At 36.3% G+C, this 71,105-nt stretch overlaps 8 protein-coding genes and 2 long non-coding RNA genes across 11 annotated transcripts; 5 read left to right on the top strand and 5 right to left on the bottom strand.

Moving 5' to 3' along the window:
* Positions 1–14,497: 14,497 nt before the first annotated feature.
* Positions 14,498–16,636, bottom strand: LOC130986062 (uncharacterized). The gene has a single exon (XM_057909332.1). The coding sequence runs from the start codon at positions 16,176–16,178 to the stop codon at positions 14,910–14,912; it is 1,269 nt and encodes a 422-aa protein (XP_057765315.1). The 5' UTR covers positions 16,179–16,636; the 3' UTR covers positions 14,498–14,909.
* Positions 16,637–21,672: 5,036 nt separating this feature from the next.
* On the top strand, positions 21,673–22,670 carry LOC130986061 (uncharacterized). The gene is made up of 2 exons (XR_009089149.1): positions 21,673–21,901; positions 22,368–22,670. It is a non-coding gene; the product is annotated as an uncharacterized LOC130986061 (long non-coding RNA).
* Positions 22,671–23,315: 645 nt separating this feature from the next.
* LOC130986060 (pentatricopeptide repeat-containing protein At1g79080, chloroplastic) lies at positions 23,316–25,375 on the bottom strand. Its single transcript, XM_057909331.1, has one exon. It carries the CDS (start codon positions 25,123–25,125, stop codon positions 23,422–23,424), a length of 1,704 nt encoding a protein of 567 aa, XP_057765314.1. The 5' UTR covers positions 25,126–25,375; the 3' UTR covers positions 23,316–23,421.
* A 4,955-nt stretch (positions 25,376–30,330) lies between these two features.
* Positions 30,331–31,298, top strand: LOC130986059 (uncharacterized). The gene is made up of 2 exons (XR_009089148.1): positions 30,331–30,535; positions 30,996–31,298. It is a non-coding gene; the product is annotated as an uncharacterized LOC130986059 (long non-coding RNA).
* An 893-nt stretch (positions 31,299–32,191) lies between these two features.
* Positions 32,192–39,578, bottom strand: LOC130986058 (uncharacterized). The gene is made up of 16 exons (XM_057909330.1): positions 39,342–39,578; positions 39,071–39,256; positions 38,552–38,728; positions 37,526–37,931; positions 37,253–37,371; positions 37,090–37,167; positions 36,654–36,794; positions 36,071–36,115; positions 35,298–35,464; positions 35,035–35,113; positions 34,874–34,959; positions 34,649–34,778; positions 34,255–34,387; positions 33,762–33,916; positions 33,002–33,194; positions 32,192–32,771 (listed from the first exon to the last, which is right to left on the bottom strand). The coding sequence occupies exons 1-16, from the start codon at positions 39,459–39,461 to the stop codon at positions 32,569–32,571; spliced, it is 2,418 nt and encodes an 805-aa protein (XP_057765313.1). The 5' UTR covers positions 39,462–39,578; the 3' UTR covers positions 32,192–32,568.
* A 6,642-nt stretch (positions 39,579–46,220) lies between these two features.
* LOC130986056 (BTB/POZ domain-containing protein At1g04390) lies at positions 46,221–53,510 on the top strand. Of its 2 annotated transcripts, XM_057909326.1 has the most exons (8): positions 46,221–46,539; positions 48,594–48,717; positions 48,820–49,324; positions 49,424–49,557; positions 49,646–50,091; positions 50,305–51,438; positions 51,947–52,102; positions 52,687–53,510. In XM_057909326.1, the coding sequence occupies exons 1-8, from the start codon at positions 46,448–46,450 to the stop codon at positions 53,126–53,128; spliced, it is 3,033 nt and encodes a 1,010-aa protein (XP_057765309.1). In that variant the 5' UTR covers positions 46,221–46,447; the 3' UTR covers positions 53,129–53,510. The 2 variants fall into 2 exon arrangements, with proteins under 2 accessions (XP_057765309.1, XP_057765311.1); XM_057909328.1 differs by lacking the exon at positions 46,221–46,539 and having other exon boundaries at positions 48,839–49,324.
* Positions 46,537–48,567, top strand: LOC130986057 (uncharacterized). Its single transcript, XM_057909329.1, has 2 exons — positions 46,537–47,841; positions 47,986–48,567. Exons 1-2 carry the CDS (start codon positions 47,379–47,381, stop codon positions 48,075–48,077), a joined length of 555 nt encoding a protein of 184 aa, XP_057765312.1. The 5' UTR covers positions 46,537–47,378; the 3' UTR covers positions 48,078–48,567.
* A 590-nt stretch (positions 53,511–54,100) lies between the features above and the next one.
* On the bottom strand, positions 54,101–54,769 carry LOC130986055 (60S ribosomal protein L27-3-like). The gene has a single exon (XM_057909325.1). It carries the CDS (start codon positions 54,641–54,643, stop codon positions 54,236–54,238), a length of 408 nt encoding a protein of 135 aa, XP_057765308.1. The 5' UTR covers positions 54,644–54,769; the 3' UTR covers positions 54,101–54,235.
* A 3,848-nt stretch (positions 54,770–58,617) lies between these two features.
* On the top strand, positions 58,618–61,514 carry LOC130986054 (protein Iojap, chloroplastic). Its single transcript, XM_057909324.1, has 5 exons — positions 58,618–59,011; positions 59,689–59,815; positions 60,475–60,613; positions 60,720–60,808; positions 61,218–61,514. The coding sequence occupies exons 1-5, from the start codon at positions 58,823–58,825 to the stop codon at positions 61,337–61,339; spliced, it is 666 nt and encodes a 221-aa protein (XP_057765307.1). The 5' UTR covers positions 58,618–58,822; the 3' UTR covers positions 61,340–61,514.
* A 117-nt stretch (positions 61,515–61,631) lies between these two features.
* Positions 61,632–66,571, bottom strand: LOC130986052 (serine/arginine-rich splicing factor SR45-like). Its single transcript, XM_057909323.1, is given in 13 exon segments — positions 61,632–61,892; positions 61,981–62,018; positions 62,106–62,166; positions 62,318–62,431; positions 63,654–63,719; positions 63,827–64,046; positions 64,146–64,308; positions 64,394–64,434; positions 64,437–64,473; positions 64,559–64,605; positions 64,809–64,897; positions 65,524–65,592; positions 66,185–66,571. Coding segments are annotated over 13 exon segments (1,248 nt in total). The 5' UTR covers positions 66,424–66,571; the 3' UTR covers positions 61,632–61,828.
* Positions 66,572–71,105: the final 4,534 nt, after the last annotated feature.

The following is a 71,105-nucleotide window of genomic DNA, read 5'->3' as shown; positions in this document are numbered from 1 at the left end:
TTGGGGCTGGCCACGGAGAAGTATTCCAAGCCGTATCGTTTGCAGTGGCTGAATGAGACAGGCGTCATCAAAGTGACGAAGCAAGTGAAGGTCCCGTTTCGCATTGGGAAGTATGAGGATGAGGTTGTGTATGATGTGATCCCTATGCAAGCGAGCCACATCCTGTTGGGGCGACCGTGGCAGTTTGATCGCCGTGCTATTCATGATGGCTTCACCAACAAATACTCATTTGAATACAAGCAGAAAAATGTGTCGCTTGTTCCTCTTACTCCTAAACAAGTTTATGAGGATCAAGTGCAATTGCAAAAGGAGGCGGACAAGGTGAAGTCAAAGGAGCAGCCCGTGGAGAAGAAGGAGAATAGGTTGATTCATAAGTCCTTTCTTGCTAGGGCTAGTGATTTGAAGTAGTGTGTACAGAAGGAGAGGCCGATCATGCTGTTGTGATATCAGGAGAACTTGGTTATTACTAACGATCTCTCTTCTCTATCCCCTTCTATTCGTTCTGTTTTGCAGGAGTTTGATGATGTTTTTCCCGAAGATACACCTGCCGGTTTACCACCAATTCGAGGGATTGAGCATCGGATTGACTTTGTGCCCGGCGCTACACTGCCGAACCGACCAGCTTACCGAACCAATCCGGAGGAGACAAAGGAGTTGGAGAGGCAAATTGGCGAGTTATTGGCCAAAGGGCATGTGAGGGAGAGTTTGAGTCCTTGTGCGGTACCCGTTCTACTTGTACCAAAGAAGGACTCGTCTTTGAGGATGTGCTGTGATTGCCGAGCCATCAATAACATCACGGTAAAGTATCGCCATCCTATCCCTCGTTTAGATGATATGCTAGATGAGTTGCATGGTTCTTGTGTCTTTTCTAAGATCGATTTGCGTAGTGGATACCATCAGATTAGGATTAAGGAAGGTGATGAATGGAAAACTGCTTTTAAGACAAAACTTGGTTTGTATGAGTGGTTAGTTATGCCTTTTGGTCTGACTAATGCGCCTAGTACGTTCATGCGTCTTATGAATCATGTTTTGCGTGCTTTCATTGGCAGATTTGTTGTTGTATACTTTGATGATATCCTCATTTATAGCCAAAATCATGATGAGCATGTTGAACATTTGAGGTCTGTTATGGATGTGCTTCGCAAGGAAAAGTTGTTTGCTAACCTTAAGAAGTGCATTTTCGGTACGGACAAGCTTGTGTTTCTTGGTTTTGTTGTTAGTGCACAGGGTGTACAGGTTGATGAGGAAAGATACGAGCTATCCAAGAGTGGTCAACGCCGACGAACGTTGCAGCAGTTCGAAGCTTTCATGGACTTGCTAGCTTCTACAGGCGATTCGTGCCTCATTTTAGCAGTGTTGCAGCACCTTTGACGGAAGTCATCAAGAAGAATGTGGAGTTTAAGTGGAGCAAGGTGCAAGAGGATGCTTTTCAGCAGTTGAAATATAAATTGACCCACGCCCCGGTATTATCTCTTCCTAATTTCTCCAAATCTTTTGAGATTGAATGTGATGCTTCTGGTGTTGGTATTGGTGCAGTGTTGATGCAAGAGAGACGACCCATAGTGTATTTCAGCGAGAAGCTCAACGGGGCGACGTTGAGTTATCCCACGTATGATAAGGAGCTGTACGCATTGGTGAGAGCTTTGCAAACGTGGCAGCACTACTTGTGGCCCAATGAGTTCGTCATTCACACGGATCACGAGTCGTTGAAACACTTGAAGGGGCAGCACAAGTTGAACAAGCGGCATGTGAGGTGGATGGAGTTCATTGAGACGTTTCCCTATGTCATCAAATACAAGCAAGGTAAAGAGAATGTGGTGGCTGACGCACTTTCTCGGAGGTATGGCTTGATCTCTACCTTAGATGCTAAGTTGCTTGGTTTTGAGTGTATCAAGAGTTTGTATGAGCATGATGATGATTTTGGTGAGATTTATCTAGCATGTGCGAGAGCTGCTCGTGGAGAGTATTTTAGGCATGATGACTATCTTTTTAGGAAGAATAAGTTATGTGTTCCTAAATGTTCTTTACGTGAGTTGTTATTGCTTGAGTCTCATGGTGGGGGCTTGATGGGACATTTTGGCATTGCTAAGACTTTAGCTGTTCTGCATGAGCATTTCTTTTGGCCTCATATGAAACGTGATGTTGAGAGAATTTGTGGTCGATGTGTTACATGTAAACAAGCTAAGTCTAGGGTGAGTTCCCATGGATTGTATACACCATTGCCTATTCCTACAGCACCTTGGATTGATATTTCTATGGATTTTGTGTTAGGTTTGCCTAGGACTAAACGTGGTCGAGATTCCATCTTTGTGGTTGTTGATCGATTTTCTAAGATGGCACATTTTATTCCATGTCATAAATCTGATGATGCATCTCATGTAGCTGATCTATTCTTTAGAGAGATTGTTAGATTGCATGGCATACCTAGGACTATTGTTTCTGATAGGGATTCGAAGTTCTTGAGCTACTTTTGGAAGACTTTGTGGTGTAAGTTGGGTACTAAACTTTTGTTTTCAACTACTTGTCATCCACAAACTGATGGTCAAACAGAGGTAATGAATAGTACTTTGTCTACTTTGCTTAGAGCTATTATCAAGAAGAACATTAAGTCTTGGGAAGATTGTTTGCCTCATGTTGAGTTTGCTTATAATCGTTCTGTTCATTCTGCTACTCAATTTTCGCCATTTGAGATTGTGTATGGATTTAATCCTTTGACTCCATTGGATTTATCTCCCTTACCTGAGCATGAGTATACCAACATTGGATTTGGGCCGAAGCTTGAAGATTTGATTTATTTTGAAGACTTCATGTATTTATTTCAGCTTTGTTTTTTTCGCAGCCCATGAGTTTAAAGGGCCTTGTTATTTTCGGATTTTAGTAGTAAGGGCCTTGTTTGGCTTATTAGGGCTTGTTTTTAAGTTGTTTCCTTATTAGACTAGGTTTAGTTTTGCCTATATATATGGCTGCTACATGTTGGACGAAATTTTACCCTACTTTTATCAATAAACTTGTGAGTTTTATTTCTCTCTTGAGAATTCCGAATTCCTCTTGATTTTTCCAAGACGAATTCAATTATCGACGTAACGACGAGTTAACCAACCCTCGTCGGGTGTCATTCAGCGTCCCCGAGTTGCTGCGTCAACTTCACGTTGGGGTTTAGGGAATTGTTCGCCTAAATCATTCCGTGGGTTAGATTCAGAGGTTTTGGGATTTCCATCTTCAGTTCGTTTCTTTCAAGTCTTCCGTTTGCGTGGTGTTCGATTGATCGGCAAGGATCATATCAGAATCCAAAGTAAAAAAAATATAAATGTACAATTGACATCATCTATGTACAAAAAAAAAATTACAATCTTCAAAATTGAAATTACAACATTGAATAAGTAAACTAACTAACTACACTAATTCTAAAATAAAATATTACACTATACTATAGTGAAGAATAACAAGCGGGAAACAAATGAATAAAGAGCTTGAGCTCAGTTCAAATATAAATATTAAAATTGAGTGGCCTACGTACCTTAATTGAATAATGAAAAATCAAAACTGACGTAATTTTCTTACTTTAATTTACCTAAGCAAAGCCCTCGGCATCGGTGACTTCATGGTTTGGGCTCTTGTCGACTTGATCTCATTGGTTCTCTTGCTCTCTTAAGTCTTAAGTCAGCTTGATCTCATTGGTTCACTTGCACTCTTAAATCGGTTTGATAGACTTACCACATTTACCACTAGATGAAAACATGATGATGATAAATATACCTAATGTAGTATATAGTACTCCCTCCGTCCCAAACAAAATGTCCTGTTTTTCTTTTTGGACCGTCCCAAACGAAATGTCATGTTTCATTTTTTGGCAATACACTCTCTCTCTATACTTAATATTTAAATAATTTTCACTAACCCACTTTATCTACTTTATACATATTTTTTAATCTCCGTGCCGAAAAGAAATACTCCCTCCGTCCGCCAAAAGTGGACCACTTTGGCTAGGCACGGGAATTAATAAAATTGGTGATAATTTTGATGTAGTGGAGAAAGGGTCCCACCACTTTATGAGATGTATGGTTGAGATTGAATTTGGGGTGATTTTTTTTGTAAATAAAGAGTGTTTGTAAGGATAAAAGATTAAAGTGAATAGTGGGACCATTTCTATAAAAGGAAAGTGGTATACTCTTTGCGGACGCCCGATATAATAAAGTGGTTCACTTTTGACGGATGGAGGGAGTAGGATATTCCGTTTGGGACGGAGGGAGTAATAGTTACGTTACGTAGTAGGACAAGTAAATGTAAATGTTAATTTAGAAAGAGAGTAACAAGAGCAATAGAATAAGGCAATTTAACAAGAGCAAGAGCACATAAAGAATAGGGGAGAAGTAGAAGTAGAAGATAAGGGAGTATAGAATTGTTAATACGATGGGATTTTGAAGATGGAATAAATGAGTATTTATAGATAAAATTGGGGCGGCGGAAGGGGGAGGGATTCTAAATTTGAAATTTGAAATTTGAAATTTGAAATTTTAATTAAAAGAAAATTTTAAAAAATCATAAAATCGGCGATTCGGGCGGTTAACCGAACTGCTGTTAACCGCTCAAAACCGATGATTTTCTCCTCGAAACACCCACCTAACCTACACCCTACACCAGCCACCTACCGCCCTTGACTGCCACGCCGGCCCAACAGTTAACCAGCGGTTTAGTCCAATGATTAACAGTTGATTTTTGGTTCACAAAGCGTCGGCCCATAACCTCAGCCCCCAATTCTACAGTTCTAGTTCCAGAATTAGCCCATGTTCAACGGTCGGGGCCCAAACCATTGACTTCGGGCCGATTCAACCCTAAACACCCCTAGTTCACCCTGTTTGACGCTCCTAGAACAAGAAAAATACCAATAGAGAGTAGAAGTGAAAATGACCGATATCCAACGAATGAACTGAGGAGCATAACCCATCACGCGAAAAACTTTATATATAAAATCTAATTTGATAGTATCAAAAGTCTTCTTGATATCAATTTTGCAAGTCATGTTTGCCCCGCGACAATACCTCTTCATACAATTCACACCTTCAGGCCTGAGCATGATGCAATCATGTATGGAGCGCTTGCTAATAAACTCAAATTGATTTGCAGAAATAGGGTCTGTGGCAACTTTACTAAGTTTAGTCACGATGACTTTGGAGATGATCATTAAAAAAAATGGACAAAATAATAGAAAGAAGATCAGCTACCGTTTAGATGTTCTCATTTTTTGGGATGAGGATAAGAGTAGCGAGACCCAAACTCCACTCACAATAATATCCACTATTATCAACTACTATTCACTTCTTTCTTAAAACTCGTGTCGTCCACAAAGTGATAATGATATTATGGACGGATAGAGTAATATTTTTTGCTTTAATATAACTAGAATACTCCTAAATCAATTTACGATAATAATTATAGTTAGAATTTAAAAATAAAAATATACACAAACAAACTGTATCATTTGATTTGGCCTAATCTATTTTTTCAAAAAACAAGGGTCACTAATTTACACAAACAAGTGGGCCATAACGTTTTATCTACAATAAATATTTGCTCCAAAGTAATCATGCTGATAGAAGTAGATCAAGTGAGGCAGGACTAAAAGAGTATTAATTACCTAAAAATCCAACTTTGATGAGTCTATTTTCCACTTTATACATATCTTCCAATATTTTTTTAAAACTCATGCCTTTCAATCCACAATACACTTATAGAGAATGTAGGAAGTAATATGTTATTATACTTTAATAATTACATAATGTTCTATTAATAAGTTTTTATATAAAATAAATAGAAATCCATAATTTTAAAAATTAAAATATTAAAATTAAGAAGAAGAAAAAGAAAAAAGAACGATTACAAATATTTAAAATAAAGTTTATAGTTTCAAGGAATACTTAAAATATTAATTATTTAATACTCCCTCTGTCCGCGATATCGTTTCCACTTCCATTTATAGTTATAGGGCCATATAACACTTTATTATCTTAACTTTATATTTTCATCAAAAAGTGTCTTTATTGTGGAGCCCAAACTCCACTCACTATAATATTCACTACTATTATTCATCACTTTTTTTAAAATCTGCGTTGTCCACAATGTGAAAACGATATCGCAGACGAATAGAGTATGATAGAAATTTTCTTTTGAAGAAGGAGTATGATAGAATTTTAAATTATCATAACTCATGTTCATTTTAAATCGATCTTATACATATTATATCAAATTATAAGGTCATTTTACAACCTTTCATTCAAGACATATATCATATTTTATTCAAAATAAAATTAAATAAAAATAGAAAATGTGCTCTATCTAAAAAATAAGAAAAGAATTGAAGTAATTTAAAATTTAAATATTAGTTAAGTGTTAATTGACGGTTAATTGTATTTTCATTACTTTATTTTAAATTTGTGTTATTGGGTAAAAACATTCATTTTTATAACTTGTAATTAAATTTATCCATTTTTATATATAAAAAAAAAACTTGATTTTATGCCAAATTAAAGTTTTATAGTATAAGATTATCCATGTGACCTTTTGTGATCGTTGATCACCACATGATCTTTATATAGAATCCAGACAATATTACAGTATAATTAACAAATAAATATTATAATGCAAACTATGTGGCAAAATGCTTATTCACATTAATAAGAAAATGAGGTTAGTACAAGTATAATAGCGGCGAAAACATGTTTTTTAGTATACATACATAACCTAAAAAAATGGTTAATTGCATATAATATCACGAACTTTACCTAAAATCCATTTTCCTCACAATCTTTAAAAATTTCATTTTTTATCAAATACCTTGACATTTGTTTAATTACCCCACGATTTTATTTTCCGATGACCGGAATAATAACATAGCAGTGACGTGTAGTGACGTGGATTTAATTTTACACATAATACTGACGTGGAATATATATGAATTTTAAATTACACATATAATACTAAATAAAATAAAAAAACTCTAATTTCTTTTAATATCTCATTTTTTTCAGGCAAAATGAAATCAATTGCTTTTGGCGCTAGAAAAAAATGTTTCCTTTCCTTCCCACCACCTATGTTGAAGGGTTCCTAGATTGCTCGCCGATTACTTCGTGTCGCCAATTGCTCGCCGATTCCAAACCAGTGGCGCTATAGCTCGTTGAAGGGTTCCTCTCCAGATTGCTCGCCGATTGCTTCATGTCGCCAATTGCTTGCCGATTCCAAACCAGTGGCGCTAGTGCTTGCTGAAGGGTTCCTCTTCAGATTGATCGCCGATTGCTTCGTGTCACTTATTGCTGCTGATTCTAAACCAGTGGCGCGATTACTCGCTGATTGCTGGGGCCGATTGCTTCATATTTCCAGTCTTCCAAACCACAATCGGCGCTGATTGTTAGCGCCGGTGCTTCGCCTACATCTTCTACTGATTGTTAGCCAGTGCTTCGCCGTTGTTGGCTGGTGCTTCGCCGTTACTAGCCGGTACTTTTAATCAAATTAGCATATTTGAGTTCTTTTAATCAAATTAGCCGATTCCTGCCATGGCTTCCAGGAGAGGCTTCTATTGTTTGTTGTTGTAGATTTCAGTTTGTTGCTGTAGATTTTTAGTTCGTCTCCTCTTTTTAGTGCTTTTCATTTTGCTGGATTTTGTTTGTAGTGGACGTTGAATAATTCATTAAGCTCTAGGAGAATGACAAAAAAATGTTATTAATTGCAACATAGGAGTTTGCAGATTGAAATTTAGTGCATCGATTTTTTGGTCAAGGAGAATCATCTTCTGCTATTTTTCTTTTTGAGCTACTACCGTCACTTTGAGTCTACAAATTTTTGGTCAATATTGAAAGTTGTGGCAGATTGAGTTTGCAACATAGGAGTTTGTAGAACTTTCTATTAAAGATCGTGGAGAAAATGAATTCGGGCAATGTTCATGATATTATATGAAAATATGCAACTAACTCAATCGAACGCAGTGTTTCATTTACCGAAATGGCCCGTGCCGGCGAGCCACATCAGTGCCACGTCGATTTCGATTTGAGGGGGAAAAAAATCATGGGGAACTTGAACAAATGTCAAAGTATTTGATAAAAAAATAGAATTTTTAAAGATCGTGGGGAAAATGAATTTCGGGCAAAGTTCGTGATATTATATGCAATTAACCCAAAGAAAAAAGATGCTCCCTCCGTCCACAAAAAAATGAGGCACAATTACTATTTTTGGCATTCACAAAAAATATGGCACTTTCCCTTTTAGCACATACACACACATATTTTCTTTATCTCTTTTATCCTTACACATACTCATTATTTACAAAAAAACACACACACACACACACACATTAATTTCGATCTCAACCATTCATTTCATACAATGGTTGACTCTTTCTTCACTAACCACCTTATTTATGATTAAAGCTCGTGGTCAAGAAATGTGTCATATCTTTTGTGGACGGAGAGAGTATAATTTTTTTATTAATTTTATTGAAAATATACAAATATGTAAAGTTGTGTAAGAATTTTGTCTCGTATGTATAAATTTTATTTAGACATCAAAGTTAATTTAAGTAATTTGAGCATAAAGATCTTAGATTTATAAAAGTGGGTATTTAATTTGAACATTGCCAATACGGACATTTTTAATTTCATCTCTTTAGGTTTTGCATAGATGATGACATTAAATTCCACTTAATCTTAATATTGTTTTTTTTTTTAATTTAATTTTTTTATTAAAATTAATTTGAAATTAGTTTTAAACAAAAAACTTCCTTTTTAATAGTATATTACAGATTTGGTTGTTTTTCTTCGTTTAGAAAGAAGCTCCCGTAATCTAATTACGAAATGTTAAGTTTTTGCTTCATAAATAAATTTGAAAATAAGACGTCCATATGTACAGTAAATTCCCACGTATATCCATATAAAATATTAAGATGAAATGTCCTTATCGGATATTCGCAAATAGACGGCCACGCGACGTTGTGTTAATATTGTGCACAATTTTTTATTTTTTTTTAGAATAATATTGTGCGTAATTAATACTACTTCGTACATTGCGAAAATATCGAAATATTGACGTAAACTTACAAGATAATACCCTAAAAAATTATAATTATTTTGAATAAAAGTGATAATTTAATTAAAATTAATAATTATAAATAAAATTGACAATTTTATTTTATAGAAAAGTGACAGTCGTTCTTATGAACGTCCCGTAATTGCGCCTAAAATAGTACAATAAAACTATGATTGTAAGTGATAATTGATAAATCATATTACTAATAGAATACATTTAATTTCCCCAAATATTAGGAGTGCAAGATTTGATTTTGAAAGAAAATGTATTGATTTCCGTCAAAAAAAAAGAAAAAAGAAAAAGAAAAATGTATGATGAGATGAGATGTAAGGCGAAATATACCCGAATTATACATATAGAATATAGGTGTGTTGGATGGGGAGGAGTTGATGACTTAATGAGGAGATGAAATTAAAGGATAGAAAATGACAAGTGAATATCATTTCAACTTATACATCGCTATCTATCTTTGGACCTTCACCATATGCTTTTCAACATTCACCTGCCCTGTTGTACTCACCCACCCCCCTACATAATTTTACATCTATCATTTCTTACAATTGGCTAACTAAACTGATTGTTCAACAATTCTCATTTAAATAAGAGTTAGTACCTAAAATTATTGATTTTCATATAATATCTACTAAAAAAAACATAACCAATTTTTATGCTCCATCCGTCCACGATATCATTTCAATTTTATAGACGGCACGAGTTTAAGAAAGTAGTGAATAATAATTGATAGTAGTGGGTATTATTGTGAGTTGAGATTGTATCACACTATTGTTGTGAGTGGAGTTTGTGGACGCTACTGCTATAAATGAAGAGGCACTCTCCCGTGCAATCGGTTGCACATGAGTATTCGTGATAAATGAAAGTGAAAATGATATTGTGGATATATCAAAATGACAAAAGTGAAAAATATCGTGAATGAAGGGAGTATAAGATTACAAAATTTACCCTTGGAGTTGATGTCTCCTTCATTTGCTCCAAAAAAACATAACGAATTCTCTCCATCTCTCTCATAACTGTCGCTAACTTCCTGCTGATTACCTCTATCAGTACGGAATGAGGTTCAGTGTACCATACTCTATGTCTGACTTTGCGTTCCACTTTCGATTTTGGTTATTTTCTTATATAATTTTTCTTCAATTTCAACTTTATATACTTTAGTTTAATTTTGTGATTATTAATTAGGGTTTATTCAATCAATCTAGGATATATAATTATTTTTTATCATTTAATTTCACTTTTACTAGCTAATAATAGGTTGATGAATTCAAAGTCATAGTATATATATTTTAAAAAATTTAATCTTTTGAAATAAAAATTAAATATAATTCATAGTATTATGCTCCATCCGTCCACAAAAAAATAGTCTATTTTGCACATTTTGGGATGTCCACAAAAATTAGTTCATTTTCATTTTTAGAAACTTTTTAGCACATGGTCGGCCTCATTCTTCACTCACAATACAATTAATTATCATTATTAACATTATTTTTAAGTGGACCCCTTTCTCCACTCACAATACAATAATTATTTTTATTAAAACCCGTGTTGTCCACTTTTAGGACTATTTTTGGTGATCAATGGAGGGAGTAATAAATTTTATTTTTAAAATTATGGGACACTGGATCTCATCCCTATCAGTGTACCACACCGAACACAGGGAATAAGATTCAGTGTACCACACTTTATGTCCCACTTTCAATTTTGTTTAATTTTAATTCAATTTCAACTTTTTATGCTTTAGTTTAATTTTGTGGCACGAGTTTTAAGAAAAAGTTTGTTGAGTGTATTGAGAGTAGTGAAAAGTTGGAAGTTGTGAAAAAGTGAAAAGTAAGTAATTATAAGTGGTGGGGTATAGTCCAAAAATAGGTTGAAAGTTTTTTTGTGGAGGAAGGATAGGAAGTTCTTTCGTGGACGAAGGGATTAGATATAAGCATGGGACACAGTGACACACATAAGATTGTGGGACACTATATCTCGCTCCAATCAATATTCTCCATCCCCGGAGCTCCTCAGATTCTTACTGGGGAACAAAATTTCTGCCCTCCCCAACTCGAGCTCAAGTCTATGCATGTTGGCGTTTCTCCTTATTTGCAGAGACACTCTTCTTCATTCAGTTGGATTAATGTCGTACGTGGCTGTAGAAATCATGAATGCTAATTAGATATCTTAGTTTTTGTCTTGACATGTGTTTGGTGTTTGGAACGAGTGATAAGTTTGATTGAGTTTGTATTGTTAATGTTCTTAAATTCATCATTATTTCGATGAATTCACAATTCAAATATAGGTTAAAAATCGTACAATTCACAATCAATCCATACTCTTGGTTTTAAATTCTACTTTTAAAGTTAGAATTCACAACTATAAATAATTTTAGTTTGAATTCGAGTTTTAAAGTTTTAATTTACAACTATGAATAATCTTGATTGTGAATTCGAGTTTTAAAAGCTTGAATACGCAACTAAAACAATGGGTTTGTGAATTCGAACATTAAAACTAGAATTCACAATCAAGTGTAGATTGATTGTGTATTGCTAAGATAAAATAGTGAATGTAATTATTTTTTTTATTTTTTTAATTAGTGAATGGTTTTTATTTTTAATATTTGAATTTGGACATTTTTAAAGTACACTTTTTAAATAACAATTTTAACAAGTTTTGCAATTTAAATTCTACTTTGAAGAGATAACAAATATCCAACTTCTAATTTTTTTATTTTTTTTATTTTTTTGCAATCAAAACTCTCTCAATTTTCTAGTTGCCCAAAATTTTAAATTTTCGTTATTCAAGCACTTGATTCGAAAAAAATAAATAAATTAGACTTCGGAGAGTGAAACATTATGACATATATACATCGATATTCAGTAGTTGATGATAACAGATCGCCGCCACGTCCAACATAATGACAAGAGCTACAAACTACTCATGCAAATTTCATCATCGTCGACATCTATTGGACTTATATGCCATCATATTTATTTCTTTGTGTCCGTTAAATTTTGGAAGGAAAAAAATAGCAAAAAATAAATAAATGAAAAGCCAGTTACTTATTCACTACTAGAATAAAGTTGGTAATTTAAAATGATAATTAATGATTATTGAACTTGGTGTAGTAATTGGAATTGAAGAGGACATATTTTTTGTTTTTTGTAGGTGGGGTAGAGGGGTGGTTCGTTGTGGGAGAAACGTGCCCCTTTAATCAAAAATTTATTTCATGAAAAGGAAACATATCATCCTTCTTTAGGCAAACAATCAACTATCCTAAATAACGTAAAAAGCAATTGTTTGGTCCGTTGGGGCAAAGATTGAACATTTGGCAAGTAATTAAATAAGATCTGATATTAAGATTGCATTCAAGATTTACATTTAAAGAGGAGAAGACTTGTGGAAATAAATCCCAAAGAAATTCTTACTATTAAATAGTCATTAAATTTGTGGAAATTACTTGAGACGTGATTTTAGCCCCAAATGCAACGTGACATTGCCAGACCACATATGTGTGAGTCCTCACATGCTTCATAATTAAGGATTCTTTACTTGGGAATCAGGGTACTTTTAAAGATTAATAATTTAGTATTAATATTTTGAAAGAATAATTTAGCATTAATATAGTAGTACACTTTCATATTAATTCCGCACTGCATATCTAAATGTCATTAATTGGCCTAATTTAATGCGTTTGTAGACAGTCCAACACTCGAGAATATTAACTTCAAACACAACTTGAGATTTTTCATCAAAATCTGAGGTTTTATTTGGTGGAAGACCTGCTGGAGTCTAGTAGAAGATGTATCCAAACAATTTCACTCACTGCTGTCACATTGCGGATTTTGAGTCCATCACGTAGAGAAAATAATATCATATATCCCCATAAATTTGTGCATCATCCTCAAATTGAGTATTTTAATAATTACTACTTTCTCTAACTACTAATTTTTCACCTATTTTATAATAACACAGATTTTAAGATACAATAAATCTATGCAGACACATTGTGGCCACTCACAAACTAGTATAATAAGGAAAATCTTGATTTATTTAATTTATTTTTTAAAATAAAAATAGGATTTAGTTGTGAGTGAAATATGAGTCTAACATTGATTATAGTTTTAAATTGATTAATTTGGTTGAGTAGAATAAGAGCTAGTTTTATTGTAATTCATCAATGGTAAGTTTTGTAAATAAAATGTAATATTGAAAATTGAAATTAAGGATAATAAATTTATCAAAAATAAAATTAGTCAAGAATTGATGGACGGATCAAAATGATAAAAATGGGTCAATAATTGGTGAAGAGGGAGTATTATGTAATAAAAACGAATTATAATGTAACCAAACCAAATTTATTTATTAACAAAGATTTCAAATTGAAAAAAATTTAGATCCTAATTATGAGATAATCAATTATCAAATATAAATATTGAAAATTACTATAACCTAAAAGATAAATGTATAATCAACCCCAACAAATGTAAATATGAAGTAAAATTAAAAAGAGGGGGGGGGGGGGACACTATTAAGTATTACAAGTGGGAGGCAACCTAACTTGAGATAGGTGATCTCAAATGCACATGCATCTAGAGCATTTTGGGAGTATTTAGATTAAAAAACTTGAATTGATGAACACTTACACAACATTCAATTGACACCTGAGGTGAATTCCAAAATGATGAATGCAAGTGACATAGAATAATGGATTCTTAATGTTTTTAAAAAATAAAAAATGGTAAATAATTAATAGCAGCAGAAAGATCTAAAAAGATAAAATCCAGTCCAGCTGAAAAAAAAAGGTAAAATAATACTGAATGATCGGAGTGAAGGGTCGCAGTAGCAATTAATGAGTAAGATCTAAGTCAACACATGGTGGATTAGAATGAGTTGTTAAATTCCAGATTTAATGAGGCGATGCATTCATTCATCATAATTCACAACTGCTAATGGACAAAATTAATTGCTACGATTCGATTTACGAGCCTGATGACAGAGGGTTCAGAAGAGAAGCAAAATAAGACGAGATTTACTAGCCCTATTTATTATTCCAGTGAGCGAGAAAACACATTTATTAAAGCAGAGGGGAAATACAATCAGACAGATGAAATGAAAGTGGGGCAAAGCAACAAATTACTACTATAATCAAATAATGGAATTATTATAAGAATATGTAAACACAATAATTGAAGAATTGAGAAAAAGAAAGAAAATAAAGAGCAGTGTACTAATGCAACAGTGAATGCGTACAGGTAAGAGGCACGCAGTGCATGTCATAGTATGGCATGTTACGTTACACTCAAAATTTTGTTGGCTCGAGGGCGGAGAAAACCCAAGCGCACACTCGGGCGCGTGGGGGCCAGACGCCACTGCCCTTCACATGCGCTATCTCGCTAAAGTCCAGAATCAAAGGGAGCAAACAACCTTTTGAAAAGTAGAAAAAACAGAGATTCCATTTAACTTTCCGGTAACCAAAAGCAGATATGATGAAAAAGAGAACCCATCTCAAAACAAATCTCGTTACAGACAAGCCCCCCAGAATATTTAGTAGCATTAGCTTTTGGAATAATGAGAGTTAGCACCAACAACTCCAATCATAATCAAACGCACCCAAATTACTTATGTACATACACTAGTAAATTTCAAATTTTGTCAAGAAAAAATGGAAAAACAGCCTATGGCTATGGATCAAACCAGCACAGTAGAAACGAACCTTCATTCAGAGAGAACGTAATGCTGAACCTCAAACTCCCAAGTTATTTGAAGAAAAAAAAAAAAAAAGTAAGCAAAAGGTTTAGTATTACTCAAAAAACAAAAACTCTAAGCCTTCCTCTCTCTCAAGTTCGATCCGTGCGGTTCTTGCTGTGACTATACTGACTTCTGTTTCCAACGCTACTGCCACCCGTTTCTTTCCTCTGTTGCGACGAGAACAATGGAAAACCAAATACGCCGGATTTGGACGAGCCGCGAAGCGAGCAAACCGGCACGTTCAGAACCGGAGTGACACGGACGTTGGCTGAATACGACCGCTCCATTCCACGATGCTTGTGTCTTGGCCCACCGTTGAAAGTGCTGGGACTGCTCGAGCTTCTCTCCAAACTATGGAACACGATTTTTCCGGAGGAGTTCATTCGAGGACTGTCAACGGAAACGCCGCGAACCGGCGCGGCTGTTTCAGGAGCTCTTCTCATCGGGCTCCGGCCAGCCCTACCCGGTGCCGTTCGGCTTTCCGACGACATCGCGGCCGATTTATATTTGGACAATCGAACTCTGGACAGATTGCTGGTGGTGGATTGATGAGCATTACGAATGATGCTGGTTGGCTTTTCTGAATCGAGCGAGAGTCGAGGAAGATCGTCGTGCTCGTGGCCAGATGAAGACGATGAGAGAGAGAGTCTGGACGATATCGATATCGACTCATTGTCCGAGTCCTTTAACAACGGTTGATTTAAGGATGAATCTATGGATGTATTCAATGAGGACTTGGAGCTGCGCTGGAGCAAGTGTTTGAGGCCTCTGGCAGAATTTTTGTTGTGGCTATTCGAGGATAGAGCCGACGCCGTTCTCGGATCCTCCTGCTTCACATTGCTGTTCTGGTACAGCTTCTTCAAGCCGAGAAGCTCCTTCCACCGGCTCGAGCACCTCGGCGCCTTGGGCGAAAACAAATACGGATCTCTGGAGGATATCTCATTCCTACGCCGATAATTAGGCGTATCCGGAGATCTGGCTTCAGAAAACACCGGAACTGACGTCATCGAGTGCCGGATGGAAGAGAGCTGCAGCGGCACGAGTTTTCCGTCAGCGAAAAGCTCATCGGCGGGAAGCATTGCGACCGGATCCTCGAGGCGGAACTCGAAATCAACGAAATCCTTGCTGGAGACCTCCGGATCTGGCTCTTCCAGCTTCTCCTCATCCGCATTGTGCGGCATCGGCAGCCGCTTCGGAGACGACCTATTGACGGCGACTTTGGATGCGTCTTCGTCGGGAAACTCGCGGCTGAACGATATCCTCGGGCTCAGCCAGCCATATGAAGGGAAAGCCGCCGGAGGACAGTCGAGGAAGCTCTCCGGCGACATTCCGATATTGTTCACGCACGCCGATGCCATCTCCGGCTAGCATGCAACGATTTGCCGATGCTCAGAACACAAATCAAAGGTTCCACCAAAAAAAAATTAAGTGTGTCTCAATTAAAATGTGAGAATGTATAGAGAGATATATAGGCAGTGTAGCATGAGGCAAAGAGCATCAGGGGAAAATGAGGAAAGGGAGCGGGAGAGAAGCTAGGGCTCTCAAACTCAATCTCAATCTCAATCTCAATCTCAAAGTGAATAGTGTGCGTGGAGGAAGTGTACTAGTGTGTGCCCCAGCGGGCCGAGTACAGGGTACACATAAATAGAAACAATCGTACGGGTGGGGTCCCCCTTCTGATCCAATGGGGAAAAGCCACGTGTCCAGTCGGTCAAAGCAAGGTTGACGTGACGGGCAGCGGAGATCGTTTTTGATGATGGTTCTTGGAAGCATCCTGCCGAGGGGTCTCACCGCTATTATCATAAACTTAAGGGACTTAACTCTCCATGTTTATCCCTTAACAATTAACATCTCTCTATTACCACTACTTTTTCAGCAACACGGCCATACACTCATGGGCCGCGCCCACTACAACAAATTATATTATTTTATTACTATTAACTAAATCACTGCTCCCGCTTTCCAAAGGCCCACTCATCCCACTCATTCTATTTTTACTACTCGCTCCGTCTCATTATTGTTAATTATATTTTTTTTTGCCTGTCTCATAATTGTTGGCCATTTTTTGAAAATGGAAACATTTAACTTAATTAGTCATTAATTAAGTTACTAATTAAACCCTAAATCATGTTTAAAATAAACACACACATGCACACAAACACACGCAGCAGCCGTTTTTCCCTTCTCTCTTCTTTTTCAGTGGAATGCCACTGCAACCGCAGCTTCTCGCCCCTCCGGCCGCCGCCGCCGCCTCTCGCGCCTCTCTCCGTCTGCGCCGCGACCCCATGGCCGCCTCTCTGGTCTGCAATCGAAGTTATCTCCAGCGGCAATTCCAGCCACGGCGGCGTCGCCTCCTTCGGTACAGAGATCCCTATTTCTTGCGCCGTTGTAGTTTGTAATCGTAATTAGGGTTTTGAACTGAGAGATTTGGTAATTTTTTAGGAGGATGCTAGTGATTTGGGAGATCTCTATTTCTTGTGTCGCCTCCAATGGTTATTTTCCTCTGCATCTTCTTGAATCGGTTGTCATACTTTGTGCAGATTTGGTTTGCAATTTGGGATATGCGATTTGCGATTTGGGGTTTATTTTTCAGTTTTTGGGTGTGCGATTTTGGGGTCTGTTTTTCAATTTTTGTGTGTAATATTTGGGTGTCTGGTTTGGAGGAGAAATAGATGGGCGATTCAGGCGGGTAAAGGCGGGATGGTTGCGCCTAGCGAGGGAGAGATTCAGAGAGAGAGAGAGAGAGGTGATGGTTGCACCTTGTGGGTGTCTGGTTTTGGGGTCGTCGATGTCGCCGGCGGCGTTGCTGTTGCCGAAGAAGAAGGTGAGAAGAAAAAGTAGCGCAGAGAGAAGAAGAAGCAGCTCCAGATTTCCACTTTTTTTTCTTTAATTAACTTATTAATTTTGGTGGGCCACACTCAATTATAACACAACACTCAATTTCTTAATCTTCGTGTCGAAAAGAATGTGGCCAACAATATTGGGACGGAGGGAGTAGTTTTTATATGCGATAATTGTTTATAAATTATTAAATTTTGAAAATAACATAATATATTAAACTTTTATCAAATTCTGATTTTACATAAAAAAAACTTAAAATATAATATGATAATAATTATCAAATAATTGATTTAATTTAATTTGCTACTTATCGAAATTTCGGTCAAATTTATTACTAATATGACGAACCGAATAATTAACGTAGTATAATTGGTGGGACAATAAAACAACGTCTAACATGGCATATCCCAACCATATGCAAAATTAAATTATTCATCTAACCATGCTAGTACTAAATTTGGTCTAGATCTCGATTAGTTGTAAAATCAAATTAAATCAATAATTCAGTAATTATTGCACTATTTTTTAAAATTTGTATTCAAAATTAGAATTTAATGAAAATTCAATAATTATCAGGTTAATTTTTAAAGTTTGTATGCAAAATCATTTTCATAGGTGTCTACGTCTCTTTGTTCAACAATACTTTTTCTCCTATCCATCGAAACTATATATTATGAATGCCGTCCTCATCATGCTAATTCTAGTCTTAGATGTTTCTTTTTCGAACATCAAATTTAGATAAATCCCTTCTATGTCAATTATTTGTTTTCTCCGGCGTTCAATATTTGCAAGTTGTTTCAGAAGCAATGCATGTATATAATCCTAGTAATAATAGGTTGGCCGCTTTTACCGTTTATTGTACTTTTTGAAAGAGGCATAATTGATTGGAGTTTACATTTAATAATTTGATGTTGTGTTTTGGAATAATTTTGTGATGCCAATTGGGCGTGTAATAATGGTGAAGTGAATTGCTAAATAAATCGGAATAGCTAACTCTAGCGTGAAAAGGTGAACTTATTGTGTGCGTGAGATTGCCTAGCGATAGATGATTAGGAATGTCAAAGAAGCCCGAAATCGACGGGTCAACCCGAATAGATCGATAAAAAAAGTGGGTTAGGACTGAAAATTTTTAGTCCAAAAAAAAATTTAACCCGAATGACCCGAACCGAAAATAGCCCGAGCCCAATAGGGTTGGCCCGATTAACCGAACACTTTCTTAATAATTGATTTCTAAACTTTAATACTTTACTTTTTAATTTGATAATAACATTTTGATGCTTGTATAATATGTTTTGATTTTTTGTATCGATTAATAATAAATATTTATGATATAAAAGTCAAAGAAAGAAAGTAATTTATGTTATATCTATATACAACTTTTATCGGAAACAAAGTTAAAATTAGATATTGTGTAAATTTACATTAAAATGACACTAATTTTTGTATCTAAAATAAAGCGAAATGTTTTGATTTAAAAAGCACGACATATTTTTATTACAATAATATGATTATCCATATAAAAAAATTATACATATAAAAAATCGTAAATTTGTGGGCCCAAACGGGCTAGCCCGAAACCGAGTGGGTTAGGGTCAAAACAATTTAGCCCGAAAAATAAAAAAACCGACTAACCCGAACCTAAAATAACCCGAAATCGAATGGGTTGATCCGAAACCGAGTGGGTTGACCCGATTGACATCCTTATAAATAATTAATGTCTAAAGCTTGAGGTTTTGAATTCGAGTTCACTATAATTTAATTTTTAAATTTCTTTATTTATTTATGTAATTTATTTATAAAAAAAAGTGAACTTATTTTTATAAAATTGGCAAGTCAAGAGGTTGCAGGGAATCTTGATCTCACTTGTAGGGTTGTAGCAATTGCATTTGCTAGAAATAATGTCTGCAATGGAAAAAAGGGGCACATCTAAGTTAGACATGAGATACAAGTATATATTGAAGGCCAAAATGACTTAAACATATAGATTAACTTCGACAAAAATGGGAGTACCACCTTTTGACGTGAAAGGAATACTATGAATATCCGTAATTGAATAACATGATACAAACTCTTTATAATTAATTGATACTACATAATTTAAAAAGAGAAAATAAAAAATGAATAGTTAATTGTCAAACCCTAAAATAATTATTAATAATAAATAATTATCAAAACATAAATTATACACATAAAAACGGAAAAACAAAACGGTCAACTAAAACATCAATGAAATTATGAGAAAATGAAGGCTTAGTTTAGAAATTTAGTTTAATTTTGTGTTAGTTGTAAGATATCGCGTTGTTTGCTCATATGATGTGTAATTCTGAAAAATTAATAAAATGTTGATTCAATTTTTTCATCAATTATAGTTGAATTTCTGAGAACAAATTGCAAGTCTATTTTATTTATTGCACTATTTTTGTGGGACGAAATGACATATTCGAACCATTCATCTAAGGTGTTTTCCTGCCAAATATTGGGCTGAATAGGCTATTTCGCACCATCTGTGTCTAGGTCTTTAACATTAGTGTTGGCACGAGTAGGTTATTTCACACTTCGTACCACTCGTTCAAACACATGATGCTACAGACCTTGCGACAAATTTCAAATTTTTTATGAGGCGACTAGCATGAATGTTGCGATAGCGACTGGGACGAATGGTTCAAATATGACAATTCGTACCATTCGTTCCAACACTTAGCGCGATAAAGATTAGGACGAATGGTGTGAAATGTAATATTCGTGTCATTCATGCCAACATTTCGCACAATAACACCTAGGACGAATGGTACGATTATGCAATTTCGTACCATTCTTTCCAACACATTGGCAAGAACGAATGCATGGTACGATTATGAGTGACATCGGAGACGACGAAAGATAAAGAGAGGAATTAAGGTTTCAGAGAGAGAGAGAGAGAGAGAGAGAGAGAGAGAGAGAGAAAACCCGTATTTTTTCATAAGAACAAGAAATAATGGTAGGGCTAGTTCCATTCGAAATAGTTAAAATTAGCTAAATTTTATTGAAATAATATTGGGTGGACAACTATTAATTTTCACTATCCTCAATGGATATTTCGCACAATTAACACTAATTAAAATTTAGTAATGACAGACACTAGAAACCTAAAAACTACATACATGTTATAGTCGTCCTTGGAGCACTAGTGGGGTCAATGAAAGGGCATGTAATGCTCAAGTCAGTATGATATTCATGCAAAACGAGTTGAAAGAAGTAAAATAGATAAATCGTGAGATGACAAGTAAAAATAAACCAAATGAACAAGTAGTATATGTCGATTTATCAGATCGTTCGGCTAGTTGGACGATTCTATTATGAAGGAATAGAGAATGTTTGAGCATAAGAGTGCGAGAACGTGGATCATGGAGGCATAGATAGTAAGCAGAAAAGTGGAGATTGCAAGGAATATAGAGAACGTGAAAGTGTGGATATGAATATAAATGTGATGATGACCTTATTTGACCTAAATAGACTTATGTATACCAATAGGTATATGGCACTTATGGTTGCCTCTGAATGCGCGCTTGGACCTAAGCAATTCCGATCTTTCGAAAAAGATTTCTTCACTTTCATCTCCGCTTTATTTACTAGGTAGTCGGCCTCTCTAGGGTGTAAGCTTGAAAAATTTACACGTCCCGTGTTGGGCTCAAATGTGGGCTTATTAATATGAAATTGATTTATACCGCATGATCGAGTTGTTCTGTGGGACCGAATAATTTAATTAGTTGGGCTTATACGAAATTCATCCTTTGTGATAATTAGTCTTAATTAATTGACTAAGATTTAATTAGGATTTTATTTAAAATTTATTAATGCTCTTCAATTTCGTTTACTAATCACCAATTAAAATGTTCTTAATTACCTAGTAAAATTTATCAACTCTAATTAAATTTAGTAATTAATTTATTGAAAATGAAAAAAAGGAGGTGCCTGCCTCATAGTGACCGGCTCATTCCTCAATAAACATTTAGCATTTGGGCCTACGAGTAAGTGAAATAGGTTACGGCCCAATACATAAGAAATGGTATCCGGGTCCTCAAATTCGGATCCTTGAAATTAGGGTTTTAAGTTTCACCATCGCCACCATCACCCCCTTATAAATTCGTAATTCCACGCTATTTTGCTCTATAGCTGCCGCGATACGGATAGATTTCTTCAACAGTCCAGCAAGTAAGAGAGAGGGAAACAACTAAATCTGTGAGCAGACATGAGGGCCAAGGTAAGCCTCCTGGCGTTGGAATTTGTTATTTAATTTATTTATTTTTTAGAATTTAAGCTACTTTAATTCTATTATCATGCGAAATCTCCTTTCGCGATTATCACACTGCTGCTATTAGTTTGTATGTTCATTCTATTTCTGATGCTAGTCGTAGTATGTAGGCGTCAAGTCATCCAGCTGTTAATCTGTTAAGGATCTCCGCTTACATTGTTTTTTACTTTTTTATGTTAGTGACCTCAAAGCGTTGAATACCACAGATTAGATTTTTGAACGGAAAGGGATATACATGTATAATTATATGCTTTAATGGGAGAGATTATAAGTTTTGATATACCCTAAAATTGTCTTACATGATCCATGGTAATTTTATTTCTTTCATTTCAACTGTGATAATATTTTAATTGATTGTCTGTTGATTACACTTTTTGTCACTGGAATTTGAGATTGATTATTGTGGTGTTTGCAGTGGAAGAAGAAGAGAATGAGGAGGTTGAAGAGGAAGCGCAGAAAGATGAGACAGAGATCTAAGTAGAGAATGAGGGAAATGCTTTGCAATGAGATTTTGTGGAAGCAATTTGTGTACAATGGCTTCCTTGACTCATTTCTCATCTTATAAAACTCTTACCCTCTTAATTAGTGTTATTTAAAAACATGAGACTTGTTTTGTCTATGCTTAATGTTTATTTGTTTTGGACTATCGCTTGCTTATCTCAACTTTATATGAATGATACAAGTCCTTCAATTTGGTATTAATATTTCAGATTATTCATTTTATGTGTTCTACAAGATTGTGATTTTTTATGGTGTTATTAGAGAATGGTGATATGATTTGTGCTATTTAATAGCCATCCGTTCTGTCTCGTGTTATGATGACACTTTTTTTTAGTTTGTCAAATGGCATTTTTAAAAAAATAGTGTCTTTTACTGACTCTTTAAACATTTAATAAGTAGTCTCTATCTATTTTATACTTTTAACACCTAATTCTTAATTTTTGTGCTCACTTGTATTGTGCCATTATAGATGGGATGGAGGGAGTATTAAACACATAATTTCGATTTGGTTGGAGTTGTGCCTTAAATTAAATTAAGACCGACTATGGATAAATGTTGGAATCTTGATGGGAGCCTAATCCAATGTTCTATGCCCAAAAGTAGGTATTTTGAAATGTGCTAATGTACTTAGAATTATAATATTAGATTATTATGTATGGTCTAGTTGATTGTGTTTTTCAGTATATTTATTGTTGTAATAATTTAAACTAGATTAAAATAGTGCGAAATTTGTTGAGCCATGGTAATTTGGTGCAAAAATTGTAACTAAATTTAGTGGCAGAAAGACAGAAACTGCACCAAGCCCCAAAGTTGTCTTGATAAAATGTCAGTATGTTGATAAATGATAATGAAGAGCACAGTATAATTTAACCAAATATTTCCATTTTCTAGAAATGTATATTACATGAAATCAGATCCCAGAAAAAACTTAAAACTCTTATCCCTATTCGAGTGAGTAATGTAGCAAATCAATGTGTTGAAAGGCCATCGAGATCGTATTGCATAGCGAGTCTTTTGAGAGTGTTACGGCTCATGACTTGCCTGATATGCAACTCCTTCAAGAGCGCAGCTGCCAAATCCCTGTGTTGTTCATAAATGATCCCTTCAACGATGATGGTGTATGTGGTCTCATTAGGCATCTGCCCCTTGTCGATCATCATCTCGAACACCTCCAGAGATAAGTCCGTTCTCTGGCATTTGCACAGCCCCAGCACCAGCGCGTTGTAATTGTCCACGCTCGGCTCATACCCATTCTCTTCCATCACCCTCAATACAGCAATGGCAGCACCCAGCATCCTCTCCAAACACAGCCCTCTTATCAGTGATGAATACGTGTACGAGTCGGGAGCAAACCCACACGACGTCATCTCATACAACAGCTGAAACGCTGGATACGTGTTTCCCTTCCTGCACAGACCCGAGACCACATTCCTGTAGAAGTCATGGATTGACGAGTCTTGCTTGTTCCTCAAACTCTGGAGGATGGAGAAGGCCTCCTTCACCATCCCCTCGTAGCAGAGCACAGCAACCGCGTTGTATGTGCCCTCGTTGGGGCTGCAGTTCCTGAAAACCATCTCATCCAGACACTTAACCACACCATCCACGTTCCTCTGCTTACACAGGCGTTCGAGAATAGGATTGTAGCTCGCAGCATTAGGTCTGAAGCTACCATCCCGGAACAGATCATCCAAAACCTCAAGCGCCTGATCAGTCCGGCCATGGAGAGCAAGCGAGCCAATCAGAATATTGTACGTGACTATGGATGGGGCGCGCTCATCACCAACCATCTCAGCAAGAAGCTCATTCGCATCCTCCCACCGCCCCTGGTTGCACAAGCTCCTCAATAAAATGTTGTAGCTCACAACATTAGGGTTAAACCCCTTAGAAGGCAAATCCCTAAACAGCTTCATCGCCTCCTCAACTCTATCTTCCTTGCACAGACCAGTCAACAACACGTTGTAGCTCACCAAATTAGGGTTCCCACCCTTGGAAATTATGTCATCCAACAGCCCTGTCGCCTCGTCCACGCCTCTCTCCTTGTACGCGGCCTCAAGCAAGATCGAATACGTGAAAGCATTCGGCACCAGCCCCTTGTGCATCAATCTCTCCACAAACTGCAGGCTCTTATTCAAATTCCCACACATACAAAGCCCTCTCACCAATGAATTATACGTCACCGTATTGGTGGGGTATCCGTACTCCTCCATTGTTTCAACTAGCTGCATTGCGTGCCCTACATTCCCCCTTCTACACAAATGATTCACCAGAAAAGTATACGCAGAGGCGTCTGGAATGCTGCCCGATTTCACCATCATCTCCATAACTTTGGTAGCTTTCCTCACTTTATTGGTTTTGCAGAGATCATACAACAGCTGAGTGGCGTTAGACACATCAGGCTTGTGCCCCTTCTCCACCATGTATTCCAAATATAGGAAAGCATCGTTTACCCTAAGTTCTCTAGTTCTCGCGTCGGTTCGGCCAGATCTCCAATTCGGCAGCGTGAAAACGCCGTCCTTCGGAGGTATGGCTGTCTGAGCTGAAGATATAGCTTTGGAAAAACCATTGTTAGAGGAGAGAGGCTGAAATTTAGGTACCTGCGCCTGCGCGCGGAAGCCTGCACGTTCTAGCGGCGAATTCGTGATTGGAGAGGATGAATGGAAGAGAATCGCCATGGATAGAGAATGGCAGTGAATATCAACTCTGATTAACTAGTACTAATATGGGAAACTTTGCAGTTTTCTGTGTCGTGGCATGATTGGAAGGCGGGCTTCAATGGTGAAAATTTGTACGAGGGAGAAACGCCTCAATCCTCATCGCTCATGCTAATGTTATCCATAACTTAATTCCTATTGTGGGCTGGGCCTCAAATTTACCCATTATCTCTTCCACTATCTTTTCCATTCTGGGCCAGCACCAAATCTACCATACATATTAAATGATGAGTGCGTGTTAAATAACGATCGATTTTATTTAGTGAAATTTGATCATGACAAGAAAATCTAAAGAATCTTTAGGTTAATTCAGTAACCTACCAAATGTTTTACTGAATAATACTGACCAAATTAACCCAATTCTAAGGAAGAATGTGTAAAATATAATGCTTAGGTTAGGGGTCACTGAAATTGAATAACACAAAGACACGACTAAATAAGAAACTAAGCAAGAAGAACGACCAAATATACATATATATATATAAAAGGGCATTTCAGATTATAAATAATCAGCAGTACATATTCGACTTTCTAAATCTCTATAAATTGGCCGCTACAACTACTTTAACACCTCAACTTGGCCAATCAGTAAATCCACAGTATATGTATCAGAGGCAGTGTTGTTAATACAAACAAAATCATACACCAAAATTTCAAGAAGGGACTCTGTTGGGGAGTTGTACTTGAAATAAACGCCTAAGCTATGACCACAGTTTAGTCAACTTTATGACTATCTTTTATTTTAACCCCTCCTAGAATAATCCATGAAAAACTAACCTGTGCAAACCACGTTCGTGTGAACGTTTACACGAGAAGCTCCCACTATTCTCAAGATTAAAATAATTAATTTTAATCCTTTCCAGAATAGCACGCAGAAATTAATACATGCAAGTCACGATAGTGTGAACGTTTACATGCAAAACTCCCACTTATTCACAAGATTAAAATATTTTTAATTTAGAAGTTTAACCGACAAAAGCTGCAAATTAATAACGAGTGCAAGCCACGTTCGTGTGGACGTTTACACCAATTATTAATTTACTTTGTCTTAAACCAACTGTGGAGGTCTATATCAATTTTATTTTAAAAAAATTGAATTATCCGCTTAGTCGTTTACTTCAAAAGGTTTACAGGTTAAATCACGTTGACACGGAAAACCTAAGCATGCATTTCTAGAACACATGTAATAAAATATGCTCGCTTGAAATTAAAACGTGCTTAGTGAAAAACGTGATAGAACCTAGCATGATATTCTATGCGCATTTACATTCATATAAGCAAATAAAACATGCTCAAAACACCTTAACGGTGATTAAATCCACGACATGCTTACGACAATAAAAACGTAAAAGGTGTCGTCTTGTCGTAGAAATTGGAACCTGTTCGTCCCTGTCTACTTTATTACAAAGGAAAAACTAATCTATTACAAAAGTCTTCGTCTTTAGGCAATCCTCATCGTCTTTCGATAAACTCTCGCTTTGATTCAGATAGACAGTAGATCCGAGCAGCCAAGCCAGAGCAGAGCAGCCCAAGCCAGAGCAGAGAAGCCCAGGGCCAGAGCGGAGCTCTATCGCCAGAGCAGCGAAATCGCCAGCAGCAAAATTGCCAGAGCAGCGAAATCGCCAGAGCAGCGAAATCGCCAGCAGCGAAATCGCCAGAGCAGCGAAATCGCCAGCAGCGAAGCTCAATCTTGCTCTCGGGTTTCTGCCTAGATTAGGGTTTCAGCAACCACCTCAGTCGATGCCCCCAAACCTCAGAGCACCCTTTCAACATACCTGAACCCTAGTACACCCTAGGGTTTCGTTGAAACAAGGCTGCACAGCAGCATCAACGCCGAAGCGGATGCTGCCTTTGCCACCATAGTCACCGCGCCTCATCCACCCACTGATCCGACCAGTGATGAGTTAGATCTGAACACCATAGACGCTGGAGTTAGAACTCCAGTGAATCGGATTCCGTTCATCCCATATCCTCACCATGATCAAACCTCAGCAGATGGAGAAGGCGCAAATTAACTACAGCCATCTACACATCAGCACCATTCCTTCTCCGCCAAAACCACGACCCGTACAAAACAGAAAACAGCAAAGTACGAATACAGCGGAAAAAGCTACACTAACCACGGATTTTCTCGTGGTAAAAACAGCCAAAACGGCAGAACATAAAACGGAAGAGCAGCCACGACAAAACGACAGAACAGGAAAACATCAACGTAAAACCCAAGTGATTTTACTACTCATTTATCCGGCAGAGCCGAAATCCTGGAACCACGGCTCTTATACCAATTGTAGGAATCATAGTTTGACGTATGATCCATTTGCCCGTGACCCATTCCGGATGCCAAACAAGTACATACAAAAATCACAAGTGCCTATTGCAAGGGTTCGAAACTTACTTGCAAATTCGACGATCAAAGACTCCAGTGTTGATCTTCCAACTTGTTCCCACGGTAGAGCTCGACGTTGGGTGGCAACGTGCTTCAAGCCCTCTCCCTCAAAGTTGGCGTCTCCTCACTCTCACGTGTGTGATTAATTAATTAGATTTAGGGTTGTCTTATTACTTATACTAGGTATTAGACATACCTAAATAATAAGCCCAAAACATAATTAAATCAAACCAAGCCCAAAGTCTTAAGAGAGGAGGGGACGCCCCACTTAAGGAGTTGAACCTTTATTGGGCCAAGCGGAGATCTACTAGCTTGAATAAAGTTTGGCCTCCCAGTGCTCGATTTTCTTATTCAGCCCAGAATAAAATCGAGACACAAGTATTAATTTATTCCACTAGAAAATTAATACTGAATTACCTCTTTATTCTTTAGGTGAGTCGGGGCTAGTATTAGACTTAATTAATCCCCGTGTTTAAGATATCCAATATCCATTAATTAATTAATTTCTCTGACGATCAATTAATTAATTAATTAGTCGTTTATTAATAAACGACATCTCGAGTGCTACCACTTAAACTTATTATCGTATCGGAACTAATTCCACCTGCAGGGTTTAATACGATAAACTTATTAAGTTCCTCGAGAGGATATTATCATCCTGTTATTAGCATGACACGATTCCTTATTGCAATATAATCGCATGTCAAATAATAATTGCTATCACCCAAAGTATCGAGTATATTGAGCTTCAAGAGAACTCTCACCCATGATAAATCAAAGCAATAGTCAATATATTATTTACACCGATTAATCCAACTAAGGTTAAGACTATTTAAGTCGCCGAGATCTTGATTCTTAATTAGTCAGAATATAAGAATTCATCTCACTGTGATCCTGTTCAATACACGAAGGTACTAGCATAAATAAATAGCCAAGACAAACTATTTATCCATTTATGCTACAATCTAAACCAGCAACTCGTCCATAGTTGCCTCGATTGTGAACTCAATTTATATCTCAACTTTTTTCAATTATATGATCTTCTGTGATCTACAACACACCATATAATCTATAGTATGAGATAAATTGGACTATAATAAGATTATGCAATAACAATATTTCAGATAGAAGAATCACAGTGAACAAAGGAATCAATGTATACAAGCATAAAGTCTTGCTTTCAGTATACAACTCTTCATGGAGCACTAGTGGGGTCAATGAAAGGGCATGTAATGCTCAAGTCAGTATGATATTCATGCAAAATAAGTTGAAAGAAGTAAAATAGATAAATCGTGAGATGACAAGTAAAAATAAACCAAATGAACAAGTAAAGATGGATGAACATGGACAGAGGCTCCGGATGGCAAATACACCACTAAATCCGCTTATGCAGCTATCAAATCAAAAAGGAGTGAATGTCAAAGCCAGAATGTTGATGTGAAGTCCTTGACGTCGGTGTGGAAGACGCCTGCACCGCATAAAGCTGTGGTCACAGTTTGGAGATTGCTCCGGAACCGACTACCGACTTGTGACAACCTGCGAAAGAGGAACATTAGCTTGGGAGAAGAGGAGCGAAAATGTCCACACTGTCACGACTCCGATGAGTCTACTAACCATCTGTTCACCTCATGTTCAAAAACACAAGAGATTTGGGATGGAATCCAGAAGTGGACAGGAATCAACTTGGCACGGCCTTCATCGACAGGTATGCACTGGGAAATGTTTACTTACTGCGGCAAAGAAAAGAAGGTTAGAAATCTTCTTAAAATGATTTGGGTGGGATCCAGCTGGATTTTATGGAAGAAGCGGAACGAGAAGAAATTTGAAGGAAAAGATTGGGGTGTTAAAGATTTCATTTTGGAGATCAAAGCTAGAACTTGGTGTTGGAATAGAATTTTCAGTGTCTTAGATAAGGAAATGGATTTCACATTGTGGAGTGATGATAACTTAATTATGCGAACTGTGTAATTCAGGTACCCCTGGTACCGCTGTTTCGTTTTTAATGAATCCTTTGTTTGATCAAAAAAAAAGTATATGTCGATTTATCAGATCGTTCGGCTAGTTGGACGATTCTATTATGAAGAAATAGAGAATGTTTGAGCATAAGAGTGCGAGAACGTGGATCATGGAGGCATAGATAGTAAGCAGAAAAGTGGAGATTGCAATGAATATAGAGAACGTGAAAGTGTGGATATGAATATAAATGTGATGATGACCTTATTTGACCTAAATAGACTTATTTATACCAATAGGTATATGGCAGTTATGGTTGCCTGTGAATGCGCGCTTGGACCTAAGCAATTCCGATCTTTCGAAAAAGATTTCTTCACATTCATCTCCGCTTTATTTACTAGGTAGTCGGCCTCTCTAGGGTGTAAGCTTGAAAAATTTACATGTCCCGTGTTGGGCTCAAATGTGGGCCTATTAATATGAAATTGACTTATACCGCCTGATCGAGTTGTTCTGTGGGACCGAATAATTTAATTAGTTGGGCTTATACGAAATTCATCCTTTGTGATAATTAGTCTTAATTATAATTGACTAAGATTTAATTAGGATTTTATTTAAAATTTATTAATGCTCTTCGATTTCGTTTACTAATCACCAATTAAAATGATCTTAATTACCTAGTAAAATTTATCAACTGTAATTAAATTTAGTAATTAATTTATTGAAAATGAAAAAAAGGAGGTGCCTGCCTCATAGGGACCGGCTCATTCCTCAATAAACATTTAGCATTTGGGCCTACGAGTAAGTGAAATAGGTTACGGCCCAATACATAAGAAATGGTATCCGGGTCCTCAAATTCGGATCCTTGAAATTAGGGTTTTAAGTTTCACCATCGCCACCATCACCCCCTTATAAATTCGTAATTCCACACTATTTTGCTCTTATAGCTGCCGCGATACGGATAGATTTCTTCAACAGTCCAGCAAGTAAGAGAGAGGGAAACAACTAAATCTGTGAGCAGACATGAGGGCCAAGGTAAGCCTCCTGGCGTTGGAATTTGTTATTTAATTTATTTATTTTTAAAAATTTAAGCTACTTTAATTCTGTTATCATGCGAAATCTCCTTTCGCGATTATCACACTGCTGCTATTAGTTTGTATGTTCATTCTATTTCTGATGCTAGTCGTAGTATGTAGGCGTCATGTCATCCAGCTGTTAATCTGTTAAGGATCTCTGCTTACATTGTTTTTTACTTTTTTATGTTAGTGACCTCAAAGCGTTGAATACCACAGATTAGATTTTTGAACGGAAAGGGATATACATGTATAATTATATGCTTTAATGGGAGAGATTATAAGTTTTGATATACCCTAAAATTGTCTTACATGATCCATGGTAATTTTATTTCTTTCATTTCAACTGTGATAATATTTTAATTGAGGTTTTGAGATTAAATGTCACTGGAATTTGAGATTGATTATTGTGGTGTTTGCAGTGGAAGAAGAAGAGAATGAGGAGGTTGAAGAGGAAGCGCAGAAAGATGAGACAGAGATCTAAGTAGAGAATGAGGGAAATGCTTTGCAATGAGATTTTGTGGAAGCAATTTGTGTACAATGGCTTCCTTGACTCATTTCTCATCTTATAAAACTCTTACCCTCTTAATTAGTGTTATTTAAAAACATGAGACTTGTTTTGTCTATGCTTAATGTTTATTTGTTTTGGACTATCGCTTGCTTATCTCAACTTTATATGAATGATACAAGTCCTTCAATTTGGTATTAATATTTCAGATTATTCATTTTGTGTTCTACAAGATTGTGATTTTTTATGGTGTTATTAGAGAATGGTGATATGATTTGTGCTATTTAATAGGCATCCGTTCTGTCTCATGTTATGATGACACTTCTTTTTAGTTTGTCAAATGGCATTTTTAAAAAAATAGTGTCTTTGAATGACTCTTTAAACATTTAATATGTAGTCTCTATGTTCACTTGTATTGTGCCATTATAAGTGGGATGGGATGGAGGGTGTATTAAACACATAAGTTTGATTTGGTTGGAGTTGTGCCTTAAATTAAACTAACACCGACTATGGATAAATGTTGGAATCTTGATGGCTTTTTGCGAGAGCCTAATCCAATGTTCTATGCCCAAAAGTAGGTATTTTGAAATGTGCTAATGTACTTAGAATTATAATATTAGATTATTATGTATGGTCTAGATGATTGTGTTTTTCAGTAATATTTATTGTTGTAATAATTTAAACTAGATTAAAATAGTGCGAATTGTTGAGCTATGGCAATTTGGTGCAAAAATTGTAACTAAATGTAGTGGCAGAAAGACAGAAACTGCACCAAGCCCCAAAGTTGTCTTGATAAAATGTCAGTATGTTGATAAATGATAATGAAGATCACAGTATAATTTAACCAAATATTTCCATTTTCTAGAAATGTATATAATCTTGAAAGATATTACATGAAATCAGATCCCAGAAAAAACTTAAAACTCTAATCCCTATTCGAACTCTGATCTGTGAGTAATGTAGCAAATCAATGTGTTGAAAGGCCATCGAGATCGTATTGCATAGCGAGTCTTTTGAGAGTGTTACGGCTCATGACTTGCCTGATATGCAACTCCTTCAAGAGCGCAGCTGCCAAATCCCTGTGTTGTTCATAAATGATCCCTTCAACGATGATGGTGTATGTGGTCTCATTAGGCATTTCAGATTATAAATAATCAGCAGTACATATTCGACTTTCTAAATCTCTATAAATTGGCCGCTACAACTACTTTAACACCTCAACTTGGCCAATCAGTAAATCCACAGTATATGTATCAGAGGCAGTGTTGTTAATACAAACAAAATCATACACCAAAATTTCATCGCCACATCCTGTGAAAATGGTATGCAGCAGCAGATATGCTTCTCCCCGCCAAAAAATGAGTGATTTTGTAAGCAGAGCTGTCTCTAAGGAGGAGCTTCCATTCTGTGATAGAAGGCAAGGCGCGCAAGCTCATGATTACTACTTAACCACATCAAAGGCTAAGTATGAACAATGTGTCAATGGCCTATTCCACAACACCGGACCTCCTCTCCAGTAATGATTCTAGAAAGTCTGAGCATAACTTGGGCAGGGGAGGAAGACTGTGAGATGGTCCACTAAATATATTCTTCCAGGTTTTTTCTGACGGCATTGATGGGAACGGCGTCTGATCTATTTTCAAGCTGAATTCTGGTAACTCACCATACACTGATGCATATCCATGTGTATCTGATCAAAGAAAATCAATATTCTTCATTATTATGAATCCACAGTGATCACAGACAATAAATCCGTAGACATAAAAATTCATCATGCATGACAAAATCCAGGAGAAGTCAGATTTCATGGACAAGAATAACTTTCAATAGTCTGATACACAGTCTGTCATTCTCTTTTAAAATGACACCAACATCTGTTCGTAAAAACAGTATGCATGCTTTAACAAGAGAAATCCTCACCTGTTTCATCAAGCTTACTGAAGACTCGTTGACGAGAAATGCTAAGTTTACTCTCCTGTTCACTGTGTGGGTTCAAGAGAACGTATTCATGAGCACCATTAATGTAAGCAAGTACTTCATTGGTGGCTTTTGTTCCGGAAACTTCGTCTTCCAATTCAGGGCTTGAATAGACAAATGAAAGACCTCCTTGAGCCTGAAATATTAATTTCCAAGATAAGATTATCATATATAAGTCTATGGTTAAAATGCTACAGTGAATGTCTTGTTACATAAAACTGCCAGTAACTTCCCAAGGCTAAAATCATCCTCCATAAAATAACAGTCCATCCATATGTTGTGGTTGGATTGAGAATTGAAAAGGGAATGGATCTCAAAATGAGAGCGATTTGCAACTATAGACTCCTAATTCCACCCTCAAATCCTTCAAAGGAAACGCAACCTAAGTCTCTTTCATACTGATCTCTAACTCCGATTCTTAAGTTTCTGCTCTCCATTTGATGATTCCCACTGAGCATTTGAATGGCCTCACAAATTGCAGCTACAAAGGAAGCTTAAAAATCTAACTATTTCTTTAGATAAGAATCCTGTCCAGTGGCAACTCTGTTAACAGCTATTATAAGCATTACGCAGTAACATACAGAAACTACAAAATAAATTAGATATGCAAAATTCAATAAACCAATAGGCCAGAAGAGGAGTAACAAATAAAAGCAGAAATAAATAGTACAAATACAATAACAAGCTAGTACAGAAGACCCACCTTGCTCACAGACCACGCCGACAAAGAAACCGCTTTTTCTGCATTGAACAGCAAAATCACCCCCTCTCCACACTGCAATGAGGCATCCGCAGATCCAATTTGCTTAGAGAGAGCAAGAACAGCAAAGGTGGAATTGTCCATTGAACAAGTGATTGCTGCAAAGGATAAGAAAAATCTTAGAGATGAAAAGGACAAGTATCATCCCAAAAATTAAAAATCTTATACAGTTCAAAGGCTGTTTACTACAAGAACTGGACAAAAAACCTTGCACGTAAGAAGGTAACAGTATGATTCTATTTCAACATACCACTATGCACTAGCAATAATTAGCTTGGTGAATTAAAAGGTCAAACCAGAATACTAAATTACAAAAGACATGAGAATAAGTCAAAACAAATCAATTTGGCAACACTGCAGATGTCAGTCCCAAGAAACTTGATAACAAACAAACGTGAAGAAAATGACATTGTCTTGAAGGAAACAGCACGCTTACCCTCTACGTCAAGCCTATAGGACCAAGCTGTACACAGCTTCGACATACTCCACACAGTCAACTGTGGATTCGAGCCTCGTGAAGCAGATACAAGATACTCGGACTTCCCAACAAATGTAAGATTTGTAATTGGCTGTAGCAATAAACAATAGTAAGTACAAACAAATCATGCACACCAAAAGTAAGTTAAAAACACTGGAGCGATTAAAGATAATTTTAGCTGTAAGGGTTAAAATACACAAATATTTCATCAGTAAAATACTGTTAAACGCACAATAATAGCAAGAACAGAAAGATAGTCGATCATGGAAAGAACTATTTAGCAGTAGGCAGGCGTCACAAGGGCACATCCAAGAAGTATGCAAACTAGCTTTAGACACAGTTAAAAAGTGACCTCTAGAGTATCCCCAATTACAGCTAGCAGAGTATTCCTGTCTGGATCCCACAAGGTAATAACTTTGTCTGCAGCAACAGCCAGGACAGACCCATCACTGGAAAATGCTGCAGTGGTCATAGGTTTCTTCCTGCCAAAAACAATTTTTGTTAATATGAAGCATCCATGATATCCATAAGATCTTCTCGCCATAAGAAATCCTGGATAAATGTCAAATGGCAATACTTGTATGATCCAACGGCATGACATGTCCAGCTACTCCTCTGAACAGTCTCATCTTTGGGGGTAAACTCATGTCTATGGACCCATACCTGCAAATTGGGAAATTCATAACTAAGAGCCACTTGCAAGTGAAAACTGAAAAGCACGCAAATTAGTCTATCTACCTTAAAATCTCCACCATATGATGAACTCACAGCCATGTGACCAGTTGGTCGGAAAGCGATGCATGAGATCCCAGCATCCCTGTTCCAATTATTGCAGGAAGCACGAAACCATTAGGTGCTTGAGAATGCCACATAATAATCAATGTCAGTCATCAGAAAAGAAATAAGCATGACTTGTCATAATTGGAAAAACCTAAATAGTGAAATTGCATATAGTAAATAGTAATAGCACACAACTCTAAACAATTAGCAAGAAAATAAACCTGTGGGGTTCATATATGACGGTAGACAAGCTAAATTGTTTTTTCTGCGAATTACATGACCAGAACTTAAGAGTCACAAGGCTGCCTATTCCTTCTTCAGGAAGTCTGGTTTCAACAGTGCTCATGGTAGAACCATCTCGAGAAAGAGCTACCAAATTCACTTTTACCTGCCCAAATTGAAAGTGGAATAAATTTAATACATCAAGAATGTTTCAGCCTTGCAATTTCCCCAAGACAGGCTATGCCCAAAATGAAGTATGCATAGTAAAATAACAAAATGTCATAATAAAACTAACCAAGAATTGAGCATATGTTTTATATAGGTTACAGGCTTACAGTTAGGATCTTAATAGATGAAAAAATAGCACTACAAAGTATGGCCAGTTACGCAGCATAAATAAATGATAGAAATTTCCAATCTACAGAAACAATGTGTTGGTGATTTTAAGAAAGTTTGGAGTAAATTAAATCTAACAAGCTAAAAAATGAAAAGTACCGACTGGCTTGGGCAGAAATGAACATTCCCAGATCAATAGTAAAAAATGAAAAGAAAAGGAGATCAACCCCAGTAAGTTTGAACATAGAACTCAAAAATGTCTCTTGATGTACCACAACAAGAAAAGAACTTTGACAACCTAATGACTGCCAAGCATTCTAGAAGAATAAAACTAACCTATAAAAGTATCTGCATACTTACAATGAATGTCAAGATCGATGTTCCCTACTGGAACATAAGTGCATTTAATGGATAAATAAAAAGAAAATTTCTTTACCGTAATTTCATCGCCAGGCTGATGGTTTCTCTCACAGATTTGCACCTGCAAACATACGAAGTCAAAATGATACTTCCCTAGAAAAAACTAGAACATAATTTCTTGATAGCACATTCCCCAAGGATGAGATGACTGAACAACCTTCTGAAAAATAACTAGTCATTCAAAAGACAACACAAGTAAAGAACTCTAAAAGTATTTTAAAACCATTGAACCAAATAGTTTTTTGAAATGAGTTTCAACACCCAGGAATAGGAATATAAGATTCCTTGATGAAAATTAAAATAACTCTATATGATCTCTCAAATCCAACACTCCAATCTCAATTCAAAGTCATGCAAAAAGGAGCTACATGCGGTTGCTCTCGACCAACCTCCAAAAAATGGAGAAAGAAAGACATTAAATTAAGAAATGAAATGAAAAAATAAACATTAATGCAAGATAGTAATCCAAACATTCCATAGATTTTTAGCAATGTACAACTTCCACCAATTAATAGTAAGTGAAGGCAAATATGATACTTGAAATGGTGGAATATTGATTAATATATGCAGCCAAACAGCATATCTCATGTCACACTCACCTCAGAAATTTCACGATCATCAAACAGACTATAAAGTTGGACGCGGTAGTTCTCTGCAGGTACTGCAATCAAGCCAGCAGTGGGATTGAAGACAACAACCGAGCCAAATCCCTCATACATATCCATATGTGAACTTGGAAGCTGAAATAAAGGGGAAAATATGTAAAGTTTATTGACAAACTGAGCCGTGCAGCAATTCTGTGTACTACAGAATACAGGTAGCATGCAACCTGCCATTTCCTGTCCATAACAATCCCTGTTGAAATATGTAAACAAACTGATATATCTGCTATTGCTAAGAGAGAGGATACTCTTTTTCTTTGTAATATCATGTGTTTTTTTTTTTTGGATTGGATAAACAAAAATGTTAAATGTTGCATCAGGGTGAATATCTAGCCTTATCAATTACTAAGGTCATTTACTTTAAATAACAAACCTTGATCCCTGAAATGGACCTCAGTATCTCCATCGAAGGCATTCTAAGCAGTTGAATTTGATTATCTGCGCATGATATCTGAAAATTTACTATTCAGAACTCATCCAAGTGAAGCAGTATGAAGTTATGGGAAAGAACAATCCAAGTATCTTATAATTCTTACGGAGGATAATGTAGGGTCCGGAGAATTGGTGAAATACAGAAGTGGGGATCCGATCCTCGGAAGAAATTTTTTCTTTCCAGTATCTAACTGCCAAACAACCAAAACTCCTTCTCTTCCACCTGGGAAGACGAAAAACCTTAAAAACATGTGTATTTTCAAATTACCCAGATGCAAGAAACAACTACAGAAAGATTGCTCAGCAGTAAATATCACCAATTATAGCAGGCACTTGCTTACACCTGGTAAATCGGCAGTAATAGTCACATATAATACCTGAGTACAAATAAGCACCATCAGAAGAGAAGAAGAGCACATTCACTTGTGCAGAATGCCAATGCCATGTGGTACATGAATGTGCATCATCATTATCCCTCACTCCTGGCCTGTCCTCTGCATCCGTGTTCAATCGGCCATTAGATAACTTACTACTGGAGAATGTTTCACGCCCAACACCTCTCCATATTAAGATCCTTCCTGTGACATCGCCTGCTGCTACCACCCTCTCATTCGGATGAAAAGCCATGGCAGTAACTGATCTTGTATGATGTAATCTGATTTTCTTGTAGCCAAGATGCTCGGAATCTTTTGCAGGTATTTCCCATATACGGAGCTTGCGCTTTTCATACATTCCAATGTACTTCCCTGATGGACTAATGGTTACATAACCTGGTTTCCGAGTCTGTTGAAAATTCAAGTTGTTTCAAAGTTAATGAGGGCAATGCAGAAGTTCAAGAATCATGAATGCATGTCATAACATTTTTTGAGGAACATAGGAAGTCAAACGAAACCACAAACCCAATATACACTTTTTGGTTTGAATTTTAAATTTTTGATGAATACAAACTCTAGCTCTATTAGTATTTGTGCCAGGTATGTCTGGAATATCTGTATATGTCTTCTGATGTACAATAATTAATAAGTAAATAGATAAAAAGAGAAAAAGACAATCACATCAAGTCATATAAGAAGTTTTTTCCATTTCTGATGTTTCTAGCTACCAGGAAATGAATCTAGAAAAAATAATCAATCATATGACTTTTAAGTTATGAACATGTTGTCCTTGTTTGACAAATCAAGTGAAACTATAGCAACTTTACTAACACTACACTATATATGACAGGAGAAGGCTAATAGAAAGTCTTCTTTAGACATCTATGGGGAACTCAACCAATTCAACATGATTATATATCCCATAAGGTCAGCAAGGTTCGGTGCCAAATTATGTGCAAATTATTACTTTATGATATCATAACTATTGTACCAGAAATTCAACCAAAAGTAACCCAACTAAAAAAGCACCTCAGCTAGAGTAACTCCGCCAACTAAACGTGACTTTGTCAGGTTACATTTCCGTAACTGTCCACCTAAAGAATTTGGTTGTCCGTCCTGTTTCACATCCTCAGTACAGATGTAAGCAAAAAGATCAGGAAGCTTCCCAATGCTGTCAGTTTCCTGGCTTAATAAACTTGGAATCACCTGAAATCAAACAGCATGTTAGGTTCATAATAGACATATATAATGACAGTGCATAACTAACTATCTGCAGATGCACCCAAAACAGATGAACAAACATCACAGGGTGAACTATGGCTGAAATACTTAAATTCAGCACAGCAAGTGATATTCTAGATAAGTGCCACAGTCAGCAACGTAAAAATTTCTAACTCACTCCACTCAGAATTATGCAAATGTTCTCTCCTCAAAACCTTCAACAAAAAGGCAATAACAAGCACAATACAGCATTCAGAATCACCTCCATTCAGACAATCAAAAATGTAAAAATAGACATCAATCTGGCAAAAATCAAGATAAAATCACCATAGAGTGAATTGGGAACCGAATGTCAATAGTCTTCATCAATTCTGGAGCGGCAAAGTCCCAATACTTGATCTTCCCATCGAGGGACGCCGTCCAGCAATAGCACAAGACTTTACTCGCCGGGTTAAACGCCGGAACGACTATAACCGACGTCACTTGCGCCTCGTGCCCTTCCAACTCACAAGTCTGGAATACAGAAAGATTTAAATAAAGCCATCGAAATTCGATTTTACAGTGTGTGAAAAAGGCATCCAAAATAAAAAAATGGAACCTGTAAACCAGTGGAGGTGCTGAATACGGAGACGGTGTTGCCGGTGCAAACAAGGAGGCGCTTAGCGTCATTTGAGAACGCCGGCGGCGAAGAGACGAAGCTCTTTCCGCCTGTAAACATTTTACTCACGCGACTACTACTTTCTCTCTCTAGTAATGGAGGGAACGAAAGAGGGTTTAGGCTTTTGATGTATAAACCCTAGCCCCCCTTTCAATCCTTTCTACCGCTTGTCTTCCTCCAAAATTATAAATAAATCTATGCTTAACTTTATATAATTAATTAACCCCTCTAAAAAAACATTATGTAATTAATCCACCTAAAAAAACTCTATAATTATATTAAATTTCTTCCATCCCAAGTATTTATTTTGTGACATATTTGCCTATGATGACTGTACTTTATATGTATAGACTAAGAATTTTATATGTATAGTTACTAAAAGCACATGCATCGACTGACTTATGCGGGTGACTCGAGTGAGCCAAACCAATGTGTTAGTAGATGCAAAGAGGGTGACTCGAGCACCAACTTATCCAGGAGAGTCAAAGCTCATCGGTCGAAAATATTAAAAATATGTTGTCGATGGTAGTAAACGGCTCTTTAGACTATTTTTCTTTTTCATTTTCTTCCATAAATACCTATTAATCTAGCACAATTTTCACATTAAAAAATCTAAATTTTCTTTTCATTTTATCTATTCTCTCATAATTTTTCTCTCGATCTCTCTCAAATTTTTTTCTCAAATTGATCCCAACAAATTCGATTTATTTTCTTCAAATTGGTGTGGCAGTCTTTTCGGACCATATTACCAATTGAACCTCATGGCGGTTAACTTGGGCAAGAATAAAGAAGAATATCATGGTTTGGTAGAGCCACAACTGTGGCTAGTGGCGGGGAGGGAGAACAGTAAAAAGGCGGCGGCAGGGGGGAAGAAGACGAAAAAAAGGGACGCCATAGTTACACGCTCAAAGAAACCGATCTTATCGCCCGTATTGAGATCGAGGAGACGAACAACGTCATCCGTGGTGTCGACCAAAAAGGCAATGCCTATAGAGGGAGGGTGTTGGACAGGGTAAACACCATGGTGCTCGAGTCGTTCACTATCCGATAGGTGAATTCTCATTGGGGGTGTGTTAGTGTTGAGGTTAAACTTTGGGAGGCAACATGGATTGAAGGCATGCAAAGTGGCCAAGTGGTCATAGTGACGACATGATGCGAAAGAAGACGCAAATTTTGTACACATCAAGAAGCATTCCATTCAAGTGGTGGAATATGTGGATAATTCTCCGACATAACAGAAAGTTCAAGTCCTTGTACCTCAAGAACAACATTCATTCCTCCAAGAGGGCAAAAACAACATAGAGCGGCGATTTCACAACGTCGGCCTCGGGCAAAGATATTTCTTCTACTCGGCTAATAGGTAACAATGCGGCGAATACAGTGGTAAAGAAGGCGAAGGCGGTGGCGAAGGGCAAAGGATCAGAATCCTCATGCCTTCAACCAAGTTCTTGAGCTTCATGGGCGAGACGCGAGCAAATCTCGCCGCAATTGCCGAGACTAACAAGAAGAAAAATCGGCTCAAGTGTGAGGCAATGAACAATACATTTTTGTTCATTGATACATCGAGAATGACACTGAAGCAACAAGAAATACATGCGCAACAGGTGGCTGGAATTCCAGCATGACGGGAACCACCAATGAGGATTGATTTTCATATTTTTAATTGATGCAATTTTAAATTTATGTCATTTAAATTTATGTATCTTAAATTTCCTTAATTTAAATTAATGTAATTTTAATCTAAGGAATTGTCTTATTTAAATTTGCGTCACTTAAATTAAATCAAAAACCCAAAATTCAAAACTAAATCATGTGATCAGCATGATGAGCCAACCCATGCAACACTTGACTAGTAAATGGGCCTGTAGCATGGATGACTCAAGATTAAAACAATGGTGACATGTTGCCAAGGTCAAGATAATAAAATACTATATATATATATATATATATATATATATATATAGGGGAGGGCTACAGTGAAAACACTTCTTAAAATATAAATATAAACATTTTTTAATGTACGAATTTTATCCAACAGGGTTACGAATTCATCCAACATGGTTACGAATTGTGAAAAATAAATTTTTGCTACCTTTGGGATTCGAACCCAGGACCACGAATTCATCCAACAGGGTTACGAATCAACCGTAGATCTTGATGATCTAAGGGCTGAAAATCATTTATATTTTATACACTTAAGGGCTGAAAATCATATATCTAATACTCCATCCGTCCCACAAGAGTGTGCATCACTTTTGGTGGTATGAGTTTTAATAAAATGTTAGATGAGTGTATTGGGAGTTGAAAAAATGATTCACTTTATTATCAAATAAGAGTATGAAATAAGAAGTTAGTGGTAGGGTAGTGTCAAAAAATGACAAATGCACACTCTTTTGGAACGCCCAAAATAAAAATAAGGGCACACTCTTATGGGACAGAGGGAGTATTAAAAAGTCAAGATTTGCAAACCTCAAGGATCACCGCCTGCAGAAGGTTAGAATCTTTTTTTCTGACGCGCATTAAGACACGTAATCCCAACTAATGCAAACCTCAAGGATCACCACGTCTCGGTCGATAATTTATGTGACTCAATGCGGTCGAGGAGGCACCATCGAAGTGCCTTATTTTCTGCACTTATGTGAAGGGAATCTTGAAGGTGAGTAGATTCCATGAAATCTTATATAAGTGCTCGATATTATCTCTTGTGGATATTGCTTCTGTGATTAGGAAGGAGTTTGATGGATGCGATTATGAACTTTGGGCTATCATGTCATGGTAAACTTAGGTTTTTATTTGTATATATATATATATGGAATGGCTACCGTGAAAACACTTCTTAAAATAAAAATAAAAACGTTTTTCAATGTATGAATTTTATGTAGAACACGTATGAATTCATCCAACAGGGTTATGAATTGTGAAAAATATTTTTTTTATACCTTTGGGATTCGAACTCAGGACCATGAATTCATCCAACGAGGTTACGAATCAACCGTAGATCTTGATGATATAAGGGCTGAAAATTATTTATATTTTATATTTTAAGAAGTGTTTTTATTTTAGTCATCCCCTGTATGTGTATATATATTATTTATGTTACTGGAATTAAGACAGGTTCAGAAACATCAATCTGGGAGGTATATCAACAAGCAAGACAACTGTGGGATGTGAGCTCCACTCGGGTGTTCGGTGCTGGCGAAATTCGCGACTCGGCGATATAAAGTGAACTCTAGTTTCAACCCAAACATCAACTGCTATGATATTGGCGAGAGAATCTAATGGTAAAATATTTGTGGCAGTGACGAATAAAACACCTCCCTTTTTTGTCGTTAATTAAGTCATTTTGCTGGCCATTCTAGTTGTAGGTTTATTGCAGAGTTTGTGCAAATTTGTCGTAAATTTTCTTTCATTTTGTTAATTTAGCCTTAGTTTGTCGATTTGGTGATCCAAATACTCATGGTTTAAAAATGGTTAAAATCCATCTCAAGACGTGTAGAGTTTTGAAAAAAAAGACGAAGATATTAGACGAAAAATTAACCAAGAAGTAAGAAGGGGGCAAGAGCCCTAGTCAGCCGAGGTGACTTGGGTGGATGGAATGAGCGAAAATGGACAGCATGGAGGTCACGCGCTAATACAACAACCGTAGCTGACCAGGGAGATTTTTACCTATCCGCTGCTGGGATTTTGGCTTTTATAAGGAGTTTTGAGCAATTTAAAACACTCAAATGTCATTATCTATGGGATTATGAATTATTTCAATTTCTTCAAGTATTTGGAGCAAATTCGTACTTAAGTTTGTAAGAATAATTTTATTGTTAATAATTAGTGTTAGTTGTGAATTCGAGGTTTAAACCTTAAGTTCACCATTACAAATATTATTGATTGTGAATTACAGTTTAAAATTTCGAATTTACAACTAAAAAATTAGTGAATTTTTTTTAAAAAAATTATATGAAGGATAAAATGGTAAGTGTGATTAATTTTTAAATTTGTTTATTTTAGTGGACGATTTTAATTTTTACTATTTAAGTGGACATTTTTCAAGTCAATTCCAAAATAATTATATATATATATATATATATATATTTATAAATTAACAATATTAAATAAAGAAATTTAAAGGGCGCACCGACTCGAACCCATGACCTTTGGCCTTAAGCATTAACCTCTTACCGCTTGGCCAACACACGCACACAAAATAATTATATAATCAGTTGGTCTTGGGTGCAGACGTCCACATAGGTTGACCCGTATTACATTTGTTTATAATAATTGTTACTTTTAATAAGTATAAAATATACATTTGTTAGCATAAATGCATACTTATGTAAATATAAGTATTTACTTCATACAATATAAAGTATTATATTTTCTAAACCCTAAATCCTATAAACTAAACCTTGAACACTAAGGGGGGTGTATTCGTTGTGGAATTTGATGGATTTCTATGGATTTTAAAAGTCTGGGTGTATTCATTCAAGACTTTTAAAAGTCTACAGAAATCTGGGTGTATTCGTTCAAAACTTTTAAAAGTCCTTATAAATCTGGGTGTATTCGTTCAAGACTTTTTTAAAATCCATACAAATCTAGGTGTATTCGTTATTCCATTGACTTAAAATCCGGAATGACTTTCATGGATTTCATCCAAAAAATACATACGACGAAATCCGGCCAAGAACCACGAGAATTGAAATCCATGAAGTTTTAAGCGAGCGCTGAGTTCCAGCGCCCACGGCCAAAAAGCCAGCGAGCGCTGGAACTCAGCAATCGCTGGGTTCCATTTGTCGTCTCACTGATGGGCAGCCTTTGACCACAGCGATCGCTGAGTTCAATCGTTGGAAAATTACTCAAGACCATACATTTTGTTCGTAAACATGGTGGGTCTCCCTTAAATGATGGCCAACATATATATTGGCCAATCATATATATCCACAACTTTGTCCCATATTAATATGATTGGATATATATTGGCCACTTCAAAGGAATCATCTTTGCAACAACACAATCACAACTTGTCTAAAGCAAAACTAAACCAAGTTTTAATTTTTTTTGAACTGGGCACAATTTTCATGCAAAATAAGGAAACCCCACATAGATTTTTGCAGGAACTGTGCAAGCAAGAAGGGCAGAGAGCAAATCGTGTTCTTGGTAAACCCTTTTGTTCTAGTTGTCTATTCAGAGTCAAGTAAGAACTTTATATTCGAAAAGAATAAATAAAAATCAAATCTTTAATTAAGAAAGTAAAACCCCATTTCTCATTCAGCAGAATGCGAGGGGTTAAGGCCACAGATTTGTAAAAAAAATATAGCTGCTGGAGCCAAACATGACACAATTTTGAAAAAAAAAAAAAATTCCACTTCCGTGAGCAGCTCCTATTGCAATTTGCAGCCTCTTGGGCCAGTCCAGGACAACATGGTGGACTGAACCTGAGATGTTGTATGATCTGTTTTTACTATGAAGCCATCTATCCAGACTACGATTCTCCATGTACTCGCTGGAACCCAGCGGTCGCTGGGTTTCCAGCGGGTGCTGGGACTCTGCGGGCGCTGGTTCTCCGCGGGCGCTGGTTTCATGGAATTCAATTCCAAAATTATCCCATAAAGTCTTCGAAAATCAGTGAAAATCGGGGTAAAATCCAACCACGAATTCTTTGAAAGTCGTCTGGAATCTATGTGAATTCCATGGACTTTTTAAAGTCTGTGGAAATCCACAACGAATACACCCCCCTAAATCTTGAACCCTAACATGAATATTTACTTTTAATAAGCATAACATATATATTTGATCGCACAAATGTATACTTATGTTAATATAAGTATTTACCTTCGTTCAATATAAAACATTATACATATCAATAATTACTTTTTCTGACTATGCTAATTATTTGATAAAATAACTAAAAGTACAAATTCTCATGAATAAAAGTAACAATTATCGTGAACAGAATAAAAGTAACAATTTTTGTGAACAAATGTAATAATTTAGAAACATTACATTTCATTGTAACAATAATTATTTTTTTATTACGACAATAATTACTTCACCAAATGGTTAAGAATAAAAGTAATACTAGTTGATATGGAGAAATGTAATCTTTTAAAAAATATTATATTTATTGTAAATATTATTGCAATAAAAAGTAATTATTGTTATAATAAAAAATACTCCCTCCGTCCCAATAAAAGTGGCCACTTTTTTTTGGGCACGGAGATTAAGAAGGGGATTGTTATGTTTTAATTGAGTGTGACCCACCAAAATTAGTGAGTAATTTTTAGAAAGTGGCCTACAATTGTTGACCAAATTAGTGAGTAATTTTGACATTTTTAGAAAGTGGCCTACAATTGTTGACCAAATTAGTGAGTAATTGTTGACTTAATTAAAGTAAACTTTTGCCATTTTTAGAAAGTAGCCACTTTTAATGGGACACCCAAAAAGGAAATGTGGCCACTTTTATTGGGACGGAGGGAGTAATTATTATTATAAAGAAAGGCAATTTTTTGAAACATTACATTTCTTCACAATATTGATGTTAACTACTTATATTAACGTAAGTATACATTTGTGCGAACAAATATATATCTTATGCTTATTAAAAGTAACAATTATTATAAACAAATGCAATAACATGTCAACCCAATCGCACCCTATGCCCAAGTATTTGCCTTATATATTTGGTTATTTATTGAATGGATTATGCAATTTTCAATTTTAGCCTTTTTAATTGAATTTATTTACAAAATTTAATTTCCAATTTTACCCATCAAATTGACTAATATAGCCATTGATGTTTTCTCTCTCAGCTGTAATCTATTTGTTAAACCTGATAGATGTTAAAATTAAAACGAAACACCAACGCCCTCGGTGGTTGGACTATTTAGCTAGAAAAAGAGTTGGGTTGGGTCGTAGAAGACGTATAAACTCTCAACTCCTCTTCAATGGCGGTTTCAGTCGTGCGCTTTCTACAATAAATTTGTCTTATCCACTGGAGTAGGTCCGAACGATTTTCCCGATTCAACCAGGAGCGGCGACAGCCGTCGAGTATAATCATGCGATCGTCCGCGAAGCACGACCACAACCGCGGCATAAGCGGCCACGTCCTCACCCTCCACCAACGCCTTTACCACGCCCTCAACCTCGGGTATCCTTCGAATTCACACCTTTTGTTTTTCCAAGGACACTTTTTGTATGTAAATTAGTTTAGTCTATCTGAATTGAGGTGTCTTGTTATGCATTCTTTGGCCATATGAACCTCCTGATACAAGTAGCTGTATGCGCTGCTCTAGCCTAGCGCAAACATCTAGGATAGTGAGCTCACAGGGAGTTTACTGTTTTATACTCTAGGCTTCATCTATTTGGTTGTAGCTGGAGATTAATGCATGAGGAAGTAACTCTTTCAACTCATTTGAGAGTTATATATACGTCCTTACATACCAATTGCCTGTCAATACCTAGATCAACTGCGCACTTTATGCTAGAGGAATATCAAGTATCCAGTAAGGCTGCTAATGTTAATGAAGCATGGGGTAGTTAGTATCGTTGATTGTTCCTTCCACTTGATGGTTTAGGGAGATTCTTTGCATTAGGGACGTGGTGTGTGCACCTCAGTAGCGAATGTATAACCTCTGTTTCGATTAGGTACGAATATCAACAAACTCATGGTGCCTCTCCTTGGGCAAGTTATGATGCATAATTCACTATAAATGGCTCATCAGTTCCTAGCTTATGTTAATCAGTATGAGATTCCTCATCCCCCTGTACTCATTTTATCATTAATAATTCTTTTTCCCTTCTGTTTCTTATCAATACATGTATATATATATATATTTCATCTGAGGCATTGCACTCTGCCACCTAATTACTAGCAGTCAATTGCTAGACAGTCATTTCAATATTTCACTGCTGTTCTTACTTAAGCTTCTCCAAGCATATATCTGAAGTAGCATTAGCCAAACCATTCATGGCCAGAGCCATGCTAAAATGAGTCAGTTCTCTAATTTTATTTGTTTCGTTGAACTCAAAGAGCTCATCCTCCTTCCCTCCAAACATCCCCGGCATCCCTCCCGGTGTCGAGACCACCGACAAACTTCCCGACATTTCTCTATGGGTCCCCTCCTCCGCCGCCACCAAGCTCATGCAGCCCCACTTCGACCAAATCCTCGAATCTCTCATCCCTACTGTCTCCCTCATCATCATTCATCATTGACAACTTCTTGTCCTAGACCCTCGATTCGGCCAACGGATACGGTATCCGGTGATACGTCTTCTTCGCAATCGACATGTTCTCTCTCTCTAACCTACACCTTCAATCGATGCTGTCATGCCAAAGAGAGAAAAAATGGTGGCAGCGGCGGCATGCTCAACCGTACTTATTTCCCATGGATCAAGATCAAGAGAGAAAACGTTGAGCCTCTTTTCATCAAACCGAAGTTCTTCGGCACAGGTATTCACAATTTCTTATACGAGAATATGGAGTCTTTGTCGTGAAACCATGGAATCATGATGAATACATTCTTCGAGCTCGTATCCGCCTACGTAGATGCATAGAATGAAACGTTAAACAGCTCAAAGATGCTTGGATTCTCAGGTTATTGGGACATTGAAGAACTTCTTAAAGATTTGGAGGCAGTCGCCGGAGAAGGAGGCAGCGCTGTTGGAGAAATTTTGGCTAAGTGCTGATGGACAAAAGACATCGTTTTTGGAGTTAGTATTAGGTGGACTTTTTTTTTAAATATATATATAAAGTCGAAAAGTAATGCCATGTAGATTAAAATGGCCACGTTGGCTTGCCAGGATGGAGATCTGAAGGTACACGTAAAAAATCAGGCACCATTTTTTTTTTTTTTTTGCGAGATACAAACAACCAAACTTTGATACGTTGGGTATCTTTTGCACTTATCTTTATGGTGGGACATTTCGTTAAAACGCTAAAACGATGGGACAAAAAGTGATATTTACCAAAACTAAAATGATCACTTTCTCTATCAAACATGGCTTGGTTTAGATGGAAGCTAAAGTGACTGGTTTTAACTGCTATTTTTAGTTCACTTTAATTTCTCAGGTATTGTATTGGTAGATACTTCTTCCCATTCAGAGTTACCAGAGTATTAGATTTTCAAAAACTTATTTTTCTTGTTAGCTAATGTAGTCTCTTTAATATGTAACATCATGTTATACTGCACCTTGTGATTGCAGAAGCTGGGAGAGGAAAGAGAAATGGAATTGTTCAGACATTGAGATACAAAGACAAGTGCTTCGTTCAATTGATGCGTTCCTCGAGTGTATCTCTAGCGAAACATTGCAATACCCGCTTGTCAAGGTACATATATTCTAAGAGATCTTAACAAGCAATATGAATCACATATTCTTGATTCATACACGTTTCACTTTTATTAGCCCCAATTAACTCATTTTGTTCCAGGATTCGGTGGTTGATATAGTCAGAGCAATCAAGAGCATATTGGAGTTCAAAAGTCAATCAATACTGAGGCTGGCTTCTACTGTTACTGTAAAGCTGGTTAATTTTTTGCCTAGTTCAATACTGCATATTCATGTCCTGGATCTACTCTATCCTTTAGCAGATTTATTATCATGCCAACAATGGCAAGTTGCAATGTCATGTGCCGCATCCACGAATGTCATTCTATCCAAGTTAAGTTCTAGACAAGAGAGAGAAGCGTGGCATCTTCTGAAGGAAGCAAATGCAGTTAGTTGTATTATCCAAAATATCAAGCAGTTCTATATAGAGGGAAAACCAATTGAGTACTTTCAAGAGATGTCATTTGTTTTGAGTAAAATATTGTGGAAGTGCTCATCCTTTAGATACTCTGTGTGGAATGATTCTGAGTTCTTAGACATCTTGGATGCTATCATACAGTCTGAAAACTCAGTAATAGTTGCTGTGCTGCAATTATATTCTTCTTTAGGTATCACACTATCTGTTATATGTTTCCTATTGTTTGAAGCAGGTCTTGTAAATGTAACTTTTTGATAGTGCAACTATTTCTATTTCTTGTGCTTGTCAGCTCTGTGTGTAAATGGTGCGGAGAAGCTTCTCAAAAAGGGAGAGCATTTTCTAGAAATGGTTGTTAGGTGTATGGATAGTTCAAATACTGATTCAGTCCGCACGGAGGCATTTAAACTTGCTCGATGCTTAGCGGTATCCTTTCTCATATTAACCATTATCCTGTGATGATGTTGTAGATCTTTTTTGTGCCTGAATTATTCTGCTTCATGGATTTTATCAGCTCAGCAGGAGAGGATCTACAAAAATGCTGAAGATATGCTCTGAGTCCCTTGTCAAAGCTATCATCAGTGCATTGAAGAGTCGGAGTTCAACTGCTGAAAAATCTGCTAAAACCCAATCATCTTTTGTTGAGGAAGCTTGTCGTTTGGCTTCAATAACTTTCTGGGTCGGTGATCACCACATGCACTTTTGGGAAGCTGGTGTAGATAGAGTCCTCCTTGATCTTCTTCTGGAAGATTATCCCAAAGTTCACAAAATGCAGCGTGAGTCCTCCTTGAATGATCTGATAATTGTTGTGCAGGAGAGTCATGAAGCAAATTTTCTACTTTCCTATAGACCATATGTATGGGATATTCTTGGAGGACTTGCAGCTAATTGTGCAGGAAATATCAATCATAAGGTGCAAGGGAATGAACTCCAACTTAATGTCCTCATAATATGTGCATGGTAATACATCTATCCGCAAGAGAGTGCTTTTGTAGCTCAGGTTGGAATATTTTCTTTTTCTTCTCCAATTAGTCTTGTAGTTGTGGGTTTTTTCCTGATATTCCCTGTAATTTTGGTGCTAGTTCTTGTTATTATAGTTGATTGTGTTGATTTAACATGCGGTGCTAATTCTATTTCTTGTTCCTTTCCCTTTCTTGTCTATCTCTTTGGCAGCTTGTCCTTCGCAAACTCAGTTCGGACATTACGTCAAGTTTCTCAATATGGTCTCACATATATGAGCGAGTGTGAATCAGCTAGTAGGGCAGTTCTTATGATGGTTTATTCTCCTTGCAAATATATTGCATCCTCGGCCAGGTCCATACTACATGAAATACTTAAGCTGGATGACAAGGATTATGTTGAATACTTACTGAACATTTTAAATGCTGGATTGACTGGAAGCATGTTTGGCCTTCCAGGAAACCTTGAGATTGTGGTCAGCTTGATTAGTTTGGCAAGTTATTGCAGTCTACCTACATATCGGGAACGCATAATTAAATTCCAAGGGATGAAAACTGTTCTGGCCTTCACACTATGGTGGTTGAACAATCCTGTTCGTGTTAAAAGAGCTGCTCTGGTATCTCATTTGCGTGATCCATTCAGTGAGAGAAGCTGTTGTGTTTCCGGCGTAGAAGATTGGGAAGGGGAAGATATGCTTTTGCTTTTTAGCTTGTGGATCCTTGCTGAGTTGTTACATCATTTTACTGATATAAAAGTCCATCCCCCTGACAGCCAGGTAGACTTTTCAAAAGCCAAGTTGATTCAGGAATTGGAAGATGTATGCAGAAACCACAATGCTCATGGTTCAAGATGGTATGCTGCATATGTGCTTAGCTATTTTGGACTGTATGGTTTCCCAAGTATTTTGGGGAAGAGAATTGGGAAATCCCTAGGGGTGAGAGATCATTCTGATCGAAATCTAGTTCTTGTTAACGAGGAATCTGTCCATGTTCATGAAGTAATTCTCACTGTAAGATGTCCATCATTACTACCTCCTGGGGCAGCAGTTCCTAAGGAGAAGCCATCTAATGGAGGAAGCATAGAATTGGATATTGAGAGAAACATCACAAAGGCAGTCCATCTATCAGCTCACGTGGATCAGCAATCATTGTTGAAGTTGCTGGAGTATGTTTACTCAGGTTATTTACAAGCAGAAGAAGGCCTTATCAGAAAGCTGAAAGTTTTTTCCAGGCATTGTAAACTGGAACCTTTGGTGCAAATGCTTTCTAAAAGAAACCCGAAATGGGGTGTCCCTATACCAAGTTTTGATCTGAGTCCTGCTCTTAGGCCAGGCGGACAATATCTTTCGTAAGTACCATTTCCCAATTGATAACCATAGGCATTTGTATGTATAGTTGTTTGACTATTGGGCCATGTTTCAGAAGGTCATGAGACCTTGTACAGAAGGTCATGGAATAGTTGTTTGACTATTTTTTCAGGCAAACCTTTTATTTTTTTCAGGCAAATGCTTATGTTTTCAAGTTTGCTATTGATAAGTGAATTCTTGCTCTGTTTGTTGTGCATACACCATCTTAATTTTGTGTGTGTGTGTGTGTTTTTTTCTAATTATATATGGCCATGGGGCATGGACACTGGTCTAATAAGAAGAGGTTGAAAAATATAACTTCAAGTCCTAGGAACACTGACTTGCAATTGCAGGACATGGGTATATCATAGTATCTTACATTGTGCACAACTGGAGAAGGGCTATTCTCTATTGAGGGGGGAGTTGGATGGGGAGCTTTATTTTTGCTGTTATTTGTTCCACAAAATTATTTGTGTAACGCTATTTTTTTTTTTTTTTTCATGGATTCAGGGATCTCATATTTGAAGCCAGCAGCACAATACAGCTTGTAAATTGGAAGTGCAATAGTTGCTCCTCTTTGGTTCCACATCTACATGTTCACAAAGTTATAGTGGAGTCAAGTTGTGATTATTTGCGGGCATTATTTCAATCAGGGATGAAAGAAAGGTACTCAGAATTCAGAAATTTATTTTATGGGCATAAGTTTTTTACTAATAATAACTGAATCTGATATATCAAATCTTCTATGAATTTTCAAAGGTTGTGTTATTGTGAGCTGTGTGTTGAATTTTTAATAGACTTTCAAGTCTGAGATATTGTTCGGTTCCAACCTATTAGTTTTACTATTTGTTGTTTAAATTGTATCAAATGTATTTGCAGTTTTGTTGAATAGACTGTGTGACTGAGAATGCATATGATATTCTTACACTTTTTATGGATCATCAAATGAGACGATGCCCTTCCGGTTTTTTTTATTTAATTCCAATGGTGACTTTGTTTGTGCTCTTGAGTAGAATGTAATGTTCTCACCACGAGTTGGAGATGTTATAATTAGCATTCTGGGGCTTTCCTTCAGGAATTCTGAAGGTGGAAAGCCCTGAATAGAAAAACACTTACCTTAGACCTTCTCTTATACACTGCCTGACAGCACTAACAAATTTTATGTCTGAGAAGTATTTCGCCCAAGAAGATCATGTGTTAGCTGCAAATCCTGAATGTTTAATGTATTATTTTTGTGATTGTCGTGGCAGCCATTTGCAAGTAGTCAAGGTTCCTGGGAGTTGGGACTCTCTCAATAAACTGGTCAGTTGGTTCTACTCTGAGCATTTGCCTGTGCCAACTTTTGACTGTCTATGGGATAGTTTGGATCCTGAGATCAAACTTGGAGAAGTCCGGACATACATAGAGCTGTGTTGGCTTGCTGAATTTTGGTTCATTGAGGACCTTAATGAAGAATGTTACAAAGTTGTTATCTCTTGCTTAGATTCATCTGGGTACTTGTCTACTAAAGTAATTCAAACTGCTGCTAATTTCTCCCAGTGGAGATTGGCTCAAGTTGCCGCAGACCACATGGCACCGTCATATCATCGTCTGCGCAATTCTGGCGAGCTTGATGGTTTAGACAGCAATCTTGTTGAGATGGTCCGGGCTGCATCAGTGCGGCTTTCTCAAGAGCGTGATCAGTCCAGATGATTGGGTGTAGTATCATCACTGTTGTCTTCACGGAGAATGGATGGTAATGGTAATGAAGTTGAATCCTCGTCCCAAGAGAAATCTTGCTAGTTGATGTTAAACCTATTTGGTAGGTGGTGGACATCAAAATGGAACCAATATTGTGCAGGTGAAATAGGTGGACGAAAGCAAACCGCAGCTTAAAAGAAGCATTTGTAGAAATGTCATCAGAGGCAAATTGCAATTCGCCTTCACCTCATAAAAGATGGGTGTATTCCTCCTTTTGTATGTCTTTTGTTTAATTGTATTTTGCTGATTATCCTTTTTTGTCCCAATAGATTATCACTACGGGATAATATGAAACAGAATTGATGCATGTGAAATGTATTACTATTACAATAAAGCCGCCTCCAAATGCCTAGTTTCACACTGGAAAAAAATATTGGGATACTTTGCGTATTACCTTTTTACTGATGGTAATTCTTCCTAAATTGATCAATTTCTTTTTCGCATAGAATTTAAGAAGTTGGTGTTTAATAAAGTAAAGTAAATACAGTAAGTAAGATCTTTTCTAATTAATTCAATACAAAAAATTAATGAACTTAATTGAGATAACCACAAAAAAATATTGATCAAGTTATTGGGATAAACTAAAATAGTAGAATAATTGAAAAATGTGATGACAAAGAAATAACCATACGACTGCAATTAGCTGTTCAAGAAAGGAAACAAAACGAGTGCTCAATGCAGACACATTAGATAAAAATGAACATCATAAGTTGTCCCATATATACTAAAGGTCCCCCAAATTAGAGAGAACAAATTGTGTTGAAAACTCCATTCAATCAACACGAAAAGGGGTTTGCTTTTGGAATTAATGAGAAGGCTGCTAAAAACAAGAGCCATTGGCATTATATGATCTGATCAAGGAATACACTAAACAAAATCCGCAATCAATTTATAATACACAAAACCAATCAAAAATCGGATGCATATGTAAACTTGAGATTCCATATAAAATTCAAATCATAGTCATATGAAAATTTCAGTGTCATAAACAAACAACTTCATTAATCAAAACTACATAAAAACCGTAAAAAATTGGAAACGAAAGGCTGTATGACCGCTTCAAAACCTGAGTTTCGAGAAAAACCAACGGTTCTTCCCGGTCTTGAACCTCTCCTCGAACCTGCTCTTGACCTCCTTGCAGGCGGACACCTTCTTGTCTCGTGAGACGAGCGCGTCCACGGAGACGACGTCCTTGAGATCCACGTCGAGCGTGTAGCGCGTGGGCATGATGTGATTGTAATTCACCAGCTTCATAAACGCCTTCACGCGCGACTTCTTCGCCTGCTTCTTGGCCGAATCCTTGCGGATGACCTTGCTCGGGTACTTGGCGATGCCGGCGACGAGGCAGTGACCGTAGGGGCGATCGCGAGTTCCATCGTCGAAGTTCTTCACGATGGTAGCCTTCTGGCCGGCGTACCGCCCTTGGAGGAGGACGACCGCCTTGTTTGCCTTCAAGAATTTCACCATTGTTGGAGCGTCTGTGAGTGTGGAGGTGAGAGGCCGATCGGGAAATTAGGGTTTTGAGTGCGATTTCGATTATATATGAGTTTGGGGAAAATGTCCTAGGGTTTTTCTCCATTTTTAATTCGGATGGGCCTATCTGAAGTGGGCTAGGATGGGCCTATCTGAAGTGGGATAGGCCTAATGAATTTATTTCTGCCCTAAATTTTTAAATTACTTTTTATATAGTTTTTCTGTTTTATTATTTAATTTGATACACCTCAAACTCTAAAGCTTATATTATAATGCAATCCACTTCTTCAAAAAATAAAATTATATACATTCCAAAATATTTTAGAAACTTAATTCAACAGACAAAATCGAACCACATACATTTCCATCCGTATCATTTGAAAACCAAAAAAAGAAGAAAAAGAAAAAAAAAGAAGAGAGACCAACTTTTACTAAAATTAAAAAGGAGGAAAACTCTGAATTGTGAAATGCAGCAAGGACAAAATCCCTTCAATAAGAAATCGTTGTTACTGCAAAGTTTGGGGCACCAACCCAATCACGATTACCGATTTGAAATACGTTATGTTGATAATATTTCCATACTATCCATTTTTAATTAATTATTAGTTATTGGTTTTTTAGCACAATTATTAGTTATGGTTAATAAATAAAAAAATCGACTTTTTTCCCATCATCACGTTTTTCTCTCTATTATATATATATATAAAGAGGATGGACAGAATAAAAATTTATTTTAAAATATAAATTAGCGGTCATTTTCGACCCTAAGAATTATAAAGATTTACGGTGAATTTATTATTTTATTGGATGAATTCATGATCTTGGATTCAAATTCCATAGAAAATAAAATTTTCAATTTCTAAATTCATATATTTTCATAGCGGATTGATACATATTCCACATAAAATTTATGGGTTCGTAGTTTGTATTTTAAAAAGGGTGTTCATGAGAACATGTACAACTGCATTAAGCTATTGATAAGATGTATCCACCTTAGATCTTCATGAATTAAAGAGCTGACAATTGTTCTTTGTTCTCATTTTAAATTAGGGTCCACATTTGAACCTCCTCATATATGTCTATATTTATGATGGATGTATCATCTTATTGATGAATACAATATATGTGTTCAAATTTTGGAGGAAGCAAAATTTTTATTTTTTATAGTGTAGTAAATTTTATTATGGGTGTAATAATTTTATACACACAGTGTTCTCACAAAGAATTGCATTTATTAGGACACCTCACTTTCAGCATGAATTGTGATATGATTGTTAATGATATAAAAATATATGTGCAATATGAGCTCTTAAATGAAGCCCTCGTATCTTACAACATTAATGGCTTTATAATAAAATGATAAGCATGTGTGTATAGTTTTTGGCAAATGTTCGTTAAGTACTTTTGTACTTAATTATATATATTTATAAGGGTAAATATCATGAAAATCCCTGAACTATACTCACTTTATCAAAAATACTATGAAACTTTCGAAATGTTATTTAAACCCTCAAACTATTAAGTTTTTATCAAATATATCCTGCATCTATTTTCCGGTCACCAGAAATGTGATGTGGCTCACCGAATGCCACAATGTAATTTATATTCTATTTTTTAAAATGACATGACAAAAACGACTTCGTTTCGTACCATAATCTGTCATGTTTATCCCTAATTCTAGGTTATTAGCGTGAATTTCAAACATGATAGAAGTAAATTTTAAATTTCAGAGTATATTTTTTTAAATGATATGGTATGAAACGACGTCGTTTTTGCCATTGCATTTAAAAAGATAGAATATAAATTACATTGTGGCATCCGATGAGCCAAATCACGTTTTTGGTGACCAAAAAATAGATGCAAGATATATTTGATAAAAATCTGATAGTTTGAGGGTTTAGAGAACATTTTGAAAGTTTCAAGGTATTTTTGATAAAACGGGTGTACTTCAAGGGTTTTCATGATATTTACCCTATTTATAAATGTGCAGTTTGAGTCGTGATTGGAGATGAATAGGGGCAGATCATAATTTATTAGTAAGGTAGGCTGAAAAATAAACACGTCAATCGACGGTGGTATCAGTCTCACGGTGGTGATTGAATGAGTTGGGAAGGGGAAAGGTAGGAGAATCATGTTGAGGTATTTAGTTTGATTTGTTCGCCGCGTAGCACACTTTATAAACACATATATTAAAATTTCATTTTGCTGCAAACACTGATTATGTTTCAAGATAATTACTATTTTTATGTCAACGCATACTTTGTATTATGATGAAGGTGGTTTACAATCGAGCTAAGAATATAATAGAAAGTATAATAGCTTGTAGATAAAGAAAGAAGTTTCTTGTTTTGTATTTCTTTTTGAATGAATGAAGTGAATTCCTCAACATTTAAATATTTACTTCTATTTATAGGCTATCATCTAAACATGATATTGAAGGCCCATTGGCCCAAAAGCTAGTATAAATAATTCCAACTACACTTATTCTTGTCTTTTAGATCTAACAATAGTGGTCAAATCTGATCAACCTTCAAATATGCTCGGTGTCTTCGTATCTTCTTTAAATTTGACCTTCTTTCTTTAGGTTCGACTTCTTTATCCAGGTTTGACCTTTTATCTTCTTCACGACTGATCGTTAGTTATTGTTGCTACTCTTTCAATTCGTCCTGGCGAGTTCAGATCCTTTGTTGGTCCATATCTGATAAGCGTAGTTTTAAACATACAACAGTGTTAAAAGAATGCTAATGAAACAATTTATTTCTAGAAGTGCATGGACTTGTATAATTAGGCCTTAGATAGATTTCATGTATCTTATTTGGCCTTTCATTATAAAAAGGAGACCTATAATTACATCCTCATCATATATAACACTTAACTCGGGCTCGCCAAGTGTATTTTAGATAGTTATGCATGGCCTCTCATGGTCTCCATTGATATATTATTTTAAATGTAATTATCTGCTTATATTTTCGAGTCACCAAATAGTCAAGCACGTCCCTTTTCTAATTTGACTTTGGTGAACGCAGTTCCGACGAACCGGTCTTGTCTTTAACTCAAAAACTGACAGCTGAAACATAGATTATAACTGAAACTAAGTCTTTCTGGTATTCTTTAGTGACAGAATATTATAATCTTATTTGTTAAGGACAAAAGCACAAGAGATATTTAAATATTTGAATAGGGTGATGATCATGAATAACTAGCGGTATATTCCGCAATAGATAGCTTAAATCTCGAACTTGTATTGATTTTGGCAGAGTTTTTGCTAAGTATTGAAGGTGTGTTACAATGGTGATTCATGCACTATTTGTAGACTATTACAACGAAGGGGTACTTTAGTAATTTCAACTCTAAATACAGATGTACATTTCTATTATTTTAGATTTCTTCCTCTTGATGTCAAATGATAGTTTTATCTCTTCAGTTATTCAAGTGTCACGTCAGTCAAATGATAGTTTTATCTCTTCAGTTATTCAAGTGTCACGTCAGCCGACAACGAATATTCAATCACCTCCATGTGCCACTTCTGAGTGGCTTATTGGGTTTGTTTACTAGTATTTGTGCCCATTTTATGGTAATACCATCCTCAACAAGCTTCTAAATTCTCTTTCATAATCACAATTTTTTGAATTAGCTATTTTTAGTGAAATATGATGGTAACATTATTATTGGAACGATGTGTTTAAATTGAATAAAGCATAATAATATTTTTAGCCTTTAGCCCTTCATTTTTTATTTTTATTTTTTTTATTTGGGGGAGTTGGGAGGGGGAGCAGTGAGGTTTGAACTCGGGACCTCACTGTTCACACACAAGAGGTTGCACCGCTTGGTGTCCCCTTGGAGACGCCTTTAGCCCTTCATTAAAAATATAAATACTGTATTATGATTTCAAAATCACAAAATAACAAAATGAGACTCCCAAACACGTAACGTAAAAGGTGTAGCAATAGACGCAACTCAAATAGGCTTATAAATTATTTGGTCAAGAAAAGAAAGGCCCAACCCATTAACGTATCTCACTTAGGATGAGATTTTGTTGTAGGTGATTCTATCTCACTTCTCACCGCACCAAAACATTTTTGATTATTCCCAACAAAAAATCTCTCCGCTTCTCAAATTCTGGTAAATTTTCGTCGGCGCACTTTCAACAATTAATGTTATAATTTTGTGGAAATGATAATCCTTCACCATCCCATTCTTCCTTCTTGCACCAAATCCTCCACTCCCGGCGGCCATTTCCGGCGAAAGTCTGAGCTTTTTCGGAGTCACAAAAAGCTTTCTATATCTAATGGAACCGGTTTCCAATATTTACGGATGAGTAGCGCTCAGGAGCATTTTCTGCCACCCTTGGCCGTCGGCTCGGTAAGATTTCGTGGCTCATTCAGTTTCGCTGCATCTTGGCTGAAAGTTTATATGTATTATTTTTTGAGATAATCGGAGGAACATGGTTTATGTATTGCGTGAACGTGACATTTTCTTTGACTTCCATTGCTTCTAATTTAATCTTTATTTGTGAGGTCTTCTAATTCAAAAAGTAGCTCAATTCCTGATCAGACATATTTGGAATTAACTTTTGTAAACAATCAGCTTAGATTTTTCAATTAACTTGTTATTTTGTAAACAAGCAGCTTAGTTTTTTCCAGAAGAATCAATAACCTTTCGCGTGTGTGTGTATGGGCCTTCGTTTCGTAGAATGAATGAGGCAAGTTAGTCTCCAAAACTACTGAATTCGACTTCTATGTGTTAGCTCAGTATACATGATAATTTGAATCGGGTTGGCATCTTTTAAGGATGATAGTAACAGGAACTTGTCTCGCTTATTCTCTCTCTCTCTCTCATAAATATTAGTATGGCGTTCTCTTGCTGGTAAGTAAGCAATGAATTTGTATAAGTCTTCTTCCATAGTTTGGTCCCTTTTTACATCATATTATTGCCTTTTGATCTTAGGTTTGTGGTATCGTAAACTTCTTGAATATATGCATTTTTATCTCTTTATGAGGTTGCATTAGCCGTTGATAGGCTGCTGATATTCCTTGCAGAATGTGAGTGAAGATACTGACGATATGTATGACGACTTATTCGAGAAGTATGGAAAGGTGGTCTTCAAAAGAAACGACCAAAAGGCTGTTAGAGAGGAGGTTGATGATGATGCTGAAAGCTTGACGTGTGAGTTCCCTGACTTATCCGTCTACGTGCACCATAAGTATGGCGACTGCATATTTGTTAGGAGCATACTCCCTCCCTCCCGAGAAACATGAGTCACTTCTTTTGGGCACGGAATTTAAGAAAGTACTAGTATTTAGTGTGTTAAGTGTGATAGGTGAAAAAGTGAAAATGTGAATAAAGGGAAAAACTTTTGCATATAAGGAAACGTAACAAGTTTCGTGGGACGGCCTAAAAAAGAACATGACTCATGTTTCGTGGGACGGAGGGAGAAGTATTTATTGTGTTTGTGTGTGTGCATTGAGAGCTTTTTAAAAAACATGCAGAAGCTCAAAGAGTTCATTTTGCTAGCAGCATACCACATCAAATTGGCATTCAACTTGATTATCTATCAAACCTAGCAATTATCGTGTCTCTTTAGTTGTGCCAATCCAAATGGTTTCATGACATACCCATTTTTGTTTTTACAGTCCTTTGAAGAAGAGGGATGTACATGGATTCACCTAATGGTGCTTAGGTTCCTTCACACATATTCCACATCTGTAACTTGCATTTTTTTTCTGTATCTTGATCCCAATAAATGCATAGATTAAGGACTATATTGTGGCTTCTCTCAAGCTAGAATTAACAAATTAACTGACAGTTTCTTCTGGTTGATGCAGTTGCCGTAGCACTGGCCAAGGTTGCTAGTGATGTAAAGGCAGCAGATATAAAGCTTCTTTTTGTGAAACCTCTGGTTTATTGGACTCGGTTTTTCATCATTGCCACTGCATTTTCTCGACCTCAGGTTGATGCAATTGGGTAAGGCAGTTACTTTGGCATCTAATCTTGCTCACGCTTGACAATTCAGTTACTTCATTGCTTATTAGATGTCATATTTCCTAAAGAATGGTTTATTTTTTATTAGGTCTAGAATCAGACATTTAGCTGAATCAAAATATGGAAGAACCGCAACTGGGGATTTCAAACCCAACTCTTGGACATTGTTGGACTTCGGTAAGTTTGTTTGGGTTACACCATAGATTTTATCAAGAAAAAGAAAAAAGAAAGAGAAAGAAATGGTTTTGCAGCATGTGTTTTTCAGAACAAATAACTAAACTCACTTAGTCTAGTATAGGCGAAACACAAAGTTCATGCAAAGCAGGGCATTAAAAGTGCTAATATCTTGAATATGCTTTTTTATGCTCAACTATATGGGGACTGGCATTTATGTTCAACATTACGTTTTTATATATGCACCCCCTTCTGTAGAAGTTCAGCCATGTATATGATCTGCCATCATTGTATGAAAATATTTTAGCAACTGTTCCAACAGAGGCTACATTGTGCAGCAGGGGGCTATATGGGGTTTGAATATTTTTCATATTGCTAATTTGCATATTACTATGTATACTACTTATTCCAGGTGATGTAGTTGTACATATTTTTCTTCCTCCACAAAGGGATCATTACAACTTGGAAGAGTTCTATGCCAATGCAACACCTATTGAGTTACCTTTCGAGGACCAGCAACCTTTCCGCAATTGAAATGCCAACGATATTGGGTTCCAATATCGAGAGGTTGTGGCATGCATACGTTTTCCTATCATCTGAAATGTCACGTCGTTTTGTTGTAATTGATCGAAACAAAATGAAATTAGGTTATCCATGCAATGTGCATTGTGCTTCACCAATCAATTGAAATGAAGTCTGCATTTGTATAGCTTGTTATTTTTACTGCAAAATGCAACTACTGTATCAGCAAGAAGAGCTGCTGCATATATTCCCAAACACTTGTCACGATAATATCTCAATCGAGAAAATTATCAAAGCTTCCACATGTCCGAATTGTTAACTGTAAATAATTTCTCAACATAGATTCTGCATCGGAGTACAGGCATAATTCGCGGTTAAGAAAATTTCTAATTGAAGAATCAGCAGCCAGGTACAAACTTTGTTTACAGCAAACTAGTGATTACAAAAGTTTAGTCGCAGCCCAAAAGCATAGAGCACTGCTGAAAGCCAACTCATCATGATTTATGGCTTAGGCGGAGGAGAACTGCTGGTGCTGCTGCTGCTGTTATTCCTCCCTCTAATAGGCCTGACACGGACACAATATAATAATATAATCATATGAAATTTCTGAGTTAAATCAACATATAATTCACAAAATACATTTGATAGGTTACCTTCGAGGGCTACGGCTCCGTGATACCCTACGAGGTCCCTGCATCATCACAAGATATACAACCATTAGCTGAGCTGATCTAAAGGAACCTACTGCTCAGAATACTTAATATCAAGGGATACAAACCCTGCGCGGACTAGGCGACGAAGAATAAGACCTCCCACGTCTAGAAGGCGGCACTCGACCTCTGCACAGATGGAAAGATTTTCTCATTATTCTCTGAGAAACTTGCCCATGGATGGCAAACAAACAGCAAGAGAAAGAAGAATAAAAACAATGAAATAGTCATGAAGATAATGTAGTATTCAACCAGAACTAATGAACAGTTCAAATGTCACCTTCTAGGAGAGGGTGATCGTGATGGCGAACGAGCTGGCCTCCTAATAGGAGAGCGACTACGTCTGCGACCAATAGGAGACCTTCTTGGAGGACTTCGAAGACGTCTTGGTGAACTAAAGCATAAATGATGGGTATGAGAACAACCAATTATTATGATAATAGTAAACAGACCACTACGTCAATGAGAGAAAATGTAATCCATGGACAAGATTCTTAAAACTCATTAGTCTGAAGCATTCTGCTACACAGGTTCACAGTTGTTCAATTCATTAGGATGGTGAATTATGTCATAAGAATCTACTGTTACCTAATAGCTCCTCGCAATATACCCAAAGCATTATTCTTAGTAGAACCAACATATATTACATGACAAAAAGAAACTGCAAAAGTCAACCAAAAAGAAATATATAACCATTCAACCAGACTCTTTACAGAACTCAAGAGTCCCTGTAATGTAGCTTTATTTTACCCCTTAGAAGTCTAAGGCACGGATGCACCATTTTACCAGAGATGAGATACTCACATAGATTACCATCAAGCCTTACTTTCTCCCAGGTATAACAAGTCGGCATATAAAAGAATATTACTGTGATACAAAATGCAGATGTGAAAGAAGCAGCTGCTGAGAAAAGGAGCTTCTTTTGCCAGTTGCAGGCAACAGCCCTTGAGAGCTACTATATGAAATGCTATGTAGTTGGTAAATCATATACCGCTCTATATCTCATTCAATCAAGATATTTATGTCAAATCATACAGCTCACCTATATTCCAGAAATTTTTCTGAAAACTAACTTTACAAGCTATTTACATGGTGTTAGTCGAGATTTTAATATTCAAGATAAGTCGCAATTATGGTTCCAAGGAATAGAAGTACATATTTTACGCAATGGTAGCAACTAGTAAGACTTGTAATCCCTTCAAATGATCACTTAACTGAATTAACAAAACCAAGGAGGACAATAATCAGTAGATTTCCAACATTATTTGTTGAATGGCTGCAATTCTGGTTTGGAAGCCTTCAAGAATACAAGCTAACATCTTTTTAGGCTATGCAATTATTAATAACATTCTACATCCTGTACAATCTAGGAGGCCAACAAAATAAGATGAATAAATATAAGTTCACCCATTACAAAAACACCATTTGATCACAAAAAAGTGCCTCCAATTTCAGTAGACTTAAACCTGGGTGTAGCCAATAAAAAAGAAGTGGAACAATAGAAGCAGATATCATCCTTATAACACCAGAGAACAGCAGAAAATGAAAGAGAATAACAAGGAAGTAAAGGAATTATGCTAGGAGCAATGAGAAGGCAATCTTTTCGTTTAGCATACCGTCGCCTAGGTGGAGGAGGGGAACGCCGACGAACAGGACTACCGCGTATTCTTCTTGGAGATGACCTGTCAATAACAAATCATCAGAAGCTGCCCCTAACCCAAACCCCTCCATCCAGAAGAAAATAAGAGAAAAAGTCAGGGATATTTGGGAGGAAAAAAAGAGCTAAAACCTTGGCGGTGACCGGAAGCGTCTTGGAGGAGAAGGTGAACGGCCTCTGCCAGGAGATAAAGGAGGCCTTCTCCTGATCGGAGGGGAGTCACCTCGCCGGTAAGGAGAATCAGCTCTACGACGAGGTAGGGGTGGAGAATCTTGCTCTCGTCTAGGAGATCCTCTTCGTGGTCCAGGAGATCTCCTTCGAAGTGGAGATAGTTGCTTTCGACGAGGAGAAACTGATAATATCATGAAGATTTTTCCTGCTTAAACAACTACATACAAAAAAAAAAAAATGCATGAAACAACTCAGCAGCTCTTTCAGAATGAGATCCTACCATCTCTTGGACGTTTTCCCCCATCTCCACCATCTGCAGTAGTGTCCTCTGCTTTAGAGGCATCTCTCCTTGACGTGGTGGCAACAGCTTTGGGAGGAGAAGCAACCTTCTTTCTTTCAGGTAATGTGAACTTCGCCCGAACAACTTTACCATCAATTTGAGCCTGAAAATACACGGGCAGATAGAAATTGATTGCACAATAAATGAAGCAGAACAATCTTTGATTAGGAAAAATAACAGAATCATACACCATCCATATATAACTGAGCCTTTTCAGCATCTGCCCTAATCTGAACTCAACATATGCAAATCCTTTGGGAAGGTTAACCTGTGGATAGGAAATGACAAAATCAAAATTGAAGCAAGTATCGCTGATCCGAGAGCAATACAAAAAAATGGAGCATAAAACTTACAACATGATCCATTGCAAGCCGTACATTCACCACTTCACCAAAATTACCTTTAAAAGGAAACAGACAAAGCAACAAAAACCCAGACTTATGAACCGAATAAGAAAATTATTGGACAATATCGACATACATTCAATTTATTGAACAGCTCCCAGTATAACTAGCATATAATGCATCCTAATCTAATCTATGAATTTATAACAAAATAAACATAACAAGTGACTAAATGTTACAATAAGTGCTGTAAATATACCGAATATTTCTTTCAAGTGGTTTTCATTAACATTCCTACTAAGCTGGTCCACATGCAGCACAAGAGATTCAGGAGCAGGTGAAGCTTTCCTGGAGACAGAACATATATAAGAATAGGAAAAGCACTATGCATATCCTGAGATATAAGAACCAAAGAAATTGACCAAAGCATGAAGCATAAAGCAGCATAACCAAAATTGAAAGTAGACCAGCAGAATTTTCTGCCAAATGAAGAAAAACGGATCACGCTTACATAGTTACAGAATCGACCATCTGACTTACAACTATCAGAATTCAGAACGTGAAAAAAAAAAAACAAATCAGAGGCATTTCGAATCTCAATTATCAAAAAGGTTGTCTTCCATTATCCAGAAAAACCAGAAGATGGCACATCAATCACAGAGACCACTAAAATTAGTCTTAACCTGATTTTGAGGCACAATTTTCTATTAAATAGATTTAGGCTGCTAGCAGGTTCATTTCATGATCTGATTTACAGTTCATAAATAATTATAAGTTAAGGTAACATTAACTCACATAACAAAAAAATGTATGAGTGCAAAATATTTTACAGTAGGCTAATTGACAAAAAGTTTGACAATAAGCAGAGTACAAAGGAGCAAAATCTAAAAAATTGTAGAGTTGGGCTTCATCCAGAAATGGAATGGAAACAATATTCTACCTTTCGATTTAACTTAATGAAGAATTACTCTCACCTTGGAGGTGGGGGAGATTTCTTAGTTTGTGGTGGAGGTGAGCGACCTCGCTTAACTCCATCAGCAGGACTATGCAAACCATAATTGGAAGAGAAACACTATCAATTGGGAGTAGTTCGAGAAACATGAAAACAAGTAAGGCCACAAATATGTTGCGCAACCAGATACCGAAATAGCTGTCTTGTACCCTCTTGTTTTAGCAAATTGATGAAAAAGCACAGCTGAAGATACATATATGGTACAGGAGATGCAGCTCAAGAGAAAAAGAAGATAGCAAGAACACATGTTAACTAATTAATCAACCATATACCAGCATAAAAGAGTTATAGAGCTGTCCCACCACCTTTGTATGCTACAATTCAGATCAGCACTGATGGGTTTGTAGCACCAAAAGTATTTCAGGAAAATTAAGAAGTCAAGAAAAATCTATATTGGAAGCTAGAGCATAAGCCGACGTAAATTTGTTACATAACAAAATCTAAATCAACACTTAATCAAGGTAGCTTAGAACTTCTAGATTATGGACGAAATCTTTCTGAAGAAACGCGTCTATACAGATGAAGACATTTCAACACAAAAATTAAAGCAAACAGCGAAATCTCTGAAGAGAAAGCAAGTGCCCAAGATACAAAAGGAATGCAGTATGAGCCGATGAATTAACCTTTTCCGTGGCGGAGGGCTAGGGGAGCTGCCGCTACGAGAAGGAGAGGAGGAAGAGGATAAGGATTTAGAGCGAGAGCGGGAGCGCGACCTGGAAGTGGAGCGAGAGGCTGAGCCGGAGTAGGAACGCGAGCGGGAGCGGGAGCGGGAAATGGAACGGGAACGGGAACGAGAGCGGGAGGAAGAGCGAGAATCTGATCCCGACGGCGACGCCGGGCGGCCGCGGGCTGGTTTGGCCATCGGATTCAAATCCTATCCCCCGATAAACCCTAACCTAAGCGTGGAGGTGGAGTCGAAGAAGATGTAAATGAACGGATGGGATCGTGCTTCTCATCACTTATTATTCAGCTCCTCGCTACTTCTTTTGAGGGAAAGTGTAAATGTGTCACCATTTAAAAATATGATTTCTATATTTAATAAATATAGGCAAAGGTTATGATTTTTTATTTTAATGTTTGATTGAATTTAATTGTCATTATAACTAGTCACATTTTTTTAATTTTTCTACTACCAAAATATTTTTAATTTTACAAATCTTATGTCAATTTTTGTAAATACAAGTATATATCATATTATGAATTAATTGAATATTACAAAAAAAATCTAATAATTTTCATAATAATCAAACTAACACAAATTAAACCATATCCAAATAAAATGGAATAGAATTCACATGTTCATATGATTCGAACGCAAAATCTCTTATTTAAGAGCACTTTTAGTGACTCAATTTTGGATTTACTTAAATTAATTAACAATATAAATCATGAAAATTGAAGAAAAAATACCTTAAATAATCAACTTGGAAAATCGTGTAAAACATTATGTTCAAAAATTTTAAGTTAACTTCGGAATAGTTTTATTGCCATATACGTCTAGTTAGAGTTGGAAAAATGGGTCTGACTCGCCAAAATTTAGCTCGGCCCAAAAAAACAGGCTTTAAAAATCCGCTCAGATGGACCAAACGGATTTTATAAGCATTTCAGCCCAGAATTTTTAGGATTTTTGGCTTTATACTCCCTCCGTCCCGCGAGTCTTGACACGTTTGGGTTTGGCACGGGAATTAAGGAGTTGTAGATTAGTGTTTTAAGTGTGTAATTAATAAATTATAAAATTGATAAAGTAGAAGAGAGAAGGTAATAAAAGTGATAAAGTAGGAGAGATAATATAATAAAGGTGATAAAGTAGGAGAGGGAATGTAATAATTATTACCCAAAAAGGAAACGTGTCAAGACTCGTGGGACGGCCCAAAAAGGAAAACGTGTCAAGATTCGTGGGACGGAGGGAGTATATGTATATATGATTGGATTTCGTTAATACAAATATGGACCACATATTTTGTATGTGTAATATATTAAGAATGCGACACGTGGCAAAGGACTTCTAAGACCTTTCAAAGCAAAATACACACAGGGATAAAATAGAAATAAAAAATTTTAAATATTTTTTTTTTCAAAATTTGTTTAATTTGAATTTATTTAATGCATAACTTTGCAGGTAAAAATGCATTGCATTGTGGCAACATCATGCATATTTTAATGTGTAAAGTTCTGCATATATATATATATATATATGAGATTGTTCAAAAATAATTCTGACTTATTTGTAATAGAAATATTATTTAATTCTAACATATATACATATCTGCGTCACATACATTAATGAATACATACACAAAAAAAATGATAAAATAAATACACATATGATACAAGAAATAATTTAAAACTTTTGACAAATTGACTCAAAAAGCTGCGAACATATAATTACTAAAAAAATGAAAAAAAAAAAACAAAGATATAGAATAATTAATAGATATCCACTATATCAGTTCCGAAAATTTATTCTCAGAAAGAAAAAAAAAGTTCTGAAAATTTAGAGATATATATGAAACTGATTTAATATCACAATTACGGTTACCACAAAAACATTTACGTCACTAGCTTTTAACATTAAAATACAAATAAAATACGTATTAATTTAAACCGTTAGATATGATTAATCGGATGGATCAAAATAATTCTATATTCTCAAAATATTTGCCATTCTCCACGGATCCATTCTCTCTCTCTCTATATATATAGATATATATAGGGACAGGTTCAAGAAAGAACCACTAAGTAAAAGAAGAACGGAGAACCATTTTCAGCCATTCGATCATCAAGATTTACAGTGGATGCATCATCTTATTGGATGAATGCAGATCCTGGGTTCGAATCCTGAATGGAGCAATTTTTTTTATTTTTTTTAGTGCATTAATTTTAACAACGAATGCATTAATTTTTATAGTGGATGCATTAGTTTTAACAACGAATGCATCAAATCAAATGCATCCCTCCAGGATTCGAACCCTGGAGGGCACTCGTCTAAGATGTATATACTAATGAAAAAAAAATTAGGGCACTCGTCTAAGATGTATATACTGATGAAAAAAAAATTAAAAAAATTGGTAATGAATAAGACATATATACTGATGAATAACAAAATTTAAAATATTTTGCTCCCTCCAGGATTCGAACCCTGCGAAAAAAACCACCATCCAGATACAATATCAGCCATAAGATTGATAAAATAAACGCATCAGATCGTGCCCTAGATCTCACTAAAATTAGGAGGTCTCATTGGAGCGGTCCCCTATATATATATATATATATATATATATATATATATAACTAATATATTACATAATGTATGACTTCATATTGTTATCTATGCATATTGATAACACTACATGCATAACGAAATTTTGCAGAATCGTTATCTATTATGAAAAATGCGCTCTTACATAACGATTTAAAAAAAAAAAAAAAAAAAAACTGTTATGTATGATGTGTTATGTACGCGCATTTTTCTAGTAGTGACTTGTTCTCTTGTTGTAAAAATATCCACTATTAAAGCTTTAGTAGCTTTAGGTTAGATTAATAACATGTTATTACAACGAGTGGATATATTTAACAGCCGAAAGTTTGTGCCGTGGCTGGACAAAAGAATAAAGTGTGCAAATTGAAAAAAGTCCTTATATGATCTTAAACAAGCCCATATACAATGGTATGATAAATTTCATAACGCGGTCATTTATGATGAATTTATTATGAACAGCTATGATTCTTGCTTATATACTAAGATGCATGGTTTAGATTATGTGGTTATCTATTTATATATTGATTACATGCTTATATTTGGCACAAATATCATCGTGATATAAAAAATACAATGATTTTTGTGTTCTAAACTTGATATGAAATACTCTCTCCGTCTGCCAAGATTATGTAAAAATTACTATATTTGGCGTCCGCCAAGATTATGTCACTTTCCTTTTATGGCAATGGTCTCACCATCCTCTTTAATATTTTATCCTTACTAACACTCTTTATTTACAAAAAACCCACTCAAAATTCAATCTCAACCACACATCTCATAAAATGGTGGGACCATTTCTCCACTACATCAAAATCATCACCAATTTTATTAAATCTCGTGCCCTAACAATTTTACATAATTTTGGCGGACGGAGGGAGTATCTTGATGAGACTGATGTCATTCTCGGTGTTAAAGTGATAAAGACTGAAAATGACTTTTCACGTAGTCAATCACATCATAGGAAGTGTTATGTATATAATGAACTACACTCAACCTGATATTGCCTATGTTGTAAGCTGTTTGATCCGTTATAAACACAATCCTAGTAATGAACATTGGACTGCACTTTATTGCTTAATGAATATTTAAAATGCACTATTAATTAGAGTTTGCACTTTAACAAACTTCCTATTGTGTTAGAAGATTTTTGTGATGCAAATTGAGTGTGTGATAATGATGAAGTGAGTTATACGAGTGAGTTTGTGGTTACTTTAGAAAGTGGAGCAATTTCTTAAGAATTTGCTAAACAAACTTGTATAGCTAACTCCACTATGAAATGAAAATTTATTGTTCTTGAGTTGGCATATTGAGAAGTATAATGTTTTTTATTTTTGAGGAAAGAAGTATAATGGTTTAAGAATCTCTTGGCTGAGCTTCCAATGTAAGGGAAGTCTTCAGCTCCTATATATATTCGTTGTGATTTACAAACAATCATGTAGTTGCAAATTATAGTGAAGTGACTTGGGTTCGATCCCTCTTGGGAGCGAATTGGAGATTGGAGATATAAGGTGAATTTGGTGAATGGAGAGATAAGGTGGTTCTTGGAGTGGATGGGGGAACTAACTACTAACATCTAACATGACTTTGCCCGATCAAAAAAAAAAAAAAAAGTTGCAAATTATAGTGTGTATAATGGAAATGTTGAAAGATTGTGTAATTTTCTTGGACTTTGTAAGTTATGAAAGAAATATAGCGTATGCATTAACAAAATATTTAAACGAGAATTGGTGTTAGAAACATTCAAGAAGATGAGATTGCAACCTTCGTTGTGAAAGATTTGCAGTGTACACACCCAACAAGTCAAACTAAGTTGTTATTTCTCATGTTTGATTATTAAATATCATTTTTCAACCATACCCTTGTTTTGGTGGTCCGTTTTGGACGAATTTGATGGTTTCCACTCATTAATTCGAAATAGTCTATAGCCCTCTATGAGTGGTCTTATGAGATAAGAACTTAATGAAATATTGCATATTGTTTGAAAAAATTTCATAGCCTTTTTGGGGTTTTATAAGAGAAGAACTTGATGGAAAAATTGTTATTGATCGAGATTGAGAATTTTTGCTCTTAGTAACTATTTGGGATGTGCTATTGAGAACTATGAATCATACTTTATGAGAACTATTGAGAACTATTTGGGATGTGCTATTTGGGACCTATTTGGGATGTGCTATTGAGAACTATTGAGAACTATTTGGGATGTGCTATTGAGAACTATGAATCATACTTTATGTTGTACATTAATATTAATATTAATTTATTATTATTATTATTATTATTATTAT

The sequence above is a fragment of the Salvia miltiorrhiza genome, chromosome 5 (assembly GCF_028751815.1).
Source record: "Salvia miltiorrhiza cultivar Shanhuang (shh) chromosome 5, IMPLAD_Smil_shh, whole genome shotgun sequence".
Lineage (NCBI taxonomy): Eukaryota > Viridiplantae > Streptophyta > Magnoliopsida > Lamiales > Lamiaceae > Salvia > Salvia miltiorrhiza.
The sequence above is the reverse complement of the archived record's forward strand: the minus strand, read 5'-3'. Positions and strand labels throughout refer to the sequence as shown.

Excerpts from the sequence above, each read along its gene's own strand:
- LOC130986062 (XM_057909332.1), bottom strand. The coding sequence starts at position 16,178 with ATGGCATCGGCGTGCGTGAACAATATCGGAATGTCGCCGGAGAGCTTC.
- LOC130986060 (XM_057909331.1), bottom strand. The coding sequence starts at position 25,125 with ATGGCGATTCTCTTCCATTCATCCTCTCCAATCACGAATTCGCCGCTA.
- LOC130986058 (XM_057909330.1), bottom strand. The coding sequence starts at position 39,461 with ATGTTTACAGGCGGAAAGAGCTTCGTCTCTTCGCCGCCGGCGTTCTCA. Across the intron at positions 37,932-38,551 it reads GCGGAGTTACTCTAGCTGAG|ACTCGGAAACCAGGTTATGT; the intron begins GTGCTTTTTTAG and ends AATTTTCAACAG. Across the intron at positions 37,168-37,252 it reads CGGACCCTACATTATCCTCC|ATATCATGCGCAGATAATCA; the intron begins GTAAGAATTATA and ends GTAAATTTTCAG.
- LOC130986056 (XM_057909326.1), top strand. The coding sequence starts at position 46,448 with ATGCGATCGTCCGCGAAGCACGACCACAACCGCGGCATAAGCGGCCAC. Across the intron at positions 46,540-48,593 it reads TACCACGCCCTCAACCTCGG|AAGCTGGGAGAGGAAAGAGA; the intron begins GTATCCTTCGAA and ends TTGTGATTGCAG. Across the intron at positions 52,103-52,686 it reads CAATCAGGGATGAAAGAAAG|CCATTTGCAAGTAGTCAAGG; the intron begins GTACTCAGAATT and ends TTGTCGTGGCAG.
- LOC130986057 (XM_057909329.1), top strand. The coding sequence starts at position 47,379 with ATGAGTCAGTTCTCTAATTTTATTTGTTTCGTTGAACTCAAAGAGCTC. Across the intron at positions 47,842-47,985 it reads ACCGAAGTTCTTCGGCACAG|GTTATTGGGACATTGAAGAA; the intron begins GTATTCACAATT and ends TTGGATTCTCAG.
- LOC130986055 (XM_057909325.1), bottom strand. The coding sequence starts at position 54,643 with ATGGTGAAATTCTTGAAGGCAAACAAGGCGGTCGTCCTCCTCCAAGGG.
- LOC130986054 (XM_057909324.1), top strand. The coding sequence starts at position 58,823 with ATGATAATCCTTCACCATCCCATTCTTCCTTCTTGCACCAAATCCTCC. Across the intron at positions 59,816-60,474 it reads TGATGCTGAAAGCTTGACGT|TTGCCGTAGCACTGGCCAAG; the intron begins GTGAGTTCCCTG and ends TGGTTGATGCAG. Across the intron at positions 60,809-61,217 it reads TTGGACATTGTTGGACTTCG|GTGATGTAGTTGTACATATT; the intron begins GTAAGTTTGTTT and ends TACTTATTCCAG.